General features: G+C 36.5%; 1 protein-coding gene across 1 annotated transcript; it reads right to left on the bottom strand.

Moving 5' to 3' along the window:
- Positions 1–36,823: 36,823 nt before the first annotated feature.
- On the bottom strand, positions 36,824–55,155 carry LOC129256783 (deoxyuridine 5'-triphosphate nucleotidohydrolase-like). The gene is made up of 5 exons (XM_054894946.2): positions 54,789–55,155; positions 48,066–48,202; positions 47,025–47,099; positions 44,750–44,820; positions 36,824–42,107 (listed from the first exon to the last, which is right to left on the bottom strand). Exons 1-5 carry the CDS (start codon positions 55,025–55,027, stop codon positions 42,051–42,053), a joined length of 579 nt encoding a protein of 192 aa, XP_054750921.2. The 5' UTR covers positions 55,028–55,155; the 3' UTR covers positions 36,824–42,050.
- Between the last annotated feature and the right edge of the window lie 16,897 nt (positions 55,156–72,052).

The raw sequence follows: 72,052 nt of genomic DNA on the forward strand, positions 1-72,052 counted from the left end.
TCATAGGCTACTTTCACTGAAGAACTGTGATCGTGGGCACCATGGGCGACTGTCTGTGATGAACCGTGATCAAGGGCAACATGGGCTACTGTCGCCGAGGAACCGTGATCGTTGGCACCACGGGCAACTGATGGAAGGCCGTGAACATGGGCACCATAGTGTGATGGAGGAGGGTGTTCATGGGTACTTTGGGCTACCGAGGAACCATGATCTTGGGCACCATTGGCTATTGACGGAGGGTCGTGGCCAACGGCATAACAGGCTACCTTCATTGGAGTGGAACCAAAGGTGACATGATTCGAAGTTTCAAGCCTGGAGACAAAGTGTTAGTGTTGTTGCCTTTGCAAGGTGAGCCCTTGAAAGCTAGCTTTAGTGGTCCCTACATAGTCAAAAAGAAACTGAATGATGTCAACTATGTGATCAGTACTCCTGATCGAAGAAAGTCTCAAAGAGTTTGTCATGTAAACATGTTGAAAGAATACTTTGAGCGTGAGGCTAGTCAGCCAATAGGCATATATAACACAGGTCAAAGAAGAAGAAAAGCATGTAGATGTACATGAAGATGAATGCTATGGAAAGACAGATAATGAATTGTCTTATACAGATGTATCTAAGAACGAACCATGTGGTGTAAAGTTGTCTAACTCAGAGATGTTAGGAAAAATGGATGAGGCATTAAAGCACCTGCCTGAAGATCAGAGAAAAGATATATCTGGCCTGTTAAGAGAATATGAAAATGTGTGTAAAGACAAACCAGGGCGTACACCTTTAACTGTATATAATGTAGACGTAGGTGATGTAAGACCTATCAAACAGAATCCTTATAGGCTCAATCCAAGCAAGTTGGAAATGGTAAATAAGGAAATAGAGTTTATGTTAGATAAAGACATAATCGAACCGAGTCAGAGTAGTTGGAGTTCTCCTATTGTAATGGTTCCAAAGCCAGACGGCTCACAGAGATTTTGCATTGATTACCGAAAGGTAAATACAGTAACTAAGACTGACTCGTATCCAATTCCTAGGTTAGAAGGTTGTTTTGATCGAGTTGGAAATTCTGCCTATATCACAAATATAGACTTGCTTAGAGGATATTGGCAAGTGCCACTGACTGACCGATCCAAAGAGATATCAGCCTTTGTCACACCTGAAGGCTTATTTCAATGCAAAGTCATGCCTTTTGGAATGAAAAATGCACCAGCAACCTTCCAAATGTTAACAAATCAAGTGATTGCTGGACTTGACAATTGTGTCGTATACATAGACGACATCCTAGTGTAGTGATACTTGGAATGATCATCTGGATCATTTGAGAGCACTGTTTGACAGGCTGGATAAAGCTAACCTAGTAGTGAATCTGATAAAGAGTGAATTTGCCAAGGCAAAGGTCACATATCTCGGTCATGTGGTTGGTCAAGGGCAAGTGCTACCACGAAAAGCCAAGATACAAGCTATCTTAGAGTTCCCAATTCCCACAACTAAGAAAGAATTGCTCAGATTCTTAGGTATGAGTGACTTCTACAGGAAATTTGTTCCAAATTACAGTACAGTGGTTAGTCCTCTGACGAACCTGCTGAAGGCTAAAGTGAAGTATGTTTGGTATGACGAATGTCAGAGATCATTTGAGAAATTAAAGGCCGTTTTGGTGAATGAGCCTGTTTTGGCAGCTCCAAACTTCACAAAGCCATTCAAAGTAGCTATTGATGCATGTGATGTTGGAGTAGGAGCAGTATTGCTCCAAGAAGATGAAGAAGGCATCGAAAAACCAGTATGCTACTTCTCTAAGAAACTCAATCGGTTTCAGAAGAAGTACTCAACTATTGAAAAAGAGGCCTTGAGTCTCGTACTTGCCCTTCAGCAGTTTGAGGTGTATCTAACCAATGGAGAGATTACAGTCTATACAGATCACAATCCTCTTGTGTTTCTGGAGAAATTCAAAACAAAGAATCAGCGACTGTATAGATGGAGCATTATGCTCCAACCATTCCCATTGAAAATTGTACACATAAAAGGAAAGAATAATGTAATTGCTGATGCTCTTTCAAGAGTATAAAACATGAAATTATTCATGCTTTTGACCAAGTGTGTCATTTGAAGAAAATGTCTTTGATGTTCATTTATTTAAACGTTTGTTAGTACTATACCTTTGTACACTTTAACTGTAAATGATTTATCAAGATGACTTTGAAAAGTTAAAGAAAAAAATCTTGAAGAAACCTTTACTACGGTAAAGCTTTCTTTTCCCCGGTGGGGAGGTGTTATAATATAAGTAAAATTGCAAGAGCCATTACATTCATTTTTATTTGGTTATTTTCTCTTTAAGGATATTCATAGCATAGAATGATTAAGAATATTCCAGAATGTCTCAATAAAGCCTTATTAGACATGCCTGCACCTATTTAAAGGCCGAGGAATTTTGTTATTTCTGAATAGAGTGAGGCAGACAATAGAGCTTCCTAGTAGCAGTGAAAATAATAATAGGCTTAGCTATGTTGTTTACATTTGTTAATTTCACTGAGGGCATTCAAGAGGCTTCTAAATTTAGACTGCTCTAGAAATGGGCAGAATGTTCTTTTTGTAGACAATACTAGAAGCTTCCAGAATAGTGAATAATTTGTATATAAGCTGGTAGTTTCATCACATCATATCAGATCAGAACTCAGAGTTTCACGCCAGACTTTATGTCAGAGCAGACTTTATTTCCACCTGGAATATGTATCTTCTTTGGAATTATTTGCCCGCCATCAATGAACTGTTTGCAGTTATTTTGAGAGAGGAATTCTCAGTTCTCATCGAGATCATCAACCTGTTTTAATGAACACTTTTCAACCCATGGACTGCTAAAATTGACTGTTAATCATCATCAACATCGTCTTCACGGACATTTCAACACGTTACAGTGACTCTTGTTATTCATCGTGCTTCAATATCGGTTTCATCATCGCCATCATTGTGAACTTTAATTTACGGAATCTTCGCCAACCAACTTGGATTTTTATTCGGATATAGTATCATCACTTTGGATTGCACATCTGTCACTTCAAGAGATGTACATGAAGATAAATATTTATTTATGTTTTGTTAGTTTATGATTGTTATATTTCCTGTAATAAAAGAAAGGAAATCAAATTTAAATCTATTTTTTTTCATTGTTATTTGTTGCAGTATCATAACAGAGATAAGAAATTGATTCAATCAGTTTGAACGAATTCGCCAACTTGCTTTTAGTTAAATATTTAGGAGTGGAATTCCAAGGGAAATTGTGTCGCACAGAAAGAGACAGGAGCTGAAAAACATCACTGTTACACAAGAGTGTTTTCAAAACCGCCGAAGCGAGACCAATGAAATTTTTACAGGAATCAGAATGTGAAATGAGCTTTCTAGTTCCTCACATTTAATCGAGAATGATAATTTGGGAATAAGACCAGCCGTATGTTAGAGGGATAATTCGGGGACGCCGTACATCGAAAAACGATGATAATTATATGAGATATGTGATTGATTTTTGAAAACAAATATCAAGACAATTCCACTGCATCTGTCAGAAATACGTGAAAAGAGTCAGTGGCGTACCGTGGGTCACGACATTGGGGGGGGGGGCACCAGCAAAAATTTCGAGTCACTTAGGGAGCGCGCGAAGCGCGCTCAGTTGTCAGGTATACTGACCTAATAGAGATATTTTAAGGACATGCAGTGCCATTAAACGAATATGTATCTCACTGATTAAATAATGCGAGCGCGAAGCGCGAGCTGAATTTTTTTTATATTTAGAGCTATAAAGGGACATTATAAGCAAATCTTTTGTAATCATGATACGTAACTGTCTCGCTAAACAAACAATGCGAGCGCGAAGCGCGAGCTAAAATTTTGTATATTATGAACCCAAACAGGGAAATTTTAAGGACTATATTTTAGAATCCATTAAGAGTATAAATATCTCACCATAGTCATCTAATGCTAGTGCCATCCTTTGCTGATTTTGTTAGAATTACATCTAAACAGTCATGAAGCACCTTTTGTAGTCATTGTAATCATGATTATCATACGCATCTTACTAATTAGTAGACCGGCCAAAACGATTTTTTATACTTTGGACGGCAAAATTTGTTAATGCTTGCTAATGCTTGACTTCCCAGCTAATTGTCTTGCAAAAATACCCAGGAATAGCGCACGGCCGGATGCCAAGCGCAATTTTGCGTGAAAGTGTAATTTTAGCGTAAAATCTGAAAGAATGTCGAAAATCATGCATTTTGATATTTTGACGGATTATCATCATATTTTTGATTATCTTTGATATGGAATTATTTTTATTCAGAGTCTCAAACTATAAGTCTCATAAATATGCATTTCAAATAAGAATATTACACACACACATATGGCACAGTGAAACATAAAACTGCGATTTCCTCAAAATGAAAGTTTGTGAAAACTATCAATAGTTTTTTTACGCAACTTAAATTCTTCGATTTAAATGCGTTTATCCATCGAATGTATAGTAAATGTCCTAATGCCCCAAATATTAAAAGAAATTTCAAGTAAGATGGAAGATATCTCATTTTATGTTATCTGAAAGGAGACAACGTGCATTTTACCAGGTGCGCATTTTGAAAGAAAAATTGAAAATACCGTACATTATGTACATAATTACATGTATAAGTACGTACTACAGCGAGTTTTTAATTAATTAATTTATTTATTTATTAATTCATGCATGTTCACAATGTACAATGTAAAAGAATACACAGATAATATATAAATATATATATGAAACACAAGTAAATAATGAACATACAAAGGTGTTACAACATAAGCTAAAAGCTTGTTTGGTTGAAGCACCTTTAAACTGGTTTTGCATCCAAGAAAACAAAATAAAAATGTAAGAATAAGGAAGAGAGGAAAGAAAGAGAAGAATGTAAAAGTGATAGACTGCCGAGATATAACAATTAAGTTTCAAATTGTTATGAATATATGGTATAGTAATTCAACAAAGTTAAATTCTTAATCTTCAGTTACGAATAGAAGAAACAAAGAAAACAAAATACATGTATACATGTACGTTACTAGCACTTTGCAGATTCTGTAATTTTGAAAGGAGATTGTGCTTTACAGCCAATTTAAAAGAATGTTAGGTTTTCAAATTTCGAATATTATGTGGAAGAGAATTCCAAACATCTGAACCACGGTGTCTAATTGATTTATGAGCTAATGCGGTGCGGGGATTAACCAAATGTATGTTCGATGACTGTATTGTGCTATATGAATGGACAGTGCTGTTAGGCAGAAACATTGAAGAAAATGAGTCAGGTAGCATATTGGAATTAAAACGAAACATAAATAAGGCAGTTTGCAAAAAAATTACATCTTCTACCTTCAAGCACTTCAGCTTTACAAATAAGGGATTTGTATGGTCTCTGTAACCAGACCCAGTACATATGCGAACTGCTTTCTTTTGCAGGAGAAATATATTGATAGTTGACACTTTAGATGTAGCCCAAAGAACATTGCCATATGAAATATGTGGCAGTACAAGAGTATTGTATATCATCAATAATATTCTATCATTAACAAATGTTTTGACCCTATATAATACACCAATATTTCTAGAAATTTTGGTAACAATATGAGTGACATGATCACTCCAGTCTAGTTTCTGATTAACATACACACCTAGAAACTGTGTACACTGCCTTTGTTCTATTTCAACTCCATCTACTTTAATGCTTATTTATTTGTTACCAGTAGATTTCCTCCCCTGAAAATGAACAAATTGGTTTTTCCTATTTCAGGGATAATAGGTTACTCCTGAACCATAATGTCAGCTTCGGAGGCAGTTTATAATCACTCGCGTCGCGTGCGGGTTCGTAATCACTCGCGTTTTGAATAAATAATGAAAAACAAACAATCAGTATTTATAAATAATGAAAAACAAATAATCATTATTTATAAATAATGAAAAACAAATAATCAGTATTTATAAATAATGAAAAACAAATAATCATTATTTATAAATAATAGAATGTCGAACTATTATTATTTAAAAATAATGAAGTATTACTTGGAATTATATATAAATAATTAGAAATGTTATTTTATATAATAGTAATTATTTACAAATAAAATGTAAATTATATATAAATAATAGTTATTATTTAATGAATAATAATTATGTAACAAATAATTGTTCTATATAATATTGGTACAATCGGCGCCTCATATGTAACGTGGGATCTAACTCAGCTCGACTCACGTTAGCTTGCTCCATGCTACCGATGCACGTCGTGTCCGACCGCGGCCGGGTCCGGCCGCCTTGGGGCCATTGCATGCAGGCATGTCCGCATATGGGAATGATACGATGTAATATCGATGTGGCAGATATGGCAAGTTCCGACTCGGAGTCCTCGTATAAGACACAGTAGAAGTCCGGATCTATTCTAAGTTAGTTGAGCCACATGGCTGATTTGCTTGTTTGTTATGTTAAAACAGTAGTCGAGTACATCTTATTTAAGGCACTTGCCGGCTTAAAACGAAACTCGAATTTCAATTTCATTTTATTTTCCCAGCGTGTTTGTCCCATTGAAGACACCGTTAGAAAAAAAATCGCCAAAAATCAAAAACGTGTGTGATTACCAACGCGACGCGAGTGATTACGAACGCGAGTGAATATAATAAGCCGCTTCGGAAGTTCTGAATTCAGCATGTGCTCTAGAACATTTACATCACGATGTGAAATGAAAACTTTAGTATCATCTGCAAATAAAGTGTAATGCAAAGCAGCTGAAACATCACAAATATCATTAATGTAAATGAGAAATAGTAGTGGGCCTAGAATAGACCCCTGTGGGACACCACATGTTAAAGAAGAAACATCTGAGTCAGTACCCTTGTAATGAGTATATTGTCTTCTAAGAGATAAATAACTTGAAAACCATTGTTGTGCGACACCTCGTATTCCATAGTGGTCCAATTTACAAAGTAGAATCGAGTGATCAAGTGTATCAAAAGCTTTGCTGAGATCCATGAATACACCAACAACATGCTCGCGAGCTGCTAAGGCAGTTGAAACACGATCATAAAAATTCAATAGTGCAAGGTCAGTGGAATTGGATCGTCTAAATCCATATTGTTCAGAATTCAAATACTTATGATCATCCAGAAATTTATAAAGCCTGTTATAGACAATTCTCTCTAAAACTTTGGATAAACTGGGTAGTATATTGAGATTGGTCTATCATTAGATACGGTCGCTGTATTGTCTTTTTTGTGAATTGGAACCACTTTAGCAAGTTTGAAACTAGAGGGAAATACTCCTGTTGACAAAGATAGGTTACAGATGTGTACCACCGGGGTTATAATTGAACCGATAATCTGCTTTAACAAGGACGTGCTTAATTCATCATAAACACAAGAGTAACTATTTTTAAGAGTACGCACTATATTCAGAATTTAAAGATAATCAGTTGGCGTAAAGAAGATGGAAGATTGTGACAAGTTATGCAGGTATTTCCTAAAATTGGTACCATGTGTATTTATTATCTTAGCTTGATTTGGACCAACATTTGCAAAATAGTTGTTAAATGTATTTGCAATTGCATCTGCTGAGGTAAATTCATTTCCAACATGAATAAACTTGTTTGGGGTATTTGGATTATTTCGCTTACCTAATATATCTTTCACAGTTTTCCAAGTAGAGGAAATATTTCCCCTTGCTCGTTCAAACTGTGAGGAATAATGTGACTTACGAGAGCAACGTATGATTGTTGTCAATTTGTTCCTATATTTCTTGTATTTATTTATATTTTCATCCGTTTTATCCTTAATACTACGCTTACAAAGAACATTTCTCCTCTTTATTGACTGCATAATTCCCCTGGTTATCCATGGGTGCTTCCTCTTTTCTCATTGATTGATTTTTCATATGGAAAGTGTTTATTGAAAAAGAAGTGGAATCTGGTCCAGAAATTGTCATAAGCTCTATTAACATCACTAGTGGTGAGAACGTCCTCCCAATCTACTGAAAGTAAATATGTGTTAAGATTATTGATCCCTTCATTAGTGATCCTTCTCTTCCCTTTACATGTATGTACATCTCGTATTTTCGGTAAATTGCCAATTTTAACACCATACGTTATACAGAACACAGGAAGATGATTAGATATTTCAGAATAAAACAATCCAGACTCAAAATGACATTGAGACGCCTTTACAAGGATATTATCTATTAATGAAGATGAATGATTGCTAACACTGGTTGGCTTATCAATCATGATATTGAATGCATTTGAATCGACGATACTTTGGAAGCTAAGGGAGTGATTGGATTTGGATAAAAGATCAATATTGAAATCACCCATCACACAGACAGATTTACCAGATGAGTTAACAGTTGACATGAGGCATTCAAGATCAGCAAGAAAGTTAGTCACATCTGTGGTTGGTGGTCTATATATTAGACAAACTACACATTTCTTTCCATCAGGAAGATCAACCTCAATGCATAAACTTTCATCAGCTCCTCTCGTTAATGAGAGGTCGTTCCTAGTTTTGAAGGATAGAGAGTCCTGAACGTAAAACATCACTCCACCACCCCTACCATTTGAGCGGTCTTTTCGAACTAGATTGTAACCATCCAATTCAAAAAGTGGAGGTGATTTAGCATTTAACCAGGTTTCCGATATGCCAATTATTGAGCATTTAAAATTCAGTGAGGATAAAAGTATATCAAAATTTTCATGATTCTTTAAAATACTGCGAGCGTTGCAATGCAAAAAAATTAAATATTGGGTTTGATTTGATTTATGGGTTATCTTAGGATGAAATTCACTAGGTACATGAAAATTACAGTCGTTGCTTTCTGGTAAATCATATTCTTCTTCATCCATATGAAGCTTTAGCAGACATTAACAGACCAAATATAATCATAACAGACAAATATGTGTTAACAGATTTAGGGCAGTAGAAAGATGAAGGAAGAGATACAAGAGAGTAAAATAAGACTAAACTACTACATACAGTATATACATGTATATTATATACATGTATATTAATTATATGTATATACATACTAAAGCGAGTTTTTAATTGGATAGCAATCCCAGCTAAAAGTCTTGCGGAAATACTAAGGAATAAAGTACGGGCGGATGCCAAGTGCACTTTTGCGTGAAAGTATCATTTTTAGCGTAAAATCTGAAAGACTGTCGAAAATCACGCATTTTGATATTTTGACGGATTATCATCATATTTTTTATTATCTTTGATATGGAATTATTTTTATTTAGAGTTTCAAATTATAAGTCTACTAAATAAGCATTTCAATTTGGAATATTACACACACATAAATGGCAATATGACATTAAAAATCGTGATTCACTCAAAATAAAAGTTTGTGAAAACTATCAATAGTTCTAAGTTTTTTTACAACTTAAATTCTTCGATTTAATTTGGTTCATATATTGAATATCGATCGTTTCTAATGTCACAAATATTAAAAGAATTTTTAAGTAAGATGGAAGATATATTTTCCGAAAGGGGACATGCAAAAGTTATCGGGGAGGGGGGGGGGCATTTTGAATGTAAAATTGAAGATACCGTACATTATAAACATAATTCAATGAATAAGTACATACTTAAAACGAGTTACAAAATGTCTGGCCGCAACTGTCTCTGCCAACACCCCCCCCCCTCCCCCCGCTGCCTTAGGTCATGTGTCCGAAAGGATTACATGGAGCTGAAAGTATCCCATTTTCAAGATAATATACCCAAAGTATTCTGCTCGCGATTCGAGTGTATATTTTATTTTGCTTTAGCGAGATAGGCACCCTATACGGGGTTACAAAAGATGACAAATAAATTTTCGACTCGAGCTTCGCGCTGGCATTAATAAATGAGATAAACAACTTGCTATCTGTTAAAAAAAGAACATGCTCGAAGTGTCAACTTCTTAGAAAATTTAAAAAAAATAGCTCGCCGTTCGCGCTCACATTGTTTAGTTAAAGGGGAATCCAACCCAAATAAAAATCTGTTTTTATAAGGAAAAGAAAAAAATCAGACAAGTTGATAGGTGAAAGTTTGAACAATATTGGATTTTGATTTTATGAACGCATTTCCAAATAATGCGGATAATTGCCATGGTGCGGTCACAAGGTCACCCTTTTCCAACACAACCGCATGGGAGGGGGCGTGTGCAGTTGTCATGACGATTATCCGCCTTTTTCAGGACGGGTGCTCGTAAAAATAGTGTGGATTATTTTCGGAGTTTGTGAACGCAATTTTTATTGAATTATCCGCATTACTCTTAGGCGGCTAATTGGAGGATGGGTTTATGAAAGGGGTATTAGATTACTGCCCCAGGGGAATGGGTTCTTAGGGGAAAACCACAAATCCCTGATAATAAAGTACATGGCCTAAGGGAAAGTTGTCCTTGCCCCTTTTCATAATTTACTTACCAACCCAGGTAACAATACAGCGTTGGACCAACGTTGGATCAACGTTGGGAATTTTTTTCCCAACGCTGCCCCAACGTTGGCAGGCCAACGTTGCATCATCGATAGAAGTGCACGCGCATACATCGTCAGACCAACAACATTTCCAACGTCAGTTCAACGTTGTCTGGCAACGTTGATCCAATGTTGGCTAAATAGTCAAATACAACATTGCTACAACGTTGGTAAGCAACGTTGCATCATCGATAGAAGTGCACGTCCATACATCGTCAGACCAACAACATTTCCAACGTCAGTTCAACGTTGTCCACCATCAATGCTCCAACGTTGGTATAATGTCGGCTGAGTCATCAATAACAGCGTTGCTGCAACGTTGATGGGCAACGTTGAATCAGCGATGGACGTGCACTTGCATACATCGTCAGTCCAACTATGTTTACAACGTTGGTTCAACGCTGTCCAGCAACAATGCTCCAACGTTGTCTGGCAACATTGCTCCAACATTGTTACAACGTTGTCACAATGTTGCTCCAACGTTATTCCAACGTATGGCAGTAATTAACAAAACTTTAATTGGTTTCAAGGTGAAGTCCACCATTACAACTCTACACTCTAATCTTTATCATCATGTCTTATCCTATCCTAAAATCCTACATCCTAATCCTATATCCTATTCCTATCATCCTATACACCTATCCACTGTATCCTGTCATTGACTCCTATATATAGAGCAACTTTGCTATACTTGGCAGAATACAGTTAATATCATTTTCCACACTTAACCTTGAATATTTCACTTAGAATAATATGTTTTGATTATAAATGATATGGTAATGGAGCCACATACTTTTCTGAAACTTTTCATGGTGGAAATATTGAATAAACATAAATACTCTAATTATTATAGCAATATTACCTAAAATTTTGGTCATTTACTGATGTAATGAATATTCATGAGTGCATAATCATTGTCCAGATGAGGCAGGTATGGCAGCGTTGGTCCAATGTTGGTCCAACGTTGGGTGACGTTGATCCAACGTTGGTATAATGTTGGTCCAATGTTGATGGAAAGTTGATTCAACTTTAGTCCAATGTTAGTCCAACGTTGGCGTAAACGTTGATTCAATGTTTGTCTAATATCGGTTAAATGTTGTTGTAACGTTGATTCTTTGTTGGTCTAATTTTATACAAATCCGACGATGCGCCATCTCCATCAAACAGTTTTTAACACTGTGCCATCATCATCTGTAACCTGTTCATGATTCTATCAAAAAACATTACAACTATTATTACAGCTATTCATTTCTTTTCATTCTTTCTGTTACAAGTCTCTTCACATAATTAAGAGGAATCAAGAGAATTACGTGTGATATTTATTGAGGCCTTTGTAGCATTCAAACTTTTTTGACATCCTCTTTTTCTCAAACAAGACTAATACCAAAAAAACATATGCATATATGTAATAAGAATTAAGATGTATTACATTTTCTTGCAAGTTGCAATCTCTGTTTCTGTCTACAATTGTTTAATGACTCGGTATGCAATGCCAATTGCAACGTCAGTAATCATCACAAAAACTCACATGTGTAATTGCAGTCTCTCAGTATTTACAAAATCTAAAAAGGAGGTCGCATAACGTGGCCTCACTCAGAGTAACGTAGCTACTGTCTACTGTAACTAAATAGTGCCTCTTTTTGATTAAGATAGAAGTCAACTGATATCTCAATATGCATGGCCATGGCCTAGTCTTGCTCGTGCCATAACTATTAAATGATATTTCAGCGTCAAGTGTAGCATGCCTCACATAGCAACTACAGGTTTGACTGCAGTTGGAAAACACTCGGTCCAGGCTAGGCCAGGCAGGACCGACCAAGACAATTCAAGGCAGCGTATAAGGCAGGAATGCCAGATAGCAAGTCATTGGGTGATTTCAAGTACGGTGTACGGTGTTGAGAGCGTGAAATTTAAGGGCTGCTGAACTGAGCTCCAACACCAAGCGTAATATTATTTTTCATTGAAATGTATTAAAACTCTAATGATTTGCTCTCATCTTAAATGTAAAATATAATTTTACGGAGATGGTTCGTCGTGTTCGCCCCCTGTTCGTGAGCTACAGTTCATCAACACCAACACTGAACTTTAAATCACGATTCTCCCAATCCCTGGGGGTCGGTGTTGCTGAATGGGGAAATTGCTTGTAGATCATCAACACCATGCAGCCACAGTGCAGTGTTGGGTTCAGCAGATGACAATCAACACCAGCCTTCAACACAAACTGCCGGAAATACACCATATTTTCCGAGGTCAATCTCAACACCAGCCTGATTCAGGTACGGTGTTGTCACAACACCAACACTAACCCAGGGAGCTCCGGCCCGCTCAGCGGGCCGGAGCCCAGGGGCTTACCGTGTAATTCACCATACCCACGGTATAGCGTGAAGTATGGTCTAAATAATTATCCGAATAAATAGTTAAAACAGAAATTAAGCACTTAACGATTATATGGATGAAGGTCTAACGAGTGGCAGCTTCCTGACATCGAGGCACAGACTGGAACCTCAAAAAACGAAAAGTTCTGTCGCGGTAGCTCTCCTTCTTTCATAATTCATAGCAAAATGGCCGTTCGAGACCGGTACCGAGGGTGTAGGGCGCATGCGCGAATTTGACAAAGTCTATATGCGCTAGTGCTATTAGCCTCGGTCTCAATCGGCCACTTTGTTTGTCTCAATCGGCCATTTTGTTTAAAGTTTTTTGTTTTAAGTGCTTAATTTCTGTTTAAACTATTTGTTCGGATAATTATTTAGACCATACTTCACGCTACTACCGTGGGTATGGTGAATTACACGGTAAGCCCCTGGGCTCCGGGCCGGAGCTCCCTGGGTTACACCAACACCACTCACACTAGTATTTTAGTAAATTACAGCGTGCAAGTAAAAACAAACAGCGTGCAAGTAAAAACAAATACTTGAAAATCATCCAATGACTGTTGCCTTGCCATTGGTATCGCATACTCGTTCCCACACTCACGTATTGCGAGGTTAGTATTAGTCACTCACACAAGCTAATTACGAGGTTAGTTAGTATGTTATACTGTGCAGTGACTGGTGTTAAGTACTACTATTCTACTACTTACAGTACACGAATATACTAGCGTCGGACTGTACGCGCACAGAAGCTGACTCCGGGATCTTTCGGAGGGGATCAATGGTTGCAGTTACCGATTATCTGCAAGTGCAAAGAAAATTCCACTGTAGATTGTAGGTCCTAAATATGCAGCTTATAAGTACTGTTCCAGATCACTAGATATTCTGGAATTTAATTGTCTATATCCACTATCCAGTCCAAATTCTGCCAGATTCTTCAAGTTCAAAATTGAAGGAAGCAGACTACACATAGACATGACAGAAGGAGTCCGACGTCGCGATTAATTCTGCGCATCAGAATAGTATGGTATTTTTAAATAGTCACATTTGATGCTTGTATTTCCTTCTTCAAATTCTTCTAGCTATGTGACGGTAGGCCTATGACATATCTCGTACTTACTGTGAAAGGCCTAGCCAGCTGCAAAGGACGAGGACGTTTCTGGAAATTCTGGTCTTGAACTACATTTTTGTTTTCCCCTTAGACTTAGTTTTAGTTCCTCTTTCCCTTCCCATTATTTTCCTCCTCTCTCGATTTCTTTTCCCCTTATTGCTGGGGGATACCAAGGGTGACATGGATAGACAAGCAAACTTACTTGATCGACCCCCCCCCCCTTGGCCCCATTGGAAATTATGCGAGTAGTCTTGTCTTGTCTTGGGTTAAGTCGGCATATGCAGACTTGCTGTACTCCGCCAACTTTATCAATTATCAATTCTCCAATGAACCAGTTTCTAACGTTCTCAACACTGTGTATATTATGCCGGGATATTATGTTGACTGTCAAACAAATATCCAACAAACTATAGTTTCCAACATTGTGTCAATGTTAACTGTCAACAACTCTCCAATAAACTATTCCAATTACGCGGTCCACGTTGTGCCATTGTCCGTTGTTCAACAACTCTCCATCAAACTAGTTTCCAACTTTGTCAACGTTGTGCCATTGTCGACTGTCCAACAAATCTCCAAGAAAATAGTTTCCAACGTTGTTCCTTTGTCGGTTGTTCAGCAACTCTCCATCGAACTAGTTTCCGACGTAGTCAACGCTGTGCCTGCGTTGGCTGTTCAACACCTATCCAATCAAACACGCGTTTCCAACGTTGTGACGTTGTTGGCTGTCCAACGAATCTCCAACACACTAGTTTCCAATGTTGTGCCATTGTCTGTTGTTCAACAACTTTCCAACGTTGCCAACGTTGTGTCATCGTCGACTATCCTACTGATCTCCAATCTACCAGTTTTCAACGTTGTGCCAGTGTCAGTTGTTCAACAACCTCCCATCTATACTAGTTTCCAGCTTTATCAACGTTGTGTCATTGTATACTATCTAACTAATCTCCAATCTACCAGTTTCCAACGTTGTGCCATCGTCGACTATCCAACAAATCTCCATCGAACTAGTTTCTAGCTTTGACAACGTTGTGCCATAGTTGGTTGTTCAACAACTTTCCATCGAACTAGTTTCCAACGTTGCCAACCTTGTGTCATCGTCGACTATCCAACTAATCTCCAACCTACTAGTTTCCATCGTTGTGCCATTGTCGACTGTCCAACAACTCTCCAACTAACAAGTTTCCAACGTTGCCAACGTCGTGTCATTGTTCATTGTTCAACAACTTTCCAGCTAACTAGTTTCCAACGTTGCCAACGTTGTGCCTTTGCTGGCTGTCAACAACTATCCAATCAAACGTGTCTCCAACGTTGTGACATTGTCGACTGTCCAACAACTCTCCAACTTACTAGTCTCCAACGTTGTGCCATTGTCGACCGTCCAACAAATCTCCAACAAACTAGTTTCCAACTTTGTCAACGTTGTGCCATTGTCGGTTGTTCAACAACTTTCCAGTGAACTAGTTTCCAACGTTGCCAACGCTGTGCCTTTGCTGGCTGTTCAACAACTATCCAATCAAACGTGTTTCCAACGTTGTGACATTGTCGACTGTCCAACAACTCTCCAACTAACAAGTTTCCAACGTTGCCAACGTCGTGTCATTGTTGATTGTCCATCATCTTTCCATCAAACTAGTTTCCAACGTCGATTCAACGTTAATCCATCAAGTTTTTCCAACGTCCAACGACTTTCAAGTTTCCAACGTGGAGCCAACGTTGGCTTGTTACCTGGGAAGTTGCCAATTTGAAATAAGCAGCTATAACTTTCTTATTGCTTGTCCGATTTCTTTCAAACTTTCACCATTCTGATAAATTTATTTTTCTCCTTCCCGACACAACATTTTATGGCCAAGGCTGGATTCCCCTTTAAATACGCATCCAGTCCATTATAAAATAAATGTGCATACTGTATGTCCTATTTTTAGCTCTTAGTCTCTCCCAATTTTACATGACGAAAGAGCTCCGTTTGATAACACTATACCCCTCTTCTCCAAGTACGAAAACCCTACTGCCCCAGGCATGCAATGTAAGTATCAAAACACCTGTTTCTTGACCTCGGTCCGAAGATAACACAACAGCCCGAGTGCGGTTCGGGAAAACATGTCGCCATTTTTTATTCACTTACTTTCCTTATTTCGAGGTTGATTTTCTTTGTTCGAAATTGAAAATGGGCTAGCATTGAATTTCTGAATACAATATGCCTTTGAAAACGTGATTAAATATCGAATACAATAATTTAATTCCGAAGGTCCTTCTACAGGCAGAGAAGACTTACGTAATAGCACAGCTGTTGTTATCATTTCGTCCTTGGCTCAACGCTCATAATCTGGCCTGTGGGGATTACCTGGCCAAGCGGGGTTGATCAGGCGGGTGTTTCATAAAGCTGTTCGTAAGTTAAGAGCGACTGGTGATCATGTCTTGCGGTAAATGGTACAATTGGCGATGATCACCAGTCGTTGTTAAAGTCGCTCTTAACTTACGAACAGCTTTATGAAACGACCCCCAGGGCTCGGAAATGATGTTTTAGATTTTCAAACGCAAAATGGGGTGAAATACCGCAGTTTGCAATCCGAACTGCGGTCCGTTCCCAAACGGGGGTAAGACGTAATGGCTCGCGCTTTTGCGCTAACGTTTTTGTTTAGTAAGATATTCATCTTTTTCTACATTAAAAACATGTTTAAAATCATTCGTTTAATTCGAAATTTTCAGCTCACGCTTTGCGCTCGCATTATTGTTCATGATTTGACGATTTTTATTTTATCTCATTTGCTAAGAAAGCGTGAATGCTTCTAAGCAAGCAACCAGAGGACCGATGGCCTAAGGTACTCTCCGAGGGACCTATAATGAGGATTAAAATGCCTTACTGCCATTACTAGTAAGGCATTTAAATACCTTACTTGGCACTAGCGCACCAAGTGGGAATCGAACCCAGGCCACCGGAATCCGAAACCCCCTCACTACCAATTGAGCTATCGCGCCTTAGAATGTTTCGTTTCTAATTATAAAAAAAGCCAGCTCGGCTTGTACTGGCTTTTTTAAAACAGATACATAACATTCTTTATTTCAAAACGTCATCAAAATGTCCAGTTTACGGATTGGAATATAAAAATCAGATTGCGTTTCGCGCTTGCATCAATAGCCTATATATTATTTTTTTTAAATATGTATTAAATGCTCCGTTTTCATGTCAGAATATAAAAAAATCTGAAATTTTAACATTACAATTAGATACGAATCATGTTCATGATTACACTTACGAATTGTGTAACTTTCTGACTTTCAGCTCTAAATTTCATGGCATATACAAAAACTGCTTGCGCTTCGCGCTCGCATTATTCAAATAGGCCTTGACAGATACTTAATCGTGCTTGTGAGAATAAAGCTAATATGTACTTAATAACAAATACTTGATAAATAAATCAATGAATGGTACCCCCTGCAAAATACCAAGCCCCGCCCCCGTGCTCTGCTGACAAAATCCTAGCTATACGCTGCTGGTCAGTGAGCTGACTGACCAAGTCTTTTAAACAAAAGCCTTAATTTGGGGAAGAATTTGTGTTTATTAAGAAAAAGATGTTTTAAATTACAATATTTACATTCAATTGAGGTCATAATAAATAGATAGATATATATGTATAAACATATAAATAAATAAACGAATAAATAAATAAATGACCCCCTCCCCAACAAGCTTTCCATTATTTTGCTTCTGTTGTTTAATCCTTTTTCTTGAATTTTTGGGGCAAATTTCCCCCTCCCCTCACTTCCATGCATCTTCCATCAAAAGGCTTACGTCAGTGTCCGTAGCTCATATTTCCAATTTTAGAATGTAGAAGGGATTGTTTCATGCAACTACGGTCTCTTTAATCAGTTAATTGTACAGTTCATTAGACCAGAAATTAAAATAGATCGGTCAATAACCATTTGCATGAGCCAAGAGTTTTCATCTGCGGAGAATGATGTTTGAAATACCAAAAGAGTAGGTTCTTAAAGTTCACATTTTAATTCTAAAAGCTCATTTCATCACATGTATTGCCATGTTGAGAAATGCAGTCGTACGACCATTATGACAAACAAATCTAAAGGCTAATGACCAGCGTCCAGCACAGATATTGTAATATAAAGATGGTCGTACAACTGCATTTCCCCAAATGGCATTGGCAATACAGTCATGTATGTCCAGGGCTGCCCAGGGTCGGGCTGTCCGGCCTTAGACTACGATATATAACAGCATGGACCTACGATAATGAAGTAAAATGAACTGAATGAAAATCGTAACTTGCAATGCAAAAGACCATATAACATTTATTATTCCTATTTTCACATAATAATTATAGCAGCAGATCATTAGAAACAACTGAAACTAATAAGTATTCACAAAAGCGCCATTCATGTGATAATAAAATAATAAGCTCATCGACCCTAAATGACGTATGACCTTGATCATGTGACCTGAAATTTGTGCAAAATGATCGATGATACTTTAATACCCTTATGTTCAAGTTTAATCATGAACTGGATCAATAAAATTTAATAGTTATGATGTCATTTAAAAAAATACCCACATATGGCCAAAGTTCAGTGACTCTAAATGACCTTTGACCTTAATCATGTGATCTAAAACTTGTGCAAGACGATCAGTAATACCTGAATACTCATTAATTCTTTTCTATACATTCAAAGTTATAATGAAATTTCAAAAAACGTAACCTTAGTTAGATTTCAAGGTTGATATGACGCTGTCATATCGAAACTGCCGTCGCCTCCGCCGGAAAAGTGGCCCCTTTAGTCCTGCTCTGCTACGCAGGCGAGACAAAAATTTGGTATTGACGTGGCAACGGCCATATTTTTTTTTTACTTTGATAGTCCAATAACTGAAGTAAAATGTAGATTGAAAGAGTAGTTTAAAAAATGCTAATTCAGTCGTTTTATTCATACATGTATATTTTCTATGTTTTGGGATATAGATATTCCTATAAAATTAATGTTATCATGGTAACGGCAAATTAAATATCAGACCTATTTATGAATATCGCCACAGGTAGATTTACGTTCAGCAACAACCGAAGATCGAACTCTACAAAAGTAAACATAATCCTATATAATATGACGAGTATCGCACTGATTAATATTAGTATATAATTTATGTGCAATATAGATGTAATATTGTGCGCTGTTTGTTTTTTATCCGAAATGCGCATCCGATAAATGTACATTGTTATCTTTCGATATATCTTGCATCTTATTTCAATTTTTTCACTATATGTGACATGGCAACAATTATTATGTATTTATTCGGTTAGCGCTAAAATTGAAGAAATTGAGATGCGGAGCGCAAACATTATACCATTGATAGTTTTCACAAACTTTTATTTTGAGTAAATCACGATTTTATATTTCATATTGCCATATATGTGTGTGTAATATTCCAAATTGAAATGCTTATTTAGTAGACTTATAATTTGAAACTCTGAATAAAAATAATATTCCATATCAAAGATAATAAAAAATATGATGATAATCCGTCAAAATATCAAAATTCGTGATTTTCGACAGTCTTTCAGATTTTACGCTAAAAATGATACTTTCACGCAAAAGTGCACTTGGCATCCGCCCTTACGTTATTCCTCACTATTTCCGCAAGACTTTTAGCTGGGATGCAAAGAATTTACAAATTGTAATATCCAATTAAAAACTCGCTTTAGTATGTACTTATACATGTAATTATGTACATAATGTACGGTATTTTCAATTTTTCTATCAAAATGCTCACCTGGTAAAATGCACACTGTCTCCTTTCGGATAACATAAAATGAGATATCTTAAATTCTTTTAATATTTGTGGCATTAGGACATTTACTATACATTCGATGGATAGACGCATTTAAATCGAAGAATTTAAGTTGCGTAAAAAAACTTCAAACTATTGATTGTTTTCACAAACTTTTATTTTGAGGAAATCGCGGTTTTATGTTTCATTGTGCCATATGTGTGTGTGTAATATTCAAATTCGAAATGCATATTTATGAGACTTATAATTTGAAACTCTGAATAAAAATAATACCATATCAAAGATAATCAAAAATATGATGATAATCCGTCAAAAAATGCGTGATTTTCGACATTCTTTCAGATTTTACGCTAAAAATGACACTTTCACGCAAAGTTGCGCTTGGCATCCGGCCGTACGCTATTCCTGGGTATTTTTCCAATAATTTTAGCTGGGATGCCAAGCATTAACAAATTTTGCCGTCTAATCCTTATCTAGAGCACTTTTTGACGTTTGGCCGGTCTACTAAATCAAATACTGCAAGCGCGAAGCGCGAGCTGAAATTTTTGTATATATTGACCTCAAACTTTGCTGATTTTGTTAGAATTACATCTAAACACATTCATGAAGCACCTTTTGTAGTCATTGTAATCATGATTATCATACGCATCTTACTAATCAAATACTGCTAGCGCGAAGCGTGAGCTGAAAATTTAGGAAATTCAGACCTGACGAGGGGCATTCTAAGGCTTGTTTGTAGGAATTCACTAAGACCCTAGGTATTTCACTAACCAAATGATGCGAGCGCGAAGCGCGAGCTGAAAATTTTTTATATTCAGATCAGAAAAATTGTCATTTTAAGGACTGATTTTAGGAGTTCATGAAGAGCAGAAATCTCACCAATCCACTAATACGAACTTTAGCACGGACAGGAAATGTTTTATATTAAGACCTTAAAATATGGCAATCACGTACTTTAAGTAGTCATGAAAAAGAAGAATATGTCACTACATAAAACAATAATAACTCGAATTGCGAGGAAATATATCTGTTGTATATTGATTTGAAAACGGGAGGTTTTAGTACAACAGGATTATATATCTCGTTAAACAGTCTACGCGAGCACCAGGAACAATGAAGACACAATGAAGCAAATAATGCAAATTATGAAAAAATGCTTCTTATGTAATACAACATAATATAATATAACATTATAATGAACAATAATTTCTTCTTTCCCCACTACGTTTCTCTTCCTTTTTCCCTCTTTTTCTCCTTTTCCCAGTTTTTTTTTCGGCCAGCCGATTGGGGTAATAATATAAGAGTGACAAGAAATAATCACAGATTTCCTATCTTATTTTTATCACTCTTAATTATATACCTGTGAGATAATGAAATCAATTAAAGCAATGCAGTGTGAGAATGAAGCGCAAGCGGATCTTTATTTTGATACATTTTGTAAGAATTTGATAAATATTCCCTTCCCTTCTTATTGCCTTTTTCCTCTTATATTTCCTTATTCTTTTTTTTTCTCCTCTCCTTCACTCTGAAAATATTGGGTAAAAGTGCTTCATGAGGGTAATAATGTGTCCAACCAACATTGGGCATTTATTGTAATCCAGTGTGATGAATATTTTGCCCATTCTAAAGAAATTGCTGCTTATTTTCTAACCTTACAAAAATTGACAATATGCTTCCCGCATTGGGTAAATATTGCCTCAAATTGGTTGGACACATATTGGTAAAAAAAGTACCCAATATTTTTACAGTGTTCTTCTAAGCTTCTTTCTCTTTATTCTTCTTCTCCTTCTTTGTCTCTTTCTTCTTCTCATCCTTTTCCCCACTTTTTTTTTCTGCACTGTCACCAAGGGGGGGGGGGGGGCTGACCGCTTCGACACCATGGGGTTTATACGCAAATTTACACATGCAAAACACCGGTGTGGATTGAACACCAGCCCGGTATCTATACAGTGCGTCCCACAAAAAACGAAACCGAGATATATCGATGATTTATCATAACTTAATCGCAAATACAATAGACAAATGACCTACCATTTTAAAGCTTAGAATCTCCTCTTTCTTCTGAAATTACTTAGATTATTTCTCATTCACGCATGAGTGAGCAAAAACAATTTGAAAAGGGGATACCAAAAAGTCACTTGGCGGGCCGTATCTGGGTTTTAAAAAGAAAACCACGTTTTAAAAAGTTCAATATCTGCTCTTTAATTTGATACCTCAATTACAGAAAATGGTCAAGAAATAACAAAGTTCTGGTTATTTGAAATAAGGCTTGAATTTCAATAATTTCATAAAATGAAGAGGTTTTACAGGCTAGCGTTCAAACTCACTCGATACTCCGTTTTGTTGACGCTCAGCTATGCAGTAATAGTCCAGTCAATCTAGCCAGAATAGGGGGGTAACCCACCACTAATTGCAACACGAGATATTCCACTGAAATACTTGCCAGGAAGGTCCCCTAAACAACATACTAAAAGTCCCAAGAAATCCAAGTAGTGGAAATTTATGAAATTTGCATATTATGCAAATTAGCCATGAAAAATTTGAAAAAGAAGGGAAATAATCCAAAGATTACAAATTAAATGTCCAAAACAATTTAATTTGAATGGAAATTCAAGATAAATAACTGAATTCAATGTTTGTAATCAAAAGTGCAAAAATTTATACCTCATTTGCATATTATGCAAATAAGCATCCTTATATGGAAAAAAATGTCAAGATATTTTTCTCATATAGACTGCTTGAAAACATTTCATTAATGTTGACATTAATATGCTACTATAAAGCATGAGAATTCATCCCAATGCCTGAAAATTAATCCAAAGATTACAAATTAAATGTCAACAGCAAGTAATTTTGAACAAAAGTTCATGATGAATAAATAAGTTCAATGTTTTTATTTAAAAAAGCTAGCAAATCTGCCTCATTTGCATATTATGCAAATAAGTATCCTTATATGGAAAATGTCAAGAAATTTTGATTTTTATCACATTGACTGCAGTGAAGACATATCAGTTTTTCAAATTAATATGCTGCTATCACTAAGCATTCAAATCTATCCTAATATAATATGGTGTTAAGTCTTCTATGCAGTCAATTACATGTGGAGTGCCACAAGGTTCACTCCTTGGACCTATCTTATTTCTCATATACATTAATGATTTCCCTCAGTCTTCAAAAATCCTTTCATTTATCCTGTTTGCAGATGACTCAAGCATATTTTTTTCTGAAAAGAACCCCTGCAATTTATTGCAAACTATCAATTCAGAATTGATTTCTGTTAACGAATGGATCATTGCTAACAGGCTTTCCTTAAATCTTGTTAAAACAAACTACATGTTATTCAGCAACACCCTAGCAACATTGCCAGATAATATTACAATCAGTGATGTTCAGATTACTGAAGTCTTGAGTACAAAATTCCTTGGGGTACACATTGATAGTAAGCTGAATTGGAAAGTTCACATATCTTATTTATGTAAACTTCTTTCCAGAAATTCAGGAGTCATTAATTCATTGAAGAGTATATTCCCAAAAAATATTTTATGCATGTTGTACTCAACTCTCATTTTGCCTTACTTGAATTATTGCATCCTTGCCTGGGGTAACGCTGCTAAAGTTCATTTAGATGGGTTATTTAATGTCCAGAAAAGGGTAATTAGACTAGTATGTGGAGTAAGTTCACGATCTCACACAAATATTTTGTTTTATGAAAACAAGTTCCTTAATTTACATGACATATTTGATCTCAACCTTGGTTGCATTATGTATCAATTAAATAAAAGAGAACTTCCACTTGCCCTTGATTCATTATGTGTTAGAAATGACCAAATCCATTCTTACTATACAAGACAAGTTTCTTTTCTCCACTTGCCATTGGTCAAAACTAGTTTTCGGCTAAATACATTCGTTTATACAGGGCCAAAATTATGGAACTCCCTTCCTTCTTCATTGAAGAAAACAGTTAGCCTTAGTGTTTTTAGAAACAAGTTGAAGACCGATTTACTGAAGAAATACTTAAATCAGTAAACGAATGCCTGCTTGTTATATCTCGTCTAACTTTATAAATTGTATTCTTCCCACAATTATCTATGCAAAATAGAGCTCTGCCTATTTTCTTTATATTTTCCTCTTTTCTTTCTTCTTTTTGAATTTTAGATTCTTATACTTTAGGTCTAATAGAATGTTTGCATTCTGCATTTCACCTTTTTGTTACTTTTTAGTGTATCTTTTGTAAATATGTATATCTGTACTTTGGTTATTTACTCAAATTTTTTAACATTCTGGTGGCCTATGGCCCACAAGCTAAGCTTCTTAGTAGGTCACCACGTTTCATTTCCGTCTGTTCTCATGGGTGTTACTAATGTTCCATAAAAAGTAGTGCATGTAATATGTATATTATCCTGTAATTATTTACTCTTGTTCTTTGCTATTTACTTGTATCCCAATAATCTACTGTTGTTATTGTTGTTGCTTGATATCGGAATTGAAACGAAATAAAGATTCATTCATTCATTCATTCATTCAAGGAAAAATACTGGAAATATGTTCGTCGCTTCCTTAAGCCCCTTTCACAATTGACGTACGACTATTTGCGACCTTTTGGTCGTGCGACAGGCTGCAACAGGCATCAATCGCTAGTCATCTCATAAGATCGCACAGAGGCTTTCACAATTGCAACAGCTGTCGCACAACAAAAACAACCAGTAAACCTCGTTGCACGAGTAAGTCGCATATGCTCTTATTGTGCTCGTGCGATCACATGCGAGTGTTGCACGAGGGATTGCGAGTGGAACGGTCGCATACATGCGACTGAAACGGTAGTGCAATGTTGTAAGCCGTTGCGATCGGTCTTGCAACAGTCTTATAGCCCATATTATTATCGCAACCAGTCGCAAGACAGGTCTCTGTACATGTAGGTCGCTTGCACATGTGCAAGTGTTGCACGACCTCCAGTCAAGTAAATGCGACTACTTAGTTGTGCCACCTCTCGCACCAAGTCGTACAACGTTGAACAACACTCGCACGATGATCGCCCGACCGATGGTACGACCCGGGTACGGCCTGATGCGAGTGAATCGATCGTATTTGATCGCGTTCGGATTTTGAACATGTTCAAAGTTCAGATGTGACCAGTCACGACCACCTCGAGTTCGTGCGACCGTCTACAACGACTGCGAGTGCTCGCAAGACACCAAGAGATCGATCGTGCAACAACAAGAAAAAACTGTTGCAGGCGGTCGTAAACTGGTCGGACGTCAATTGTGAAAGGGGCTGAATGGTCGCATACATGCGAATGCAACGGTAGTGGAATGTAGTAAGCCGTAATTTCGATCGGTCTTGCAACAGTCTCATATTATCGCACCCAGTCGCAAGACTGGTCTCTGTAGGTCTCCAGCACTTGTGCAAGTGTTGTACGACCTCCACTCGACTAAATGCGACTATACTTAGTTGTGCCACCTCTCGCACCAAGTCGTACAACGTTGAACAACACTCACACGATGATCGCCCGACCGATGGTACGACCTGTTGCGAGTGAATCAATCGTATTTGATCGCGTTTGGATTTTGAACATGTTCAAAGTTCAGATGCGACCAGTCACGATCACCTCCGACCACCTCGAGTTTGTGCGATCGTCTACAACGACTGCGAGTGCTCGCAAGACACCAAGAGATCGATCGTGCAACAACAAGAAAAAACTGTTGCAGGTGGTCGTAAACAGGTCGTACGTCAATTGTGAAAGGGGCTTAAGCCGCGTTGTTAGTCTGACAAGATGATGGGATCGGCAAGAACAAAGCACAGTATTTGAATTGGTGTGTAGTTTGTTAGAGTTAGCAACCCTTAATTTTTTCTTATATGGATGGGAACGACTTATACATGTACTTTGTTGAAAATTCACCGTATAAACATGATAAAGGGAGGCCAGGAAAAGCAAACTTATGGCAGGTAAGATCTGATATTAAGAAGTGTAGCAGAGATTCCGTCTGGCCTAGTAGCTTCATGCAGGGTGTTTTCTTTAACAATTTCTTCAGTAGTCTGGCTACACCTGTTTGACTAAACAATATGTTATCTGGCCATATCTGGGTCAGGACTGGGTCCCAGGACTTGTAGAGCAGCGTCATCATCATCATCATCATCATCATGATCAGTGGTGAATACTGAGACTAAAAATCTTTGCCTTCCTTTAATAATGCTATTCCAATGTAGTCATAGCTATTGATATTAAGGGCTCCCAACATGCTAATTGTTACAGCCTGGATCATTTTCAATCCGGTCAGCAAATTATGTATTATAGGCTTGTCTACAAACCCTCTTATGGTCCTCTTTAATGCATTGTAACAATTCTGAGCTTTACCTTACTGATGCTTTTGGAGCTCTAAAATGTGCAAGCCTTCCTAGTCTTTCTCTAAAACTCTTGACATCTTTCGACACAACTTATGTCCATTGTCCATTGAGGCAACTTGTGTCGGAAGAAGACATGGTTAACGGTGTGTTCTTGTTAAAGTCCTCTTGATTGGCATTCAGTCTCCTATGCTCGACTTGTCGGATTTCAGTACAGAAAGTTGTATGATTGTCCAAAGTACATCTGCATGACACTATCAAAGTCAGCATTCATCCGGAAGAACATCCTTAGTCGTACCGTAATTACGAAAAGGTTTATTCCTCTGGATAACCTCACAGTATACCCATGAGTAACACATTGTGGCAAATAAATCCTGGAAGTGGTACACACTGTCTAATCAATGTTGGATGGTATTTGATGGTGATGTTAAGGGTGTTCCATTATGTTGTGTCCTCCTGTTGGAAAGGCAATAATCTGGCTTAGTCCTCCTGGTTTGTTCATTGTCTCACTGAGGAATTTCTGTTTACCATAATAATCAGGACATTAATATTATAATTTGCATACGACTTACTTAGAAACTATAGCTTTAATATTTGGAGATGGTTGCCATAGGAGATTTATCAAAGAGGAAAGAACAGAAAATGGATTCTTCATCATGAAGCAGCAACTGGATTCAGCAAGAACGTCTAATCACGATTCCTGTATCTGAGAAAGATGCCTATAATGCACTTTAAGCCTTCATCATGAATTTATGAATGGCTTTCATGTCGCTCGTATAGGCAAATGCCCATTGTTACTCTTATAAGCATGCCCAGAGATCTTGTGATCCAAGCAAGTACTCATATTCACCACCAAGACAAGTGATGATGATGACGATGATATGGGTTCTTTTAAAGCGCCGGTATCCGCCTCAGCTGGGCGCTCATGGGGCTTTCTCAAAAATAGGAAATATCTCACAAATTTCAATGTCTTCAAACAGTGCTTAGGATCATCATTCAGTTCAAGTACTGATCTAGTAGTGCTACAATTGAGTTATTCTTGAGATAATGTTGGAGTGGGGAACAGAAAGGTCTTCAGGTAAGACTCAAAAGTTGATTGGAGCTGCTCTCCTGATAAATTGGGAAGGCTATTCCACAGCTTTGGTCCAGAGATGTAAAAGGCTCTGTCACCCCAGGTTGTGTGGCTAAGAGATTTCCTCAGCAATGCTTGATCTGCTGATCTGAGACTGCGTGTTGGTCTATGCTGAGATAAGAGCTCTAATAATTATGTAGGGTGGAGATCTATCGTTAAGTGCTTTAAATACAAGGACCCCAAGCTTATAAGCTAAGTGGTGTGCTACAAGGACCAAATATTCGAAGCTCTTATTTGTACGGGTGTGACATCTTGTGCTGATCACTTGGCAATCCAGGAGCTTGCTAGCGTGGACTATACTCGCAAGAAACGCAAAGTCTCTACAAAGTCAAGAAGATAGCAAGACTTGGATGGAAATAATGAAGCATTCAAGCAGTCGGGTCCATGTAGAATGGACTCATCATTGTACAATATGAGTGGGGTAACTGCTCGTGACAAAAGTCAATATCAACCAAGCAAGAAGTGTAGGGAAGGTCATCATGGTTAATACACATAATCTACATGGAATTTTAGAGGAAAATATCACTATGTGTTCCTTGAATATTTATAACATGTCGGCTGTTTATTTGCATAATATGTAAATTACACTTCAGATATTAAGCTGATTATTAATGTTTTTGCCATTCTTAGTGATCACATCATATTGATCTTGACTGAAATGTTTTCATGACTGTTTTTGTGAGAAAAATCAAAATTTCTTGATTTTTTTTCCATATAAAAATGCTCATATATATGCAAATGAGGTAGATTTATTTACGATTTCTTATTTAAAAAATAACTAAATTTGTAAACTTATCATGGGCTTCAGTTCAATTCATATTGTTTTCTGCACCTGATTTGCAATATTTGGATTATTTTCCTTATTTGTAATTTATTATGGCTAATTTGCATAAAATGCAAATTGTGTGATTTTCCTATATGCTTGTATATTTCAGGACTTTTAATATGTGTTTGGGAAACCTTCCTGTAAGGTATTGCCATATTCCAATTTCAATAGATAATCTACTTGCAATTTTTGAGGGATGTATCACCAGTGCGTTATCTTGAATATTTATAACATGTTAGATACTTTTATTTGCATAATATGCAAATTACACTACAGACACCGTAGCTGAATACAAATGTAGTCAACGTCCTTAGTGTAAATTTCAATATTAATGAAATTTTCAAGCAGTTAATGAGAGAAAAATCACAATACCTTGACATTTTTCCATATAAGGATGATTATTTGCATATTATGCAAATGAGGTAGATTTTTTTGCACTTTTGACAAAAAAAATTGAATACAGTTGTTTATCATGAATTTTCGCTCAAATTAAATTGTTTTGGACACTCAATTTGTAATCTTTTGGATATTTTCCTTATTTTTCTAACTTTTTATGGCTTATTTGCATAATATGCAAATTTCATAAATTTCCACTGCTTGGATTTCTTGGGACTTTTAGTATGTTGTTTAGGGGACCTTCCTTGAAAGAATTGCAGTGGAATATCTCGTGTTGCAATTAGTGGTGGGTCAAACTCTATATTGACTGGACTATAAGTCTTTTGTTACCGTGCGATAGCTTCAGTGGGAAACCGGTGAAAACACGTTTATTTAATGAAATTATGGAAATACAAGCATTGTTTCGAGGGATCATAACTTTTTTACTACTTGACCATTTTCTGTGATTTAGGTATCAAAGAAAAGAGAAGATATTGAACTTTTTAGTCATGTGATTTTCTTTTTGAAATTCAGATACCCCCGCCGAATGAGTTTTTGGCATCCTTTCTTCGAATTGTTTTTGCTCAATCATGCGTGAATGAGGAATAATCTAAGTAATACCAGATGAAAGAGGAGATTCTAAGCTTTACATTGGTAGGTCATTTGTCTATTTTATTTATGATTAAGTTATGATAAATCATCGCTAAATCTCGGTTTCGTTTTTTCTGGGACGCACTGTATAAAGGTCCACACAAGAGAAGCGTTGAAACACGCGAGTTAAGATTCAAACCGATATTGGTTTAACACTAATCGGTGTTGCTTTAAATGCCAAATTGGTGTTATAACACCATTGTTTCAACACCTCTCTGGTGTTGACCGATTTAGATACCAGGCTGATGTTAAATTAACACCGGCGTTTTTGCTGTGTAATAGATGTATAGATTATTGTGATAATAATAGCTGTATAGTAATTTATTAAATGAATAGAATTGTAAAAATCTGGAACATAATGGACATCCAAAGTAGGGAGGTTACTTTGGTGGACGAGGTATATAAAAACAAATGTTCTCAAATTCAATATCCACATTTTGTGAAACTGTACACTGCAAAAACTTCGGTGTTGATTTATCACCAGCCTGGAATCTATATATGTCCACACCATATAAGTATTGAAACAACACCAGTTTGGAATCAAACCGATGCTGTTTTGATACTAATTGGTGTCGTATAAACACCTATCTGGTGTTAGACCAAAACCAAACTGGTGTTGTTTAACACTTCTCTGGTGTGGACATATATAGATTCCGGGCTGGTGTTAAATCAACACCAGAGTTTTTGCAGTGTATGTCTGAGTTCTTTGGTTGTATTTTTGATATTGATAAATATGACATTTATTTTTGTCAGCCATCGCATTTACTTTATAGAATACAACAGTAACAGAGGATCACAAGGTTTAGGCGATCAAAACACAAATGAAAAATGCAACAGCACGATTTAGCTTATTTTCATGTTGAAATGGAAATTAGCTTCGCCCTCTTGCTTTGTATATTTAACATACTTTTACCTCCAAAGAGGCCATGCTTATTATGATTCAAAGTTATTTATTCTTTCTTTTAACAAGTGAAATGAATCACCTTGAAATCATTAAACCTAAATCATCCATTAATTATATCTCATGTTTTTCACTTTATCTCTCAATAACAAAGGCAGAAAATTCCACTTTTAGACCTGAAATAAATTTATGTTCTCATATTGATCAATTATTCTTCAAAGAATCTGTCCCGACACCTAAAATTACATAATCGCCCGGTATACATCCTTTCACATTTAATGGGCAAGTCAACCCTGGCAAAATTGACTTGAATAAGAAAGATCAGAGTAGCATAAGGCTGAAAATTCCATCAAAATCGGATAAAAGTTAACATTTTTTCCAACACAATTTTAAAATTTCGCTTAATTTCACAAAACAGTTACAAAAATTCTTGGTCGGCATGCAAATGAGGGGACCGATGACATCATCCACTTAAAATGAAACTTATTTTTTCCTCATCATAATGTGAAACAAGGTTTGATTCTTTATCGAAGATGTTGGAATATTCATGAAGATGCTTCCTTAATGTCAAATATGCAAAAAGTGAAATTTGTATATCACTATACGTTGCGCTTATTATGGTTTTGAGAAAAATAAGCGAAACTTTAAATGTCATAACTTTCTTAATTTTTATTCACAACTGATTTCGATGATTTTTTTCATTGTACTTGCTTGATTTTCTCTTCATTCAAATACAATTTTTGTTGGGAAGCGGGAACTTCAATTTTAATAATTGAAAAGACGGACATTTTTTTATTAATTGCTACTTTCTAATATCACTTTCCATATTTATCAGTTCAAGGACATCCAAACTTGCCTTCATAAAAAAACTGCATTAAAAGTAACTAAAAAAACTGTAGCTCAAAAATTTGCATTGATTTTTTACTTAAAGGACAAGACCACCACAACAAGAAGTTGATTTGAATAAAAAAAGAAAAATCGAATAAGCATAACACTGAAAATTTCATCAAAATCGAATGTAAAATAAGATAGTAATGACATTTTAAATTTTCGCTAATAATTTCACCAAACAGTATATTCACATCCTGGTCAGTATGCAAATAATGAGACTGATGACATAATGCACTCATTCTTTCTTTTGTATTTTCTTATATGAAATATTCTAATTTTCTCCTCATTGTCCTGTGGTACAAAGTTTTATTCCTCCCTGGACATGTGCATTTACCATTTTAAAAAACATTTTAAGGTTCAGTCGAGTTGATCCTTATTGCCAAATCTAGAAAAATTGAAATATTGTATACTTCAAACAATAAAAAACAAAAGAAATAGTGAGTGAAGGACATCATCGACGCTCTCACTTGCATATCACTGAATTGTGCATAACTGTTTTGTGAAAAAAATGAAAGTTTAAAATGTCATAGCTTTCTTATTTCAGATCCGATTTTGATGACATTTTCAGCGTTATGCTGGTTTGATTTTTCTCTGTTGATTCAAATCAACATTTTCCTGGGATGGACTTGACCTAATAAAAAAATTATATGTGGACATGCCTTTTGAATTCGCCCTACATAAAAGAAAAGGTGGTTTTTATAACGCTTTTAAAGATTTTATTCGGTTTAACAAACAACATCTCTGTCGAACTGAAAGGCATTGTCATGAAATTGTGTCATTTTTGTCTCGCGCACCAGAGATGAAGGCGAGACTTAGGGATCCAAATGTCGTCCGTCCGTCCGTCACAAACCTTGTGACACATAACTCCGCAACCGTAAGTCACTTTCAACCAAACTTGGATGGTAGATGTACTTTGGGGACCTGCATGTTATGCTGCAGTCGGAGGTCACATGGTAAGGTTAAAGGTCATTTTCAGGTCAAAGTTAAAGTTTACATGCAAGACTCTCTTATGAAACCTAACTTCGCACCGTAAGTCACTTTTCAACTAAACTTGGATGGTAGGTGTACTTTGGGGACCTGCATATTATGCTGCAGTCGGAGGTCACATGGTAAGGTCAAAGGTCATTTTCGGGTCAACGTTAAAGTTTACATGCAAGACTCCCTTATGAAACCTAACTCCGCAACTCATAAGTCACTTTTCAACCAAACTTGGATGGTAGATGTACTTGGGGGACATGCATGTTATTCTGCAGTCGGAGGTCACATGGTAAGGTCAAAGGTCATTTTCAGATCAACGTTTAGTTTACGTGCAAGACTCTCTTATGACACATGTCTCCGCAACCGTTAGTCACTTTTCGCCCAAACTTGGGTTGTAGATGCACTGAGGAGACCTGCATGTCATGGCGCAATCAGAGGTCACATGGTAAGGTCAAAGGTAATTTTTAGGTCAATGATATGACACATGACTCTGCAACCGTAAGTCACTTTTATACCAAACTTGGGTTGTAGGTGTACAGGATACCTGCCCGTTGCTGTGTTCGGAGGTCACATGGTAATGTCAAAGTTCATTTTGAGGTCAACATTAAAGTTTGCCTGCAAAACTCTTATGACAAATGTTATTCCATCCCAGACATGTCACAGTGAAGTTTTGATACAATTCTGTTGCGTGCTCTGGCAAATCACGATATTTCTGTTTATTTTCATAAGTGGGCGAGACACAAATTCGCTTCTTCCTTGTTAAGCTTAATATATACTGTGTATAAACTGAAAATATGAGCGAATTGGCGCGTCAATTTACAACGCCACGAATGATGAACGAGTGGAACGCCTCTGGCAGTCTCGCCTGCATTACGCAATTTAATATAGCAGCATTGCTAACTTTGAAAACTACAATAAAATAATCATTCACAAAAACACCATTCATATAATGACATATTACCACGTTCATTGGCCATAGATGACATTTGAACCCATGTCCACATTTCATTCACTCTATCCATAAACTTTCAAAGTCATGATGGCAATTCAACAATTACCCCAACATGGCCTAAGTTTATTGACCTTAACTGACCTTTGACCTTGGTTTTGTGACCTGAAACTCACAGGGGATGTTCAATGATACTTGATTACTCTTATATCTTAAGTTTTATGAAATAGATCCATAAACTTCAGAGTTAGGATGGTAATTCAACAAATACCCCCAACACGGCCAAAGTTCATTGACCTTAAATGACCTTTGACCATGGTCATGTGACCTGAAACTCGTACAGGATGTTCAGTGATACTCGATTACTCTTATGTCCAAGTTTTATGAACTAGATCCATAAACCTTCAGAGTTCGGATGGTAATTTAACAAAGACCCCCAACACGGCCAAAGTTCATTGACCTTAAATGACCATTGACCATGGTCATGTGACCTGAAACTCGCACAGGATATTCAGTGGTACGTGATTAACCTAATGTCCAAGTTTCATGAACTAGATCCATAAATTTTCAAAGTTATGAAGGTAATTCAACAAATACCCCCAACTTGACCAAAGTTCATTGACCCTAAATGACCTTTGACCTTGTTCATGTGACCTGAAACTCAGGAAGGATGTTCACTAATACTTGATTAACCTTATGTCCAAGTTTCATGAACTAGATCCATAAATTTCCAAAGTTATGATAGTAATTCAACAAATACCCCGAACTTGACCAAAGTTCATTGACCCTAAATGACCTTTGACCTTGGTCATGTGACCTGAAACTCGACAAGATGTTCACTAATACTTGATTAACCTTATGCCCAAGTTTCATGAACTAGGTCCATATACTTTCTCAGTTATGATGTCATTTCAAAAACTTAACCTTCGGTTAAGATTTTGAAAATAATTCTCCAAACATGGTCTAAGTTCATTGACCCTAAATGACCTTTGACCTTAGTCATGTGACCTGAAACTCATGCAGGATGTTCAGTAATACTTGATTAACTATATGTCTTGGTTTCATGAACTAGGTCCATATACTTTCTAAGTTATTATGTCATTTCAAAAACTAACCTTAGGTTAAGATTTGATGTTGACGCCGCCGCCGCCGTCGGAAAAGCGGCGCCTATAGTCTCGCTCTGCTATGCAGGCGAGACAAAAATGGCGTTTATGGGGGAGACACATTTCATATTTCAAACATGAATTACTTTGGTATACAGGGGGCTAGAGATTTAATTTTGTTCTCATTTTAATGTTTAAGTGAATACCACTATATAATCTTAAAAAGAAGAACATTCTTTTTGCCGTATTTGGAATCCTCTGGAAATTTCCTTTCAGAAAAAGTATACTTTTGTTTGCATAGAGTAAATATTTTTCAAGTTAAGACAACTTATATATGATAGGGATGCTATCATTAGGTTTAGGTGACGAAATAGGCCGAGTCCGAAACGTAAATGGCCATGTATCAATATATTTATTTCACTGTTAAAAATTATTCAAACAACGCTGTTTACTATGCGAATCGCACAGTAGTTTAAACATTTTAAACAATAAGTGTTTAAAATCTTAAAGAACAAAATTTAAATTCAAATATATAATTATCAATTATTTAAGCATGGTTGTTAAGATTTTAAACAACTACTGTGCGATTCACATAGTAAACATAATTGTTTAAATTATTTTTAACAGTGTTCATTGAAGTATATCGGGAATCTAATATGATTACCTAGTGAAATCACTAAGGCATGACTTTATTTGACAATTTAACAAATGGTCAGCAAGCCAATTAGACATATTTCCGCTCATAATTTCCGGTAAATATTCGTACGCATCATGATATTTCTGTTATATTTTCTTCCCGCTTAGTGTGCCTTGTTAAAGGTCGTAGCAAATAAACACAATCGTCCGACAAAGATGCAATTTCAAACGGTCTTATGATGTTAATGGTTTATATATAATTACTATTTTTATTAACCTCTTTCCATAATCCGTACTCATAATTACCTCATCATATCAAACATCTTTATGGTATCAATGAATGATTTTAATCAATTCTGAACGATTTAGGTTTGATTGACATAATTCTGACATTTCGAAAGTAGGTTTCTGTAATGAAAATGAGTCACATCTCCTTTTATTTAGTCTTTAACCGATATTCAATGAAGAATGTCGTATCTGCATGGAAAAGATTAACCCGATCATAAATTTCATAATCCACTGAGATTATTTTATTACATCATCGTCAGTGACCGGCTTATTATCGCAGTCTTTTTTTTTCACTGTGTAAACCAACGCCGTCATCATATTCGTCATAATAATTATGATCAATGTCAACTTCATTATCAAAATCACTACTATACTTCATGCCAGGTCTGCTAGCATTACAATTTCTTATCAAAATCACGAATAATTTCTTTGTCACATCCATCCACTGCTTGCCCGGTCTGCTAGCATTACAATTTCTTATCAAAATCACGAATAATTTCTTTGTCACATCCATCCACTGCTTGCCCGGTCTGCTAGCATTACAATTTCTAATCAAAATCACAAATAATTTTTTTGTCACATCCATCCACTGCTAGCATTACAATTTTTATCTGCCAACCGGAGAGCCATGAATAAAGAATAAATTTTTAAGTCTGGGAGAAAAAGAACACAAGAGAAATTCCAATATATGAATACAGAAATCAAATTTGTGGAAGAAATTGGTTGAGTGACTCTTTTCCTCAAATAGGATAGTTGGCAGTTACAGCTTCTGTAAGTATTACCAATCACTCATCAGTAGCACCACGATCGCTTTTCCATTAATCACTACACAAAAATTAAACACATCTAATACAAAGTACAATTATTTTTGAAAGTGTGAATATTATTCATACTGAATACATGTACATAGTGGAGAAAAGGTATACAAGTACCCTGAAACATCAGTGGTATACTATTTACAAATATTTTTGTAAGGGTAACAATATTCAGAAGGTAACCCCACATTTTATCAATTAATATCAAAAACAAAATTGAACTTTCAGTTCAAGTGACAAAAATTGTCAAAGCATTTAAAATCATAATACTGCTATTTTGGTCATATGTGTGGTGTTATGGATTAACCACTCTCCATTGGCTTTGTACACTGATTTTCATATTTCTTTAACAAAAATCCTTTCTGATCTTTCTCTGGAATAACAGGATCACGAATAAGAAATCCAACTCCTTCTAGGAAACATGCCAATAACCTTATCAAAAATACAATTACAAATAAGACAGCATTTTGAGAAATCAACTCTTTTTTTAAGATTTTGGTTGATAAATGAACATTCCCAAAGATATCACTGATTGTTTTACAACTCTTGAGGGCAGCATTCAATGAAATGAAAAAATTGAAAATCATATCTCTTGAAATGACAAGTCAATTTTGTTCACATTATTACTGACTAGTATATTCCTGATACATTCTTTATGTAATAAACTTAGTGTCTTTTAAGAAGTATTTTTACCACTTAAAACACAAAGGCCCAAAATTACAAAGGAAATTTGGATCCCTGTTGAAATATTAATTAAGGCATATATAAACTTTCTTTAGGTGCTATCATGGGCAATGTACAATATTTTTCTGCTTACTGTATATGACTGAACTTAAAACTCCCACTTTGTGAATTGGGTCACTGTGATATTACATAAACTGATGAAAACTAGCAATGAACTAAGCTAAAGTATGTTTCAATAAATGTAGTTAATAACATACTATTAACCTGAGATATTATGTTCTGGTCATATTGTGTACTGGTACTAAAACAGCAGGACTACTTCACAAAACATTTGAGAGCTATTCATGAAAAAAATAGCCCAAGCTGGGCGTTGAGGCGTGCACTTGTAATCCAAGCTACATGTATGTGGGGAAGTTACAAATTGATGCAGAGGTTCTAGCCCTGGTCACGTCTTTCGAATGGTGACGTAACTGACGTTAAAGGTCGGTCCCAGACGTAAATAATCATATCTGATTGAAACACGTCTGACAAAACTCAAATACACACACACAATATCATAACATTTTTACATTATATATCTTGAAGTACCCATTTCTCTTACCTAATAGGTTAATTGTACTTTATATGTACATTAAAATTTTACCCTTCCAATAACTTTTTGTTTGCTACCATCTATTGGCTCCATAGTGTTAATGTGTAATTTTATGCCTTCTTTTGTTGATTTTGAGTTTAATCACATGTGTTTTATTCAGTTATTTACTATTTACCTTTGTTACCGAATTGATTAGGATATATATATATACAGTGCGTCCCACAAAAAACAAAACCGAGGTTTAGCGATGATTTATAATAAGTTGATCACAAATAGACAAATGACCTATCATTATAAAGCTTTGAATGTCCTCTTTCAGCTGGTATAACAAACAAGATTTCTCATCCACGCCCGAGTGAGTAAAAACAATTTGAAGAAAGGATAGGAAAAAGTCATTTGCCAGGGGGTATCAAAATTTCAAAAAGAAAATCACATGCCTAAAAAGTTCAATATCTCCTCGTTAATTTGATAGCTAAATCGCAGAAAATGGTCAATAAATAACAAAGTTATGTTTCTTCGTAACGCTTGTATTTCCATAATTACATGAAACATACGTAATTTCACCGGTGTCCCACCAAAGCTATTGCACGGTTAACAAAAGACTTTTGCATGGCTGATCATCAACAAAACGGAGTGTTGAGTAAGTCTGAAAGCTATCTAGTAAAACCTCTTCATTTTATGAAATTATTGGAATTCAAGCCTTATTTCAAATAAACAGAGCTATGTTATTTCTTGAATGTTTTCTGTAATTTAGGTATCAAATTAAAGAGCAGATGTTGAACTATTCAAAATTGTGATTTTCTTTCTTCAAATTTTTTCGCTCACTCATGCATGAATGAGGAATAATCCAAGATATTTCAAATGAAAGAGACTCTACGCTTTACAATGATAGGTCATTTGTTTATTGTATTTTCGATTAACCCTCAATCTCCCGGGGTATTTTGATTCTTGTCAATCCCGGGGGGGGGGGATCTCGGCCGCCGATTGCGCGAGCGACGCAAAAATTTGCACACTGGTAGTGTGCGATGTAATCTACAAGGCTGTATGGTAAAATTTTCCAAAATAATGAGATTTTATTTTATATGAATTAATTATGCTAATTTATGCATAAATCATACTTTTTGCTATAATTCACTAAATAAAGCTCCTAGAATGCTAATTTTTGGTAAAAAAATTCTTTGTAGCAATCTTAACAATCGCAATTAAAAAAACTTCGGTTCGGAAATCAATTTCTTATGTATTTTATTGTTTTATGAATTTCTTATGTATTTCTTTGTTTTTTTACTTTTTGTTTTTTATTGTTTTTTCAATGGAAATCATTCCAGACTTAGTTCTGATCATAACCAAGGCAAAATTTATTCAGTTTAATCAGTAAAAGTAGAAATAATGATACATTTATGAATTTTGGCTAAATACACAATTTGCATTGGATTTGTACATGAAATCACGTTTATGAGCAATTTTGGGTCTGACATGCACTTACATAATATTGCGTAATGTCGTAACCGTGTACCCGGGCGTCACAAATTTGGTCTCAAAATTTGCGCGAGACTTGAAAGTAAAAATTCAGTGAGCGGCGAGGTCAAAAAAATTTGCGCAGCAGATATATCACGAAAATTGTCAAGGGGGGGGGGGCCATTATGCCCCCCCCCCCCCGGGAGAATTAGGGTTAAGGCATGATCAATCATCGATAAATCTTGGTTTCGTTTTTTGTAGGATGCACTGTATATATATTTATATATACACATAGGCGGATCCAGGGGGGCCCGGGCCCCCCCTATTGGTGGAGCAAAAAAAAAGAAAAAAGGGTGAAAGAAATAAAAAAAAGAAAAAGAAGGGAAAAGAGAGAAAAAAGAAAGAGAAACATAAAAGGAGGAAGACGAGTGAATATAATAAGATGAGGGGAAGACTACGTGCTCGCATTGCCTTTTAGGTGATTTATATATCTTGCTCAATAAGGAGCTTAAATATCAAATTTTGAAGTCAATATATAAAACATATTTCAGCTCGGAAATCGAACTTTCATTATTTACAAATTGATTTTTAAATTGATTTACAAATTGATTTTTAAAAAGTGCTCTGTAAAAATTTATGTTTTATCTTCTGAATGTTAACATTTTCTGCTCGCGCTGCGCGCTCGCAAAATTTGATTTGTCAGGTACCTATTATTTTCCTGTATCATTCCATAAAGTTCTCAAATATCCCTATTCAGGTCAAATTGTCAAAACGTAACAGCTGCACGCTCGCATTTTGATTGGTGATTTGATATGTATATCCCAATATTAATTCTATAACAAACTACTTAAAATCCCAATTTCATGACAGTTTATCAAAAATTTCGGCTCGCGATTTGCGCTTGCATTGATTGTTGAAAATATATTAACTCGTGCATCTTATTCATAATTACAAACGTGCTTTAAATGTCCAGTTTTCAGGCCATAATAAATTAACAGATTTCTCGTTCTCATTAGGCTTATTAGATTAATAAATAAGATATTAATTTAATAATCAAATTGACCCTTTTTCAGAATGGAATATCGACAAGTTTCATCTCCCGCTTAGGAAGAGAAATAGGAAGATAGTCATCATTTTCATATGGTGATATAATCTTCTTAGAATGTCCCTGTCCTACGTCAAAACTCAAACTAATAATAATGAAACATATCAGATCTTTTTTCAACTGTGATTGATATCCACCTCACAATTTTCCTACAAATTGCTTGAAATACAGAGCTTTTTTCAGATCGGAATATCAAATATTTTAAGCTCGCGCTCGCTTTATTGATTTTCATGATGAAAAAAGATATTTAGAATGCCCAGATTCTACGTCAAAATCTGAAACACGCGCACGCATGTTTATTCAGATACACAGCTTGTTCTCTATTTAAATCATTATGAGCCTATATATCCAGTTTCAGATCAGAATCTCAAAAGTTTTCTGCTCATGCTTTGCACTCGCATTATTAATGTAGGAAGATACCAAATTATACCAAATTTTTTAAATAATTTACAAAACATGAAGAGTGTCCCGTTTTTAGGTTTGAAATCTCAATTTTTTTCTGCTCGCGCTTCGCGCTCGCATCAATTGTTTGGTTATATACTTATACTGTTCATGATTACAAAAAGTGCATAGAACGTTAATTTTTTAGGCCGGAACGTCAAAAGATTTTCAGCTCGCGCTTTGCGCTCCTATATAAATAAATATGTATCGTCTTAATGGCTAACTGCAAAACATCCTCAACAGGTCCCTTTTCGACAAGCCCAGAACGCAATATAAAAATTTCTGCTCGCGCTCGCAGTAATTATCTAGTTACATACGCATCTTGTTCAGGTTCACAAACATTGCCCAGAATGTTCAATTTTCAGGACAAAATACATGAAATTTCAAAATTGTTTAGCTCGCACTTCACGCTCACACTATTCAAATAGGGCTTATGAAATTATTACCCATCTTTATTGTTTATAAGAATAAAGCTGTCAAAACTGTTAGGACATGGGCATTTTGCCCCCCCCCCCCCAAAAAAAAAATCACGATCAAGAAAGAAAAAAAATGATCTTTGAGCAGCCGATCGGGGAAAATATGGGTGAAAAAATTTTTGGGCCCCCCTATTGGCGGAGGCTGGATCCGCTCCTGATACACATATATATATTGTATATATAAAACTCAACATGACTTTTGTCCTCACATTCTCTAATTCATGACATGTGGTAATAATGGATAAATTACACCAACCAAGATTTATTTTTTTAAAGAGTCCCTGTATCCAAGCCTCATGATGTCATAAATATAGTTATTACAAAAATAAACAAAACCCTTGACCAAAAATCTTATCTGATCAGTCACTATCATACACCTACAAATTCAATCCTATGAATGCTACATAGTTCATAGAAAATAAAAAGCAGAGGATAAGTGTGAAAGGCAAGCGATAACTGGGGTACAATCAACAATGACTGAAGTTTAGTTTGGGTGGTAAATCCAGCATTCTCAGAGTACAGTAGTAGGCTTTCTTAGAAGTACTTACGCAGTAAAAACAGATTATATTGGCGTCTACCTTCTAGTTTGATAAAGTAATTGTGAAAATATGAAACAGTGAAAAATATTTCATTATAATAAAATTATGGTTTATATTCAAATGAGTTGAGTTTAGAAGGATTTTTCTCCCATAAAATGGACAAAGATATTTTCTTTGCTTACATATCGAACAATTTTTTTCCTCAGTTTGATAAATTTTTGTCAATACAAAACTAAACTATCTACAATTTATGGAATTTCTTAACTAAATTGGGCTGTGTTTTCTGCATATTTCAGATTTTCATGATCTTAGAACATCAATTCAGAAGTTTTTTTCTAGATATTTACTTAGCATACATACAGTACATGCCACAAAAAACGAAACCCATTTTCAGAGATAAATTTCACATTTACTGAATGTTTTTACGATAAATTTGACACTTACTTTAAGAGTGGAATCTCTTCATTAAATTGAGACTGAAAGCTTAGCAAATTGTTCACGCAGGGCAGATTACAAACCATGAATATTGAATATTGAGGCATATCAAAACAGTTTGTGCAGAAACTCAGCACGTAAATCTAAAATCTTTCTCATTTTAGAGATCAGTGACTAAAACTACAAAAGAAATGTTAATAAGCCGACGGTCGAATAAACACAGTCATCGCTTTGTTAAACAAATCTAGCCCAATTTTTCTGCTCTGCGCAACCTGATTTTGACATTAAAATTACAAACTCTTGTTGCTCATTGATGTGTGGAGTGTTTGTCTCATATCAGCTATCAAAATATAGAGGAATAATTGAATTGTATGCTGATGCAAATGAAATACCATAATTCATTTGCCTTTGAAGAAAAAAAACATGGGAATCCCAGGTTTGTTTGTTTTTTCTTGGACACACTATAGGTAAGCCGTTATTTCATAGGTTTGCTTGACCCTAATTTCAGGACTGCAAGTTTGCTGGTAAAAAGAAGTAACAATAGCATGATTCAACATTATGTGAAATCAGTAGCCGCCCCCCCCCCCCAAAAAAAAAAAAAAATGGGAAAAGCTTGTAAAATTCTACCTGCACAGCACTGTCTAATGTCACAGACTGCATTCTAGATTTCCTGCTAGTTACTTATTTTGTCCCTGTAGATCCAAAGCCCCCTTCTCCTCGTGATGTCTCATCTAATGTCTGTTAAAAAAATCAGGAGAAATAAGACAGTAATCAGATTGGAGAGATTAACTTTTAAACTACATGGAATATTTTCATTGTTTTGGCATTAGTGTATTATATGTTCCTGAGATTCAATGTGGTGCTGTTGGAGGGATTTTTTACATGCTGTACTCGCCGCCATCTTCATTCAAAGAGTGACGTTATTTGCATTCAGTTGTCAATTATCAGCCAGTTGCAAAGCACATACACACACGCTGTGCTGCTTTTGGCTACATCATCACAGGCCCAAACATCTGCTGATGTCACTTCACACAGCAGAAGATGGCAGAGTCAACTTGCCAAGATCTTTGAACAGCAGCCGAAGCACACCCGAACTAAGAATTGTCAGAGTTCAGTTCAAGCAATTAGAACATATCATCTGCGTAAACGTCTGGCATCGTCCACAGCGCATATATATGTCCAACAGCGTTTTCTTGAATCCCAGGTACATATACCTTCAATACTCCTGAATATCACTAAGAATATCATAAAAGATTTATCAGAAACATTTTAGTTCAACTAAAAAAAAAAGAGAAATAAAACATAAGTGGAGATAAAGAAGACTAATTATTCAAGTTACCAATGCATCTATATAAACTTCATCATTAAAAGTATCAAATTTGTTCAGATAAACAGACTTGAAGGGATCATTCAATGTGCGAGTATCTGGGTAATCTTAACCCTAAAAGTGTTGGGTTATTTGGACCCTTCTCACAGCCGGGGGGGGGGGGGGGGGTTCGCTCACCCGAGATCTCGGCCTTCGATCAAGCGAGCACCATTTGCACAGTGGTAGTGTGTGATAAAATCAACAAGGCTGTATGGTTCATTTTTTTTAAATAAGATTTTTTTAAAATTAATTATGCTAATTTATGCATGAAATAAAATCAATTGCTCTAATCAACTATCATACAGCCCCAAAACTGCTAATTTTTTATTCACTAACTCTTTGTAGGATCCTGATCAAATGTGCTTCAAAAATATTTGGTATTGCAATTCTTTCTTAAGTATTTTATTGTTTTTAATTTTTCATGTACTTCTTTGTTTTTTTACTTTTGGTTTTTTATCCTTTTTTTTCGATGGAAATTGTTGCAGACTTAATTCTGATCATAAAAAAAGACAAAATTAAGTTTAATCAGTAAAAGTAGAAATAATGATACATTTATGAATTTTAGCTAAATACACAATTTGCGTTGGATTTGTACATGAATTCACGTTACACTTTCATAATGTGTTATTTCGTAACCACGTACGTGGGCATCGCAAATTTGGTCTAAAAAGTTGTGCGAGATTTGAAAGTAATAAGTCAGCGAGCGGTGCAGTTGAAAAATTTCGCACGGCGGATTTATCGTGAAAAATGTAGAGGGGGTGGGAATCCTCCCCCCCCCCCCCGAGCCTTTTTATTTCTTACATTAAACAAGTGGAGTGCCTCTGGTAGTCTCCCCTGCATTACACGATTCAATAAAGCAGCAGTGCTGACTTTGAAAACTACTGTAAAATAATTATTAAAAAAAACATTCATATGATACAATACTACATACATTGACCCTAAATGACATTAGACCTTGCTCATGTGACCTAGGACTTTTCAGTGATACTTGATTACCCCTATGTCCACATTTCATAAACTGTATCCATAAACTTTGAAAGTTATGACAGCAATTTAATAATTAACTTCAAAATGGCCAAAGCTTATTGACCTTAAACGATCTTTGACTTTGGTCATGTGACCTGAAACTTGCACAAGATGTTCAGTGATACTTGATTACTCTATGTCCAAGTTATATGAATCAGATCCATAAACTTTCAAAGTTATAATGGCATTCAACAAATACCCCCAACTTGGTCAAAGTTCATTGACCCTAAATGACCTTTGACCTTGGTCATGTGCCTTGAATCTCAGGCAGGATGTTCAGTAATATTTGATTACCATTATGGTCAAGTTTCATGAACTAGTTCCATATACTTTCGAAGTTATGACATTTCAAAAAGCTTAACCTTAGGCTAAGATTTAGATTCCCCCAATGTGGTCTAAGTTCATTGACCCTAAATGACCTTTGACCTTGGTCATGTGACATGAAATTCAAGCAGGATGTTCAGTAATACTTGATTAACCTTTTGTCCAAGTTTCATGAACTAGGTCTACATAGTTGTGTTGTCATTTAAAAAACTTAACCTTTGGTTAAGATGCTGCTGCTGCCGCCTTCGGAAAAGTGGCGCCCGTAGTCTCACTCTGCTATGCAAGTGAGACAAAAACACTTTGCATTTAATTTAATGGCAAATAATGGGGGCTACTAATCAAATCTACAAAGGCTAGTTTTTTATTGTAGGGGTAAAATTGCCATTTCCCCTAATGGTTGGTGTGTATAACATATTTTTTTCTGAGGAATAAGTCCTGTAGCTGCTATTGAACAGTTATTTTATGATAAATGGCTCATGCACTTGCAGCATATTACTGTCAAATTAAAAGGTGTCAGCATCAAATAATAAAAAAAGACCCCAAAACTAATCATAATATATTAGATCTCAAAATCCTCCTTTTATTATAAAAGATAAGGTATGAGATATTGATAAATACTAGGTGATTACAACACCTGTTAATAAAATCCAGGGTTTAAACTTACTTGTGTTTCAACTAGTGTTGGCATGAGAATACGCTCACAAATCAACTGTGCTATCCTTACTCCTTTCTTCACTGTAGAAATAACAAATTGTGATAAATTACTGCATGGCAATATCTTATAAAGGAATTCAATATTTAGAGTTAGAGGGCGAGCATTTGAAATTAATGAATATACACAATTTCATTTACTATAAAAAAAGTCAGTTAATCTAATTTGTGGGTTGGCGCATCAGAGTGCATAAATCAATGTACCATTTGAAGTCAACTGATATAATTTTGCGAGTGCGCTTGCGCAGTAGGAGCCGATTTTGATCGCTAATTTCAGTATTTCAGAAATCTGGCTGGCTGGAACCAGTTTAGAACCAACGCATTGTAGATAATGCACGGTGCGGCCAGTGCATACACAAACGTAACCCAAGCGCAAGATTTCTACGCGTTGAGTGTATATGCAGGCCATGCATGATGTGCGACTGCAAGGTAACAATTGTCACAAATGCTTATTAAGGGTTACTTCCCTAAGGTTGTGAATAACCTGAAATCAGAAGTAATGATAAGCAAACAAGCATATAAATTGTTCCAAATAGTAACTTGAATTACACATTGTACAGCCTTAGGTAATAATGATGACATTGACTGGCTCTTCTTTCTGGAAACATCAAATATGTTGCCCTCAAAAGAACCATATTGCCCTCGTCTAAAGACTCGGGCCAATATGATTCTGTTGAGGGCGACATATTTGATGTTGCCCTCAATGCCAGTCAATATTATATAATTATTAAACTAAATATGTACAATTACAAATATTACAATTAATCTATTATTCAATTATTCAAGTATGAATTATCATGAAATTTTATCTACAGCTTATATACAATTATTAATTGTGAGAAAATGCCCCTCATTCTTTCCTCAGCCTAACTGGTAACCATACTATTAAATACATTTTAAGAAATGGGGTACAAATAATTGCCTAAAATGAGCTCTGTTAGTGCAGGAGACACAGAGTCATTATAATTAATAGCAGTGTAGAGGGTGAGATCTTTTTAAGACAGCCTGGACACTAGCCAGTATTTTATCAAAATACACTAACAATTTATACTAAACACTTTTTTTTTCAACAAGTGGAGCGCCTCTGGCAGTCTCGCCTGCATTATATGATTCAATATGGCAGCAGTGCTGACTTTAAAAAGTTATTAAAATAAACACATAATTCATATGATAATAAAATACTATGTACATTGACCTTAAAAGACCTTTGGCCTTGGTCATGTGACCTGAATCTCATGCCAGATGTTCAATAATACTTGATTACTCTTATGTCTAAGTATCATGAATTAGATTTATAAAATTTGAAAATTATGATGGCAATTCATCAAATACCTCCAACATGGTTGACGTTTATTGACCCTAAATGGCTTTTGACCTTGGCCATGTAACCTGAAACTTGCATGGGATGTTCGGTGATACTTGATTGCCCTTATACAACAGATTCATAAACTAGATCCATAAACTTTCAAAGTTATGATGGTAATTCAACAAATACCCCAAACATGGCCAAAGTTCAATGACCCAAGATTACCCTTGACCTTGGTAATGTGACTTGAAACTCAGGCAGGATGTTCAGTGTTACACCAATACCCTTATGTCCCAATTTCATGAAACCAAATCTATAAAAGCTTCAAAGTTATGATGACATTTCAAAACTTAACCTTGGTTAAGATTTCGATATTGAATCCCCCAACATGGTCAAGTTGATTGACCCTAAATGACCTTTGACCTTAATCATGTGACCAGAAACTCAGGCAGGATGTTCAGTAATACTTGATTACCCTTATGTCGAAATTTTAATGAACTGGGTCCATACACTTCCTAAGTTATGATGACATTTCAAAAACTTAACCTTGGTAAAAGCAGTGCCTATAGTCTTGCTCTGCTATGCAGGCAAGACAAAAATATTACTTGAATTTTATTTTATGTTGCTGTAACATGCTATGTCAATCAAACAGACTCTCACAAAGAAATCTATCAATGAGTGTATTAACGCTCCTCCCAAATAATATTATGCAAAATTATTTCGTAAAATGTTTGGTTACTTTATAATACAAGTAATTTCTCTTGTTTATATTTATCATTAACAAAACAATAAAAGTAGATAACTTGATCTCCAAGAAGCAAGTAGGATTTTTTTGTCTTCAGACAAATTAGCATTGGTCCCACACAAAAAAAAATCTTTGAAACTATACTGTAAAAATATGAACTCAATCCTTAAGACAAACCTTCAAAGTCAGCATTGGAGAAATTGAATAGAAGTACATATACATCCCCTCTGTAGTCTCTGTCAATTACACCAGCTGTAAAAGATAAACAAAGAATTGATGATGTCATTAACAAAACTGCAATAGTTCGTAAAACACATTCATTCAGTTTTTCATAAAAAATTATAATATATTTTACCCCCCCCCCCCCCCTTTCCCTCCTACCCCTCTGGGCAATAGTACTGAATTTTACTTTTGCGAGCCCTGGCCCATGGAAAACCGTTTTCTTACTCTATTCTTCTTCTCTTTCATTTCTACTTTATCTATATTTAATTATTCAATTTCAAATTGTATTTATGTAATTACATTGTACAATTTTTGTATGTTTTTTATGGCCAAATAAATAATAATAATAATAATAATAATAATAATTCAAAATGTACTGTTTTTGCTTTGTTTCTATATATATTTTCTTTCAAACAGCAAGACCATCATATTGTTCATTTGATGCCTCAAATAAGTACCGGTAATGTGGTACAAAATAGTAAAATACCAGTGGCAGATCCAGATTTTTGTTATGGGGTCTACAATGGGACCCAGAAAAATACCTATCAACAATGACGGGCAGGTAGAATGGGTTGAAACTCTCCTCTCAAAATAATCTGACAGACAAAAATATGAGATGTCATATCTAGTTCTAGGAGAATGGGTCCAGTCTCTTCACATGAACAGTTATCAATCGGCAGTGTCACTGTGTATTAATGGAATTAAACTGGCACTGTGAATCATTTTGATTCTATCACATTTTCCATTATGGTGAAAAGTATTATGTCTGGTTCTTTGGAACATGAAAGAAATATTCAATAAAAATTCTACTAAAAACTTTTGAATATCATGCAATGGGTAAAATTTAACCCCCCCCCAAAAAAAAAAATATGAGCAAGGATCATTACATTAGCATAAAAATATGTACAGAGCCCCACAGATCCATTTAGAGATTCAAGTAAAACATTTAAAAGACAAAGTGAAAAGAATGTGCTTGAAATAAGTGAAATGTATTACCTCCAACATCAATGAAATGCTTTGATGCCAATCCTGACCTTGGAGCTATCCTTCCATAGCAGCCTTCAGGCAGAGCAATTTGGAGACCAGTTGGAATTAAAGCTTTATCCTTGGCTTTTACAACCTTACTCTCACAACTACCAAGAATACAAAGAGATAAATAAACAAGTGGAATGCCTCTGGCCGTCTCACCTGCATCACGCGATTCAATATAGCAGCAGTGCTGATTTTGAAAACTACTATAACTCGCACAAGATGTTCAGTGATACTTGGTTACTCTTATTTCCACGTTTTATGAACTAGACCAATACACTTATAGAGATATGATGGCAATTCAACAAATACCCCCAACGTGGCCAAAGTTCTTTGACCTTACATGACCTTTGACCTTGATCATGTGACCTGAAACTCGCACAGGATGTTCAGTGATACTTGATTACTATTATGTCCAAGTTTTATGAACTAGACCAACACACTTTCAAATTTATGGCTGTAATTCAACAAATACCCCAATTTGGCCAAAGTTCATTGACCCTAAATGACCTTTGACCTTGATCATGTGACCTGAAACTTGCACAGGATGTTCAGTAATACTTGATTACTATTATGTCCAAGTTTCATGAATCAGATCCATAAACTTTCAAAGTTATGATGGTAATTCAACAGATACCCCCAATTCGGCCAAAGTTCATTGACCCTAAATGACCTTTGACCTTGGTCATGTGATGTGAAACTCATGCAGGATGTTCAGTGATACTTGATTAACCTTATGTATAAGTTTCATGAACTAGGTCCATATATTTTCTAAGTTATGATGACATTTCAAAAACTTAACCTTAGGTTAAGATTTTGATGTTGATTCCCCCAACATGGTCTAAGTTCATTGACCCTAAATGACCTTTGACCTTGGTCATGTGACATGAAACTCAGGCAGGATGTTTAGTAATACTTGATTAACCTTATGGCCAAGTTTCATGAACTAGGTCCATATACTTTCTAAGTTATGCTGTCATTTCAAAAACTTAACCTCAGGTTAAGATTTGGTGTTGACGCCGCCGTCGCCGTCGCCGCCGCCGCCGCCGTCGCCGCCGCCGCCGCCGTCGGAAAAGCGGCGCCTATAGTCTCACTCTGCTATGCAGGTGAGACAAAAAAATGAACAATTACAAAATAATTTTTTTGTGACAGAAACAATAAAAAAAAAAAGCATGTCACTTCATTTATTCTGTTGTCTATTGATAATAGCTCTATTACTTGGGGCCTTTTAACACATGAATCTTGAAGCATCATTGTATTGACAATTGCAGTTCATCTTTAGAATATCAGACCTTTCACACGTTCACTTGAAAACTGATTTGAATTCAAATTCCCGAGCGAAGGCGGTATGTGTCCTTGAAGACTTGTCTATCAAAGCACTGCATCGATATGATGAGTGCATGACAATTGAATTATCTACGGAAGTGTTTGAAAGGACAAGTAAGCTCCGCCCCCCCCCCCCCCTAGATGTTTTGGAGGTCAAGCCTTTCACAAGTAAAATTTGTACTGTAATTTAAGTGAAACTTAACTGGAAAAATTCACCTCTGGAGTAAAATTTGAATTTGTGATTCTGGTTTGGTTTCACACATGCTAAAAATTTGTCATTAACCTTATTTTTCACTGGAATCATTGATCATTCAAATTATGACTTTCTTACCATGTGAAAGGGCGGATAGTGTATCAAAATTTTGATGTCTTTTTCTGAGAATATGAAAGGCGCACACTCACAATTCATCTATTCAATGTGTAGTGAAAGTGAACCATCTGCTTCATTGAACCACTTTTTTGGAACTACGATGTTCAGTGAAGAATGGTCATAGAAACCTAGGTATTTTTTGTATCTTTGAAATGAATATTCTAATTTTTAAAGGAATATATGTTTTATGATTATTGACTGGATAACTTCTTGCAAACAATCACTAAAGTTTTTTTTTTTTTGGATACACCCTGTATATTGTAGTGTACCTATGTACATGTACCTTGAAAGACTTAAAGACACTGTTCTCAGTTCTCACTACCTTCCTAAAACTAGTTTAGGGCAGTTCCATGGTTACGGAGTGACATTCAGAAACAAATTTTTGCATTCAAACAAAGATATCACCTATATTTGAATAGTTATTTGCAAAGAAATGGTACCTGACAGTAGTTGCTGAAACCCAATTTTCAAAATAATAACATTTGTTATTTTGATCCACTGAATTAATAAGATATGAATATTCATAAACATGGTTACGGCGTGACGCAAAATGGACATGCATATTTGAGGAAAAAACATATTGCTCAAACTCTGTGAACTTTAAATTGCTATCACAATTTTGATTTATTGATTGGATTCTATGTTGTTCTAGCTTTAATATGCTGCATTACATTAAAAAATGTTTTATTTCATTAATTATGACTTAAAACGTAAACCCATACCTGGTTTCGGAGTGACGTTTACAGAGTGACATCAGAAATATCCACACACAGGCAACGTAAAATTAACTTATATTTTACAATTTTTGTTTGATATGATGTAAAATGATGACCTCCAGATTATTCAAAAGAAAATACAAAACAAGCAAGTTTTCTGTTAAATTAAATTAAGTAAAAAACAATATATGTAGTCCCATGTATAAAATTTCTTGTATGGTTTGGATTCTCCTATAAGGAGATGCGTAAGAAAATTTTTTTTTGGCTAATTATGTTCCCCTTTTGTATTTATGAAATTCCATATGAGTTTTGATAGAAAAATTTGATCCAGATTTGAAATGAGTCAATATAAATTTTTGAAAAATTTCCACTTTTGCTTGGAATTGCCCTTTACTGGAAACTAGTTTAACATGTAATGAGAACGGTCGAAGCGAACTTCCAAATCGATTCATAAAACCACCTCGCGATGTAGTTTTCAAGATTGGTTTGCCTCGTTAAACTGGTTTGAGCGTTTTATCAAAATACACTAACAATTACTAAACTGTTTTTTTTTACCTCAAGTGGTCATGTGACCTGAAACTTGCACAGGATATTCAGGGATACTTAACTGCTCTTATGTCTAAGTTTCATGAACCAGATCTATAAACTTCCAAAGTTACGGTGGTAATTTAACAAATACCCTGAACATGGCCAAAGTTCATCAACCCTAATTGAGCTTTTACCTTTGTCACATGACCTGAAACTCAGGCAGGATGTTCAGTAATACTTCATTACCCTTATGCCTAATTTTCACGAACTAGGTCTATATAATTTCTAAGTTATGATGACATTTCAAAAACTTAACCTTGGTTAAGATTTCGATATTGATTCCCCCATCATGGTCTAAGTTTATTGACCCTAAATGACCTTTGACCGTGGCCATGTGACCAGAAACTTGGGCAGAATAATCAGTAATACTTGATTACCCTTATGTCCAAGTTTCATGATCTAGGACCATATATTTTCTAAGTTATAAGACATTTCAAAAACTTAACCTTGGTCAAGATGAAAAGCGGCGCCTATAGTCTCGCTCTGCGAGACAAAAATGAAGGCCAAATTTTGGATTGAGATTATAATTTTAAGATTAGAATGTAAATCCTTTGATATCCTTTGAAGAAAGAGAGGTGACATGATTCAAGTGTATAAGATTACTCATGAAGTTGACAGGCTTAACCCAGACCACTTTTTCAACTAGCTGATATGACATAGTTTCAAGTTTGTAAAGCCAAGATGCAGGACAAATGTGAAAAAAAACAAGCTTTTAGTCACCGAGAAGTCAATGATTGGAACTTTCTCCCAGCTGAGGTAGTTGAAGTTCCCACATGCACAGTAGACACCTTCAAAATCAGGCTAGATAGACTGACACCGGAAAGATAGGCATTATGATTCCCACTACTTTTACTTGGATATAAGATGTCAATTTTCACCAACTTGCCCCACTGCCTCCTCACAGGCGCGTAGCCAGGGGGGGCGGTGGCCCCCCAAAAAACGTCCCCAAAAACAAGGGAAAAAATAGATGAAAAAAGGAAAAGCGAAGGAAGGAAAGGGAAGAAAGGTAGCTTTGTGTGTTTTTCTTTTTATTTTTTTATTTCTCTTTCTCAAAATAGAAAGTCCTTCACTCTTGCTCTAAATTTATTTATATGAAGTTTGCTTCTGCGCTGTGCGCGGTCAAATGACAATATTGCAGTTCTCTTTTGTTTCCCTCACCCTTTCTCTAACCCTGTTTTTTCACCTCAGCTATATGTTTTTTGTCAGTTAAAGTTAAAATGTATACATTAGGGCAAGGAATTAGAGCAAGTTTAGGCCGAAGTATATGAAGTTATCTTTTTTTTAATTGATCGCGCAACTTCTAGTCGGGTCGGCTCCGGGCGGGTAAAATCTTTATATCAATTTCTGCCGTCACCTCCATAGGCAACGCTTTTCAGCTCATTACTAAACAACCATAATTTGGGGGCAAACAGGTTCCTAATTCCAAAAGAGGAAGGTATAAAATTCGTCGTATTAAATTTAAAAAAAAAATGTTTTTTATCAAATTCTATTTAACTTCATGTCATTTCCCTGCACATGCATTTCCTGTCCTGTTATGCGCCCTCAGTTTGGAATTTTGAATGACACTTAAGTTTCTTTATCATTTAAAATGAAGCGAATCAGGATAAGTCAAAGAAATTATACATCATCCTGTTTTATATAATTTCAATAAATCACAGAAGTTTCAACTTTTTGCGCACTATTTTCCTTATAATGAAGTTCAATAATCTTAGAAAATCAATTGAATTAGAGCCGATGGGGGTATTAGAGATATCTGCATTTAATGAAACGTCCGCCCTTTGAAATTTCAGAGTTTCATTTCATTGCTCTGCGCAGGGAGGAATATCTTCCTCCCGACATATATCCTTCTCCTGTTTTGCGAGTTAAGATATGCACTGTCACTAAATTATTTGTAATCAAATCTGATCTTTCCAAGGGAAGTATTCAATATAATTTAGAGAATACCCTTTTCTCGGAACCCATTTCTTTGCCAAAAAAAATTGATAAAACGCTTTACCTTCCGCGCTTCGCGCGGGGTTGATATTTTTCTATTTTCCTCCATTTTATCCCTTTTTTGTGCGTTCACAATCACTTTTGAAAACAAGGTTCAAAATCACAATATAGTCAACTGAATAGGAGCTGATATAGGTACTAGAGACAAGAGAGATGGCTCCTTTTCATTTTAATTTATGAAACACTGAAAGCTTTGCGCGGGAGGGGGAAACTCCCCCTCCCTGCACCCACCCCCTAGGGAGCACGCTTTGCGTGCATTTACCGCCCCCTCAAAAATAAAATCCTGGCTACGCGGTTGCCTCCTCAAACTTATTAAAGCATGAAGGAAGCTGACAGTGACAAGAAGATAGACCTGGAAGCTCGACTGCTGATTCAGCATTCTTCCAGTATTTGCGGTAATAAGGTAAGGTATGGTAAGATATTAGGAAGAAATCTAAAAGATTTAAATACAATCCAAGTGTTTTCATCTGGATTTGTCAAATTTTAAAGCATGACAACAACTTATTTCAACACACTATTGGCATTGGCATTGCCGATGTTACTAGCTGCAACTTTGTTGATTAACATCTGGAGAAAAATATTATTTTTCTTATTTCAAGAAAATATCACATTTTCTTTGTGAATTTGAAGAGAAATGACCTTCAGACTGACAAAAATGTAACATTTTCTAAAAAAATCTAATTATTGGCTGCAAAAAAGAAGAATGAAATAAGGTCAATTTTCAGCATTTCTCTGCCATAGACTGTGTAGTTAAGAAATGGACACACACAAATCCAAAATTTTAGCTTCCGCGAGCTGTTATAAATTTATTATTAATGCCAAAAACTTGTCCATAAAGAGTCCAATAGGATTTTTTATGCTCTTTCTGATGGTATGATTTTTATAAAGATTTGGAAACCAGATCACAATGAAAAATTGCGACAAAGTGAAAAAATTGTGCAAAACAGAAATTTCATTTTCCCATAGAAAACGCATGGGGAAATGTCAATCTCAACACACACAAAAATAAGGGTTTGCAATTTATCTATAAATCCTTATTCAAAATGATCATATAAACTTGTCCTTACTGTCAAAAGAAGCCCCTGAATTTTCTCTTTCCATACATGCCAAACAGAAGTTAATAATCAATTCAGATCACATTTTTCTAGTAGCCTGAACTTCCCGAAAAAAATGTGCCATATTTTCCCCTAAATCAGCCTTATGCTGACACTTTTCAGTGTGGCTTCAGACACCCTACGTAATAACTAGTAATAGTATAGAGACAAACATCCTGATAAAAATTAAAAGAAAATGATCTGAGAAAAATGTGACTTGTGTTTGTAAAAAGACCCCAATTTATATTAAAAATAACACAATTTTAATATAGTTTGGGGCCTTGTTTTAAAAAAATCAAAATTCCCAAAACTTTCCATGCCCATGCGGGCCATGCCCATGCAGGCCATGCCCATGGCATGGAACTTTTCTAAAATTTCTGTTAAAAGTTTCCAGTCCTTTGCAACACCACAGTAACACTAAACAGACACAGTTAGATCTAACGTTAGTGCTCTTTTAATTTTTATCCCACATTTACATGAAATGATGAATTGAAATGCAAATTGAAATAGCATAGGATCTAACGTTAGATCTAAGTGTAGATCTAACAGTAACACTAGTAGAGGATAGGCCAGTACGGCAGTAGACCTCAGTTATATAGATTACCTATACAAATCAAAACCAGCAGCATGCTCGGAGCCTCGAACGGGGGCGATTGCATCAGGAGATACTCTCTTGAATCGCAAAACAGAAGCGTCCATGGGGTCCTCAGCACTATCTACCTCCATTTTCTGCTTCTTAGCAGGTGACTCAACGCCAGGAGACATATCACAAAAAGAATTACAAACAGAAAGGTGTGAAAGTAAGCTGTGTCGTCTGAGTATGGACGTTGTAATTCTCAGCATAGCAAAATTTCGCTCTAGTGTACGTATAACTTAGTCCGTACCGTACCCACGTTGGCGCTGGCTCGATCTTTTTGTTTGCAGCCGAGTCGAGATGTAGTATCTCAACGTCAACGATTTCAACCAAGCGCGCGTAAAACATCGATGAAGCCCGGTGACGTGACGCGGGAAAATGTATATCCGGTGTATACATTCTCGGGGATTTCCCTCAGCACTATCCGTGTTTAAGCCCCGCCCCCTATCTGTATACCTCCCCCCCTCTCTCTCTCTCTCCTCCGATATCCCAGGCCAGCCTATAGACAGGAGGGGGGGGGGGTTGTGCGGAACGTCGCCGTTCTTCGCCAACAACACCAAAAAAGGGGAAGAGGAAAAAAAAAATAGAAGGGAAGGAGAGGAGGAAAGGAAGAGATAAGATAGGAAGAAGAAAAAGTGAATGAAACAAAATAATAGGATGGAAAAAATAAAAAAATCAGCTCATTAACAACAAAAATCACTCGAGCTCACATTTCTTTGAGTGAGATAACAATTTTAGATTTTTCCATTTAATTATTTGATTTTCAACAAAATATAAATGGTGACAGCCCGCGAGACCAAGGGCCCGCGGGTTTTCAGTTTTTCTTTTAAAAGAATGTATGGAAGGGCTGTTTTTTATGGTATTGTCGAGGGAGTTCCAAAATCTAGGGCCATCGAACATAGTCCTACTCTTTGCCAATAAAGTTCTGAAACGGGGCAAATGAAATTCGTCAGATTGCCTATAGGGTACTAAATCAAATACACGTGGAAGGGTAATTTTGTCAAATTTAAACATAAATTGTCCTAAATAAGTATAGGTCGCTTATCTTCAGCAATTTGCTATACCTAAATAAATAGTGGGTCAGTGTGTGAACGAAAAGCAGAATTTAGTGGTTTAAGGCGCCTCGTTGCAGCGGCGTAACAGGTGCCTGTTATCAGAGGGGGGAGGGGGCAGAGCCAAATATTTCCCAGTAATTCCGTCTAGAATTAGTGGCATAACTAGGATTTCAGTTTAGGGGGCAGCAGTGACTACGAGAAGCGCGTTCCGGGGGGGGGGGGGGTGCAGGGAGGGGAGTGTACCATCCCCCCGGCGAGAAGCGCGGAAGGTCCGCCGACATTCCTTTGAATTGTTCCTTATCTGCTCTCGCTCATCTTAATACGTCCTCTGCCTGTTATCGGAGGGGGGGGGGGGGGCAGAGCCAAATATTTCCCAGTAATTCCGTCTAGAATTAGTGGCATAACTAGGATTTCAGTTTAGGGGGCAGCAGTGACTACGAGAAGCGCGTTCCGGGGGGGGGGGGTGCAGGGAGGGGAGTGTACCATCCCCCCGGCGAGAAGCGCGGAAGGTCCGCCGACATTCCTTTGAATTGTTCCTTATCTGCTCTCGCTCATCTTAATACGTCCTCTGCCTGTTATCGGAGGGGGGGGGGGGGCAGAGCAAAAAAATTCCCGCTAACTAATTTAAGTCCAGAATCATTGGCTTTGCTAGGATTTCATTTTAGGGGCGGTAGTGAGCACGCGAAGTGTGCGAAAGCAATTTTGTGATCATGATCAGGATGCGTATCACGCTAATAGCGCGCGAAAGGCGCTCATATTAAGGGGAGTTTTCTCCCTCACGCGCGAAGCACGGAAGCTCCGACGTTTTCTTCGAATTTTTCCTTCATGCCCGCTCCTGCTCTACGTTCTCTGCCTGTTAACGGAGAGGGGGGCAGCGGCGTAACAGGGGTCGGTGGCCAGGGGGGGGGGGCGGGCAAGAGCCAAAATTTCCCGGTCATATAGTATGAACAGGCGTAATGGTGTATAAGGCGGCGATTTTGAGAGGGTCAGAAATTGCGTATTGGGCAGAATTTATCTTTTAAAAAAAAGTTGCGAGCGAGCGAAGCGAGCGAGCAAATTTTTTTGACATTTTAATACAAAAATCTAATTTTGTGATATATTTTGATCCAGAGAATTATATTTCAATCTCTCTTTCCATTCCTTTTTGTGGTCTGTATATATACGCCACTGTGAACAGGATTCTTTGCAGCAGTATAGCTGGAAGAGTACAAAAAACGAGGGGCGCAGTATGGCACATGTGCTAAAAAGCTGCTTAACGAGCGAGCGAGACAAAAAATCACCTTTTCATGAGAATCTAACTTTGAGATATTCTTTGACATAATATTCAGTAAATAAAATCATATCCTACACTTTTCCTTTGTTTTTCTTTCCTCCTTTTTTTTTAATTGGTTGTAGAACTTTTAGGGCCATGGTCCAACCCTTCCATACTCATATACGGCAGTGCTATGCGGTTGGGGTCCCCGGAACTTCTCGATATCAAGACCATTTAAACCTCGCAGATTGCCGCTATTTCTAATCAAATCGCGGGTATATACAGAATATAGCTTTTAAACAACACATTTATTCAACCCAGTTGCGTAATGAACCGAATATTTTGAGGGGGCAAAACTTAGCAATGTGGGAAAATGTGTAAAAAGTCCCCGGCGAACAAAGCGAGCTGGAAATAAAAAAAAATGCCTATTGATATTAAATCATAATTATGTGATGGATTTTTCCATTATATTCAGCAAATAACACATTTCATTGTTTCCATTCATTTCGTAATACGTTGTCTCCTATAATTTCTTTTTATTTCCTCTTGGGTGTGGAACCAAGACACCCCCCCCCCCCGCGCCTGTACGCCAGTGATTGAAAGAAGGGTCCCTATACAGGGGGCGTTATATAGATCCACTTAAAGGTTATAGATGAAGAGCCCCTAGCTTATTTGGATATTTAGCAAGCTTATAGCACATCTTTCTCCCCGCTCTTTATTTTCAATCCTCGGCGGCCCGGTCGTGTTATTAATTTTTTTTATTGTCCCTTTTCTTTGTTTTCCAATTTGGCTTTTGACTAAGGCATTCTACCTTCGTTTCCCGCTATTGTTTGCCACTTTGTCATCTTTTAATTTATTTCCCATCATGTTATTATATTACATAGGCCTATTTCAGAATGATTTGTTCTTTTTCAAAATGTTCTTCTTTAGTTCCCTTTCCCGCTTTCCTTCCTTTTCCATTAAAAATTCTTCGTTTTCTTTTCGCTTTTCCCTTTCCTTTTCCTCCTTTCCTTTTCCTTTTCCTTCCCCTTTCCCTTTCTTTCTCCCTCCCTTTTTTCCTTTTCCCTTTTTTTTTTTATTTTCCCGGTGAAATCCGCCAGGGGGCAGCTTGCCCCCCTGCCCCCCTCCCCCCGCCTGTTACGCCACTGGGGGGGGGGGGGAGAAAAATTTCGAATTGCGGAAGCTCCGACGTTTCTTTGAATCGTTCCTTGTCTGCATCCGCTCTAATTCTTACGTTTTCTGCCTGAAATGGGGAGGGGCACAGCCAAAAATATCCCGTTTATAAGTCTAAAATTAGTGGCGGAGCCAGGATTTAATTCAAGGGGGCGGTAGTCAACACGCGAAGCGTATGAATCACTTACTGAGCGCGCAAAACGCGTTTCCGGGTGGGGGGTGCATGATGGAGGGAGAAGCTGTGACGATCGATCCCTTGAACTGCTCTCGCTTGTCTTACGTTTTCCTATACCTTTTCATTTTCTCGCTCATATGTCCCCCCCCCCCTTTTTTTTGGGGGGGGGTTGGCGTTTAAAAAAAATAATATCAATAATCGTATGATGATAATGATAGTAATGGTGAATAATAACGACAATAGAAACAAATATTAGGTTCATCATGTTTTATTGCTTTAAAAAGATTTTTCACTTTTACTCTATATCAAACAATCTTCATGTTCCAGTGCTAAGAACTTTGCAACCGAAAACCATATACTCTCACTGGCCGAGGGGTACCCCTCCCAGAAGAAGGACCCCCACTCTATCAAGAACCTCCAAAAGATTCCCATTTTCCCATGAGAATGAATTGCCCCTTTACAAACGCGTTGCAGTGCTCTTTTCTTTCTATCTTACAAATGCAACGACCCATTTTCTTTTACACTGATTTTGTTCACCTATTAATAATTAAGCCCCATCATTTTTAATGATTAAGTAGTGTCAGTGAAATTAGGCAACGTAAGTTTATACTGTAAGTAGTGGAAACACGTACCCCATCCCTGCACCCCCCCCCCCCTATAGAGAGCCGTTTCGCACGGTGCGCGCAGTAAGTGTTTCACACGATTCGCGTGCTCACCATCGCCCCCTAAAATGAAATCCTTGCAACGCCACTGATTCTAAATTAGGTTACCGGGAATTATTTGCCCCCCCCCCCCCGATAACAGGCAGAGAATGTAAGAGGAGCGGGAGCAGACAAGGAACAATTCGAAGAAAACGTCGGAGCTTCCGTGCTTTGCGCGATAGGGTGAAACTCCCCCTTAATATAGGGAGCGCCTTTCGCGCGCTCAGTATTAAGTGTTTCGCCACTTCGCGTGCTCATGCACCACCGCCCCCTAAAATGAAATCCTTCTGGACTTAGTTACCGGGAAATACTTTGGCTGAATTGGCTCTACCCCCCCCCCCCCGAAAACAGACAGAGGACGTTACGTATGAGGCGGGAGCAGACAAGGAACGATTCACAGGAACGTCGGATCGAGCTTGCACGCTTCTCGCGGGGGACACCCAAGGGAGCGCGCTTCCCGTGCTCACTACCGCCCCTAAACTGAAATCCTAGCTATGTCACTAATTCTAGACGGAGTTAACGGGGAAAATTTGGCTCTGCATGCCCCCTCCCCCTCTGATAACAGGCATCAGCCGCTGCAACGAGGCGCCTTAAACCAATCGGCACCTGATGAAGAAAAAAAAAAAAAACGGTCTCGTGGGCCTCCGGTCTCGCGGACCTTCGGCCTCGCGGGCCTTCGGTCAAGTGATCCCACTCGAAAGCAAAGCTTGTAGGCCTATAATTGGGCTCTTCATTGGCTTGCTCAATTTAATATGGGACTTAAAATATTCTGTTTTTAAGTCAATGTACACAAATCACTCTACTCATGCACAATGCGAGTTTTATTATTTTGTTTCATTGAGATACATGGGAGATATTCTATTCAATATAACAAATAAGTGCTGAATACAAAAAAAAATGGCACGCTATTGTTTGACTAATGTAATGAGATTTATATCCTCTTTAGAATTAAATTCCAACAATCTTTGAAATTACCCCTTTTTACTTCAGTATAGGCCAGTATCCTACTTTCAGCACTTTTCATTCGCATTGTTCATGCTTGCATGCATTCTGAGATACCCATGGGTGTCGATCAGTATTCTTGGTTGGGGGGGATGATGACACAAAAGTTCTTGTGGATGGGGATCTTTCAACATTACCCCCACTAAAATCACAAGTTAGGACATTTGGGAGTGATTGATATGCATGGTGTTCTTGGAAATTCCTTCATTGTTGTGGTGTACTGTACTTATATAATTTTTTTTTAAATTCGATTTGTGTTACAAGTAAGCCTATTCTAAACTCATACGAAAGAAAAAATGACAAAAATTATCTGGAACATGTACATAGTGATCTGTTGATTGAGCATGATGTATACACAGGGGCATCGATCCATTTTTCAGATTGGGGGGGGGGGGGGGGGCAAAATCATGAATCAACGTTCCAAAGACGCTCGATCATATAAAACGAACAAACTCACCCACACACCCCTACACCCCCACACATAGGCCTATATTTTATATATATATATATATATATATATATATATATATATATATATATATATATATATATATATATATATGAATCATGATAAAGAGACACATATCTCAACCTCACCAACAATGCGAGCGCAAAGCGCGAGCTGAAAATTTTTAGTATGACATGAAAACAGGAAAAATGTACCTGTTTAGGTTTGCTTGTAGTAACTCATGAGGAGCATAGATAAATGTATCTCACTAGAGAGCGAGCTAAAATTTCTTTATATTCTGACGTGAAAGCTTGATATCCTAAGCACTTTTGGTACCAATGATTAAGATGGGTATCTAGAAGAACAATAGGTGCGAGCGCAAAACGTCAGCTGAAAATTTTAATATTTCGATCTGGACAAAAAGACAATTTAATGGACGCTTTTAATAAAGAACAAGATATATATCCAACAAAAGATTATTCACCTATTTAATCATGAAAAGTATGGGGTTTTGGTACAGAAATGATGCGAGCGCGAAGCACGAGCGGAAAAATTTTATATTCCGATCTGAAAAGCAGACATTTTGAGCACGATTTTAGATCAAAATCGAGTTGGTATCTTAATCTCGCTTGCTGGTTTCAGTGTAGCATTACAATCTTATTTTATTTTTAGTTGCACATGCGGAATTATTGGGAGGGGGGCAAAACGATATGTTCCCCCCAAATATTTTCATTGGTGGGGCTATTACTCTAATAGCTATATGGTCATTCCTTAGACGATTTATCTTGCCACCCTTTTACTCCCGTTTGTTTTTCCACCCTTTTGAATTAATTGATTTATTAAAATTAATTCATTCACCACTGGTGGGATGGAACACCCTATCAACAAAAGTTGTTTTTCGTTGGGGTCCTTTTATGTCATGTGTTAAAAAAATATCATATACATAAACATTTCATTCTTTTTCATCTTGAACTTCCACCCATCTGTTTAATAGTCCTGAAAAAGAATGTTTTCATTTAATAACAATATACACAAATTGCGAGGGAAACAAACTGATTGATGGCATACTATAATCATCACTATAATCATCATGATCAAACTTTTCATTTTTTCATCATCATTATTATAATTTTTCTACCCTAAATTATTGGGGGGTATGATAATACAGGCCATCCCCCCCACTTGAAATATTGGGGGGATATATCCCCCCCATCCCCCCCGTGATCGACACCCATGGAGATACCTATTATACCTTTTTGTTCGTATATAAGAAAAATGGTAATATGTATTTCAGACTTAAGCCTTTAGTTAGCTTTTAGCAGCTGATCGGTAAAAATGTGGTTTAAAATATTTCATTTCATTTTTTTCCATTTCCAACATTTACATTTTTCTTCATACAATAATAATCATAATGCAAATATAAGCAATGAAACAGCATTTTTACGTACTAAATTATTGTTACAATTATCATAATAGCAGATTGGAAATGAAGGAGGCTGCTAAAAAAAGTGGAGCTTGTATGGTGCAGCCTCCTACTAAAAATGTTCTTGTAAATAGTATACCCCCCCCAAAAAAAAAAAAACCCATACAAAATGATAACTTGAGCATAAAACCAGTAAAAAATAGAGGGAGAGTTGAAATAGAAATATAAAATGGTAAATGCTTTCGTTGTTCTGCTCTGAAGTCCGGGGGGGGGGGGCACTTCCATTGACGAGTGGATACCACTGGCGTAAATCCGTGTTGATGGGTGGGGGGGATGACTGAAATATTTTGGCATTTTTTTGCAATCATGTTTTTAGATATGCAAGGAATTGCCATTGACATGTCCACAGTGGCGTACCGTGGGTCACGGCATTGGGGGGGGGGCACCAGCAAAGATTTTGAATCACTGAGTGAGTGCGCTAGTGAGCGCGCGAAGCGCGCTCAGTTGCCAGTTATACTGACCTAATAGGGACATTTTAAGGACAATGTCATTAAACTGATATGTATCTCACTGATCAAATAATGCGAGCGCGAAGCGCGAGCTGAATTTTTTTAATATTCACACCTAAAAAGGGACATCATAATCAAATTTGTGTAATCATGATAGGTACCTGTCTCGCTAAACAATGCGAGCGCGAAGCGCGAGCTGAAAATTTAGATAATTCAGACCTGAAGTGGGGCATTCTAAGTTTTTTTTGTAAGAATTAACTAGGACCATACGTATTTCATTAACCAAATGATGCGAGCGCGAAGTGCGAGCTGAAAATGTTTGATATTCAGATCAGAAGGGACATTTTAAGGACTGATTTTAGGAATTTATGAAAAGCAGACATATCTCACCAATCCACTAATGCGAACGTAACCACGGACAGGAAATGTTTCATACATACGAAGACATTAACATGGGGCAATCACTTTTTGAGTCGTGAAAAAGAAGCATATGTCACTACATAAAACAATGATAACTCAAGTGCTAGGAAATATATTTGGTTTATATTGACTTGAAAACGGGATGTTTTAGTACAACAGGATTATATATCACGTTAAACAGACAATGCGAGCACCAGGAACAATGAAGACGTAGGCCCTGGGCAAATTATGTTTCATAAAGTTATGATAAATATGTTTCTTATGTAATGTAACATAACATAATTATAATATAATATAACATTATAATAAATAATATTTTCTTCTTTCCCACTACGTTTCTCTTCCTTTCTCCCTCTTTTCTCCTTTTCCCCTTTCCCCCTTTTTTTTTTTTTTGGTCAGCCGATGGGGGGGGGGGGATGTGCCCCCCATGCCCCCCGTAGTTATGCCACTGTGGCCCGAATTCACAAAGGTGGTTTCGTTTGAAACCATGGTTTTTAGAAACCGTGGGTTTTAGAAACCATGGTTTTTCAAAAACCATGGTTTCTGCAAAAACCACCTTTGTGAATTCGGGCCTGTATGTCCATATGGCAAATACCCCTCCAATATTATTTTTTTTTACCCCATGATGGTTTAATGGTTTTATTAGACATTACATTCAAAATTTGTTGACATTCCATCTTAATCCCTTCCCAAAGACCCCAACATTGATGAATTGGAAGGAACGGGGGTTTCTCTTCAATGTTATAATAATGACATAAGTATTTCGTTTGGAAATGGTGAACTGGCTATTTATTTGCATTTTATGATTTAATAATATTGTTTTATTTGTTAAGTGGTATTTTAGGAAGAATTTTCACCAATAAAACAATTATCTCTTGTGATTTTTTTTTCATTTCTTTCGTAAAAAGTGGGGGGGGGATGTTTGTACAGGCCATCCCCCCTCCTCGAAAAGTGGGGGGATATATCCCCCCATCCCCCCGGGATTTACGCCAGTGGTGGATACCATGCGCGACCATGGGGTCTCGAAAAGCACCCTAAACACGTATTTTCCATATTCTGAAAATGCACCCCTTAACAAGTATTGGCGTGTGAAACCCTACCCTTAACAAATATTGGAAACAAAACGATACTCTTGGCAAGTAGTCCCTGAAATGAACCCCTATAAACAAGTACAGCGATATTTTATTGATATGTCACAGGTCCGTCGGTCGTCGGTTTTACCTTTACACATCACTTGGTTTGGTAAGGCCCCACACCTCGCGCAAATCGGACTCTAAACACGTAATTTTTGGGGCAAAAAGGACATCCTTTATAAAACATTTTAATTTTGTTTTATCATCCCCGCAAATTTGACCCTAAACACGTAGCTTTCCTAGCGAAATAGATACCCTTTTTTCATTATTTTTGTGTTTTTGACACCCCTTATCACGTTACGTATACGTAACGTGCCATATCTCGAAAAAGACACCCTTTTTACGTGTTTTTTGGTCGCGCATGGTATCCACTCGTCAATGTAAGTGGCCCCCCCCCGCGGGTCTGAAGTGCAAGCGCCTTGAGCATGTTATCAAGATAGAAAGTGTGCTATACAAATCTCATATATATTATTATCATTATTATTATCATTATTATTATCATCATCATTATTATTATTATTATTAAGAGAGAGGTAAAGGTCTCCAGAATCTTGCCTCGTTACTCACAACAGAACAAGCTGATCAACAGGAATTTACAGGAAAACGAAGGAAAACCGGCCCCTAGCTTCCATTGGGAAAAGTTGGATCTATACGGTATTCTGAAAATCGTGTTAACTTTCGTGTTAAATATCGTGTTATCTCTCTGATTTAACACGCCCTAACATACTCCCAAATCGGTATTCTGAAAACCGTGTTATCTGCGTGTTATCTCATTTCGTGTTATTTTCGGCTCCTCCCACTCTGCATCTATTTAATCCAATCAAATGCGCTGTTACAGAAACAAATCGCGCAAAATTTTCAGGGGAAAGGGGAGTGCGCGCTCGATGACACGAAGCTTGCATTGTGACATCATTTTTGAAAGCGCATACAGCTAAATAAAAGTTAGAGCAAGAAAGAGACCTCGGGAGGGGTGGTTGTGACAATTAAGAATGGATTATTTCAGACAGCATGGATACAAAATTATGACAGGAGACAGAGGCCTTGATCGATTGTGGAGCAGGCAGGGGACGATCGCCCCTAAAATATGGGGGCAAGCATAATTCATACATGCCCCCAATAATTTTAAGAACTTGAAAAAATAAATATGCAATGTAAATTTCGAAAAGCATGAAAAGCACTTTAAGAAAAATTAAACCTGACATAGAAATATCAAACATACAAAATTGTATTTTTTTCTTTATTAAAATTTGATGCGTATAGCGATCAGCCCCCCCCCCCCCCCTATCCGAAGCATTATAGATTGACTGGCGGGATAGATGAATTAAGGATAAACTAGAAGCATTGAGAGTCAAAAAAGTGTAATCATTGGATATTATAGAAGAGTTCCCCAATCGCCAATTCTATTCCTTTTAATTTCTGTTTGTGACTTATTTTAAGACGTTTTAGATTTTCTTCCTCTCCTTCTGTCTTTTTTATTTTATGGCAAAAAGTAACTAAATAAATAACTCATGAGCATTTATGATAGTGATTTTAATTAATACAAATTAAAGATGCATTTGAAGTGTATTTTCACAGGAAATTCCAAAGAAATTGTTGTTTAATCATTGTTAGTAGAGAAAAAGGTAGATGGAAAATAAAGCTGGAAAACTGAAAGAAAATTACAGTAAATTCTGCCTGACGATAGTTATATGCCCGTTTATGTTCTTTTTGACGTTTGCGTCTGCTAAAAAAAGTGCAGCCATCGTCATCCCCAACATAATCTCTCCTTAACGCAGTGTTAAATGTTCGTGTTATCTTTGAACAAAATTTTAGCTAACACCATTTTCAGAATACCAAATTTCGTGTTATCTTCCTCCCTAACACTGCGTATGGGTGTTGCGCGTTGCGCTCTGCGTATTTCATGACCTGCGCGGTGTTACCACTTGGGCCACGTGTTTTTCATGCTAACACGATTTTCAGAATACCAATCGTGTTAGCTAACACCGTTTTTGTGCTAACACGGTTTTCAGAATACCGCCCCAGGTTAAAAGGGAAGTTCGATCACCCTGACAAAACGAATGAAGTTTGCTATAAAAAAAAAGAAAAAAATATATTGGTGAAGGTTTGAGGAAAATCAATTATAGATTAAGAAAGTTATTGGAATTGTAATATTAAGTTTTAATTGCCTTGTGACGCCATATACTCCCCCCCCCCGGTATATACTATACAGGGGCCGCGGAAGCGGGGGGCTGCATGGGGGCTTCAGCCCCCATTTTTTCCAAAATCGCGTACAAAAACTTCAAAATGACCATGTGATTGTGATTTTTTGCATGGTCAGCCCCCCCACACTTTTGGCTCAGCCCCCCCCCCCCCACTTTGAAAATCGTTCCGCGGCCCCTGCTACAGGCTAATAGCAACTGCATAATCAACAATTTCAATTTTTTAATGGTTCGAATGATGACTTTAAAAAGATTCTTGTTTCAGGAGCGGGTGAGAAATAATTTGTTTGTTGATATACTGAAGGTACAATAAAACTAACTCATTTTTTCTGAGAAAATGAAATTTCATGGATTTTTTTAAAGTTCGTCATGACGATACATATGGGGCCTGTTGCATGACGAGATGAGCGATACGTAGGAACGTCCTAGGACCATTCTTCCGAGATAGGAAGATTGGCGACAAATCAGCGCTTTCCGTTTCACGAAGGCAATTTTGTCTTCCAAGTCCGCGACATCGTTTGATATCGATAGTATCGGAAAAATATTTAGTCTTCATCGTCACCTGAACCTTTTATTTCTGAATGACGACTTTACATAAAATCCGATATTTCAATAAAAGGAGATCAAATAATGTTTTATTTATTACTGATAGTAGAATTGATGTATGGAGCTTACTTTATGAGGTTAAAAGAGAAAAAACTTTAAAGATTCACAAACATAACTAAATAAAATCGAAATTTTCATTATTTCCCTTATTTAGAACACGGTGTCTTTTTAGAGACACATTTTATTGATATTTCAACGAAAGAGAACCTTGTCCGACATAAAAATTGATTTAACTATAAGTAATTTCGACATTTATGAGTTCAATATTCTGTATTTTTATAGAATACTTGTATATAATGATAATTTTGCAAATTATGCGTTAATATGTTATTTGTTGAGGTAAATATAGGGTTTGAATGGAGTAAACAAAATCAACAGTGTCTGATTGTATGAGACTAAAAAGGAAAATATGAGAGGCTGCGTGTGAAAAATCTAATTTATTTATTTTATTTGTCAGATATAACGCAAGAAATACAAATGTGAGTATTTAGAGTATAAACATACCTCAGTTGCATGATGAGTAACAGAAGAAAATGAAAATATGAAAATTGCTGCAAACATGTCCAAGTGGATAAAGTAGTACTTTGCAATAATAATTAAAACATAGAAAAAGGTGTGAATCAATCCGCAATGGACAAATACTTTTACAGAAATAATGCTAAATATGACAACGATCATAAACGCTGGTCATATTTAAAGATGATCACTTAATTTATGGAAGGTTTAAGAAATAACATAAAATATTTAAAATGCGCCTCTTCGTATGGACTTTCCATAATCTTTTCTTTAATGAACTTATCTTCATTTGTAATGATTGTGATGGATTCGTAAGCTATAGGCTTAATCTGTATCTTAAATTCAATATTAGCTGCAGGTTTTTTGTTTTGTTTCACTGTTTCAAATCCAACAATTAATTTTCATCGATTAAAATAAATCTCAGCAAAAAAAAAAAATTATAATGAAAATAAAATAAAAATAAATAAATGATTTAGCATGTTTAACATCTAAGTTTTGTTTGTCTTGGTTTTTTTTTGCTGAATGTTATTGAACACGTTTTTTACCTTACATAATTTCTTTTAAAGAAATTTGTTGTTTATCTTTAATGAGAAAGCATGACTGGGGTCGGCTAAAGAGATATAGTGCCGCCCATTTCAAGTATTTCAAGTTTATTTTTTTTAATAGAAAAGGGGTGGGGATAAGACGGAGGGAGAATAGAAGAAAACATATTATTTTAAAAAATATTTGGCCCTATACATTACCCCCGGGAATAATACATGTACCCCGGCCGGAGAAGTTAAGATGACATCCGTTTTTGGTCGTCCTGCCGTGCAAAAAGACGACCTGAAATTGATGACAACTATAGCCCCCATATAAAACATAACTTGGCACCATCCCAGATAAAATGCATCAGAGTGCAACCAAAAAAAATGTTTAGAGGTGATATGTCAGTGTGGCTTGCCGTAAATGCATTTTCTCTCAATGCCGACGGTGGCGGGCGGTGTGCAAAGAAGATCATGCCTACGTACGTAGGACATGTCTGGAGGTGTCTTTCCAAGGACCATTCTTCGTATCGCCCAAATCGGCTTTGTGAAACAGTTGAGCGATATCTCGTTCTTACGAAGAATGGTTCTACGAAAGACCCTTTCATGCAACAGGCCCATGGAAGCTGCTCCCATAATGGCAAAGTTCAATTTTTTCTCGTGCCATGAATTACGTACCTTATAAACCGGGGGAATTTCCCTGACAGAGTACGCACGCGCACGTGAAATTGGCCGGTGTAGCGGCGGATTTGGTTCCACCGGCGGATACCGTATCCGCCGGCAGATATGGTTCTAAATGGCCGATATCGTTTTTAATCGGAACCATATCCGCCGGGTTTGACGCGGCTTGATGTTTGCAGATTTGGTTCCTCGGCGGATTTGGTTCTATTGACTATACGTTTAATGTTGATTTGGACAAACAACCTCGGCAGCGCGCGCATGCGCGGCTCTGCAGCTCGATCGCAATGGGGGGGGGGGGGGGGGGGTTTCGTCCGCCTTTAGTGAATTCTTATTCAGGGGCGGATCCATACAGCTTTTGACAAAGGGCTCGATGGGGATGAGGATTAATAGGAGAAATGATGTCTCGATATTTCATGTATTACATAGACCTGGCACATACGCCAAAACTATGCTATTTATTATAAGATTTTGATGAAATTTTCATCATTCTATTTTGTGAATTTTTATACTTTTTTCAGTCCGCAGTATGCATCGACCTCTTTAACTGTGCTTTTTCACACCATGTTTAGTGTCAGTTTGCCAGACTGTTTGGCGAAAATTTGCACCCCATATAGGCCTATAGGTTTTTTAAACTACAAATGTTTAGAAAAATTTCAACAAGTTAAAACTTCATATTTCAAAATAAATGATGCAAATTATGTATGAAAATAATTATGTTTTGCTGTTTGCTCATAATATTATTGCTTGTAGAATGCTAATTTTTGGTAAAAACATAAATTTGATATTTCTAACAAACATCAAAAAAGAATGTCAAAACGTGATCAACTTCTTATGTAGTTAATTGTAAGCATATTTTCAATTTTTCATGTATTTAAAAAAAAGAATAAAAAAAAAAACATTTTTTTTTTCAATGTTAAGGAATCTGAATTAATTAAAGGGGACCGGAAGTTCACCCGGACAAAAGTTAGATACGCCAAGTACCGTTTGGTGCTCCCTAATTTACCTCTCAGTCATCTAATTTTAAGATCAATATGGGATCTTTAGTGAAATATAATTTCTCCTTTATATCTTTTGTTTCTCACTATACCCCTCCTGGTTTTCATTTCTTTATTTGTTTTGCCTTTCTTTCTATCCCTGCTCATTTCGCCCATTTTGCCTCTTTTCCAGTTTCGTAACCTTTCTGGCACATTATGAATAATATATCTGGGGCGTATACGCGTGGGTAATATAGCACCAAAAAGAAGAAACAGAAAGAGGAAGGGGAGGGAGAGAAAATAAAAAAAAATTTACGAGAAAATGTGGAGGAAATAATAGTAATACATTGGAATTTCGTAAATCAAGAATTTCATTTGCAGTGATCATTATTTATACTTCCCTTTAGAAAGCTTAAAGGGATGGTCCGGGCTGAAAGTATTTATAGCTTAACAAATAGAGTAGAATTCACTGAGCAAAATGCCGAAAATTTCATCAAAATCGGATAACAAATAACAAAGTTATTGAATTTTAAAGTTTAGCAATATTTTGTGAAAACAGTCGTCATGAATATTCATTAGGTGGGCTGATGATGTCACATCTCCACTTGTTCTTTTGTATTTTATTATATGAAATTAGGTTTATTCAAATTTTTTCCTCTAAGAACTAGAAAAATTGAATTGACAATTGATTTAGTGCATTAGATATTTATTGCTGCAACTTATTTCATTATAAAAGAGACATATTATTCACACAAGTATGAAATAATGAAAAAAATATGATTTTATGTAATAACATAAGAAAACGGAAAGTGGAGATGTGACATCATCAGCCCATCTAATGAATATTCATGACGACTGTTTTCACAAAATATTGCTAAACTTTAAACTTCAATAACTTTATTATTTGTTATCCGATTTTGATGAAATTTTCAGCATTTTGCTCAGTGAATTCTACTCTATGTATTAAGATATGAATATTTTCAGCCCGGACCATCCCTTTAATACAAAATACTGATTTTAATTATCGAAACTGCCATATTGTTTGCCTTCATTTAATACTCTGTATTAATCGATGCATATTTATTATTGTGCCCAATTTATCCCTAAAATTGTGATAAGAAGGATTTTTCATACTGCAATAAATTAATAGGTATGAAATAAATTAACAAATGCATGTTATTTGAATACAAGCATTATCTTGGGGGAAAATTCTTTGTATACTAGTAGTGCAGCAGACATTGACAGTTGAATGAAGACTAAGTGTGGACTATTTAAAGACCCAGACCAGACCCCAAAATTTAATTGACAAATCAGGGACCTGGGAAGCGGGGGTGCTGGGGGTGCTGAAGCACCCCCAGAAATTTTCCTGGGGGTGCTGCGTGTATTATTTTCCATAGGAAGCACCCCCATGCACGAAATCAGGTTCCCTTTGTATTTTTTTATATATGTTATAATGTACATAATTATCGCATCCGACAATCACAAATCATTTACATAGTCTTTCACATATTCCAATAACATCCCTCCTATATATAACGCGACTCAATCAAGCTCCGGCACTCCGATACAGACGTGGTCGCGCGCGGGAGGGACATGACATGGGTGTGGTTGGACTTGAAACTTCCAGGTTATATGTCGAATCAAGAGTGCGCGCCCGACCGCCCGTGTTTTGTATTAACAATTACAAGTCAGACAATAGAAATCAAATTTCACAGTCTTTTTCGCCCTGCCCCATGGCCCTGGGAAGCGGGGGTGCTGGGGGTGAAGCACCACCAAAATCTGGGGGTGCTGCATGTGTTATTTTCCATAGGTAGCACCTCCTGGAAATCTAGTGGTAAGTTGATAAATGACAGAAATGTAATGAAAATGAACGACGTTTTGTAGACCCCCCTTCAGAATTTTCCGACACAGTACTTAAAATAGTGTTTAAATTCACCCTTTTTCAGATCGGAATATTTTCAGATCATATATTTTCTGCTCACGCTTCGCGCTCGCATTATTGATTTTTATAATAAAAAAATGTATTAACAATGCCCAGATACTAGGTCTAACTCTAAACACGCGCTCGCATGTTTATTCAGATACGCAGCTTGTTTTGGGGCTACTCCGGGCTGAAAATATTTATATCAAATACAATTTTATGAAAATCTGATAACAAATAGTTAAGTTATTTAATTCTAAAGTTTAGCAATATTTTATGAAAATGGTGATATGCATGTCGTCATGAATATTTATTAGGTGGGTTGACTTGTGCGGAAATCTGTCCCCAAAGGTAGGGGAACCAGGGCCTTGAAAATTTGACAAGCAAAAAAAAAGAAGAAAAAAGTTTTTCACCCAAAATGTAAGGTCATTTAGTCCAAAAGGTATTATTTCGATTGTAAAGTGATATATATTTCTCCATGAAAGACCCAAAACAGTAGGGGGACAATTTATATTGTGTCCCC

The sequence above is a fragment of the Lytechinus pictus genome, chromosome 3 (genome assembly GCF_037042905.1).
Source record: "Lytechinus pictus isolate F3 Inbred chromosome 3, Lp3.0, whole genome shotgun sequence".
Classification (NCBI taxonomy): domain Eukaryota; kingdom Metazoa; phylum Echinodermata; class Echinoidea; order Temnopleuroida; family Toxopneustidae; genus Lytechinus; species Lytechinus pictus.

Coding starts and splice junctions, on each gene's coding strand:
- LOC129256783 (XM_054894946.2), bottom strand. CDS start 55,027: ATGCTGAGAATTACAACGTCCATACTCAGACGACACAGCTTACTTTCA. Junction 48,203..54,788: donor GCTGGTTTTGATTTGTATAG/GTAATCTATATA, acceptor TATTCTTGGTAG/TTGTGAGAGTAAGGTTGTAA. Junction 44,821..47,024: donor CTCCAATGCTGACTTTGAAG/GTTTGTCTTAAG, acceptor TTATTTCTACAG/TGAAGAAAGGAGTAAGGATA.